The 72,089-nt window shown below is 38.6% G+C and overlaps 3 protein-coding genes, 1 long non-coding RNA gene and 1 other non-coding gene across 9 annotated transcripts in view; 3 read left to right on the top strand and 2 right to left on the bottom strand.

Moving 5' to 3' along the window:
- The window catches only part of LOC131257498 (uncharacterized), a 12,622-nt gene extending 5,633 nt beyond the window's left edge, over window positions 1-6,989 (bottom strand). Inside the window, exons 1-2 of one of the 3 annotated variants that reach the window (XR_009177466.1) lie at window positions 6,769-6,989; window positions 4,712-4,837 (exon numbers count right to left, since the gene is read on the bottom strand). This is a non-coding gene — a long non-coding RNA (uncharacterized LOC131257498). The remainder of the gene's footprint in view (window positions 1-4,711; window positions 4,838-6,768) is intronic. The other 2 variants (XR_009177471.1, XR_009177464.1) reach the window with 2 other exon arrangements.
- A 19,626-nt stretch (window positions 6,990-26,615) lies between these two features.
- On the top strand, window positions 26,616-44,711 carry LOC131257487 (probable beta-1,4-xylosyltransferase IRX9H). Its single transcript, XM_058258316.1, has 4 exons — window positions 26,616-28,741; window positions 41,815-42,064; window positions 42,587-42,788; window positions 44,283-44,711. The coding sequence occupies exons 1-3, from the start codon at window positions 27,828-27,830 to the stop codon at window positions 42,755-42,757; spliced, it is 1,335 nt and encodes a 444-aa protein (XP_058114299.1). The 5' UTR covers window positions 26,616-27,827; the 3' UTR covers window positions 42,758-42,788; window positions 44,283-44,711.
- A 1,640-nt stretch (window positions 44,712-46,351) lies between these two features.
- TRNAS-CGA (transfer RNA serine (anticodon CGA)) lies at window positions 46,352-46,433 on the top strand. The gene has a single exon. It is a non-coding gene; the product is annotated as a tRNA-Ser (tRNA).
- A 10,345-nt stretch (window positions 46,434-56,778) lies between these two features.
- On the top strand, window positions 56,779-65,034 carry LOC131257477 (eukaryotic translation initiation factor 2 subunit alpha homolog). Its single transcript, XM_058258309.1, has 7 exons — window positions 56,779-57,400; window positions 62,597-62,653; window positions 62,733-62,819; window positions 62,919-63,065; window positions 63,158-63,262; window positions 63,898-63,996; window positions 64,615-65,034. Exons 1-7 carry the CDS (start codon window positions 57,017-57,019, stop codon window positions 64,762-64,764), a joined length of 1,029 nt encoding a protein of 342 aa, XP_058114292.1. The 5' UTR covers window positions 56,779-57,016; the 3' UTR covers window positions 64,765-65,034.
- Window positions 65,035-66,927: 1,893 nt separating this feature from the next.
- LOC131257455 (NADPH:adrenodoxin oxidoreductase, mitochondrial) overlaps window positions 66,928-72,089 on the bottom strand; it is a 13,887-nt gene continuing 8,725 nt past the window's right edge. For all 3 annotated transcript variants that reach the window (XM_058258297.1, XM_058258301.1, XM_058258305.1), the window contains 8 exons: window positions 71,890-71,999; window positions 71,717-71,790; window positions 70,720-70,781; window positions 70,344-70,539; window positions 68,944-69,001; window positions 68,698-68,765; window positions 68,406-68,548; window positions 66,928-67,385 (listed from right to left, as the gene is read on the bottom strand). In XM_058258297.1, coding sequence (XP_058114280.1) covers window positions 67,152-67,385; window positions 68,406-68,548; window positions 68,698-68,765; window positions 68,944-69,001; window positions 70,344-70,539; window positions 70,720-70,781; window positions 71,717-71,790; window positions 71,890-71,999 — 945 coding nt within the window. In that variant the 3' untranslated portion in view covers window positions 66,928-67,151. The remainder of the gene's footprint in view (window positions 67,386-68,405; window positions 68,549-68,697; window positions 68,766-68,943; window positions 69,002-70,343; window positions 70,540-70,719; window positions 70,782-71,716; window positions 71,791-71,889; window positions 72,000-72,089) is intronic.

Raw genomic sequence — 72,089 nt, 5'->3', positions numbered from 1 at the left:
GTTAGGACATAACAGTTTATGAAAACCTCTCCTTTTGACAATCTATCTCAACGATTTCGTTGAGGATCTCCTTGCTCAAGTCACTATCAAGCTTCACCTCAAGATGAATTTTAGTTCATGTTACACCATTCCAAAGGGACCAAAGTCCAAGTTTGAAGGCTTTGAAGACCCACCCAAAGATTCACCTACTTATAATAACCTACTTACAATAACCATCATCATGAATCATTATTATGAACAAGGTATTCCGTATCGGTAACAGTGGCCATAATGGTCACCATTGTTAATGATGCAGGACATGGAAAATTAAATATGATATGCAAGATTTCAGGCTTAGATCCTACCAATTCAGAAACAATCACACAAATTCCATGTCCCACATGAAAATCCAAACATTCAATTAAAAAGGGGAATCTATGTGGGTCCAAGCCGACATAGCCTAGGACTGGACCAATAAAAATTATAAACCAAACGATGTCAAAGGAAAATAAAATCAACTACTCATGCATAAAAATCAGTCCCTAATCCAAAGGATTCACTAATTTCAATTCAAGGAACCCTAAGGTGATAAAAAGGGGCAAATCAATTACGGATCATGTAATCTAAGGTTAGGATTCATGAAAAACGGCTATGAGAGGATAAAAGAAGATAAAAACCTGAGCCAAAAGATGATCCCGCGTGTGGACAGCAACAATGGCCCAGATGGACGTACGTGTGATCCCGGCCGCTCGTGTGTGAGGCCCACTATTCAGAAAAAGGCCACCTTGGCCCTGGTTGGCCAGGGATAGACTCCAAAACCCCCAAGTCTCAGCTCGATCCGATGTACGGTTTGTGCGTGATGCTCCGCCGAAGTTTCAGCTCGCCTGCGGGCCGAAATCTGGAAACCTGCTGTAATGAAGAAATTTGATGTAACAAAAGGACAAATTCGAAGTACGGATGGTGGGGGAAGATGGAAAAAAAGATGATGGAAGATGGGGGTGAATTGGGATCGATGTAGCTTCACAACACAGTAGTTAGCCCTTCGAAAAGGGAGGGCTTCGCACCCACTTTTAAATTCTTCCACAACTCACGAAGAGAGCAGAAAAATAAAGCAGGAATTTTTTATTAACTTCAATGAATGAAAAGAACTACAAGAGGTGCCTAGTTATAGGGAGAACCCTATACCCAAAAACTCGCACCATGTGCGACACCTATTACTTGGCGATGAAGTAAACTAAAATAAAAACCAAACAAGGAAATCTAAGGCGTTCACGATGTTCTAAATAATAACAATAAGCAAAACCTAAAATATAAAACCAATCCAACGAGTGGGCCATGATCATAAGATCCGATGGTGGGCTTTTCTTGACTATCGGGCCACTTTTCTGAACCAAAACTTGACTTCTAGCTAGGAGGCCCTCCCTGGACGTCGTCATCGAGCCAGATCGATGGTGGGGTCCTCCTTCTACGTACGTACGTGCGTAGGGGGGGCGGCGTGAGTGCGCGTGATGTCCCCATCAGTTAATAATATAGGTATCGGTCATAACGGCTGATGCGGGGGCGTAACGACCATTACAACTCCCATAACGGTTGAACTTTTTCCTGAAAATTTTTGAAAAAATATTTAGAATTTCAAAATAATGTAAATATTCCAAATATGTATTCATTTTTTGTTTTGAATATGTTTCTGATAGCGTAATGGTCCACTCTTTGGTGAGATTGTTATATCTGGTTGTTTGGTGAATTTATGAACATGGTCATGTGTCTCTAATATGTACACATCACAACCAAGCATTAGAACTAGAAATTGAGAAAAAGAAAAGTCACGAAGACCACCTTTTTCGATTTTTTTAAATGGCCCCTAGAGCTTCTATTCACCCAAATTGCTTCAATCTACGGTTTTAATCTTAAAAACTATAGTAAGAATGGTCGAAATTTGTTGTAGAATAATCTAGGAAAGTTTTTAGGATGAGAAAAGTGGAAAAATGAGGAGAAACTTTGATTTAAATTGAAAGGAAAAAAAAAAAGTGGCTGTTTTTTTACCATTACGGGGTAACAGTCTTTATGCCCCATAATGGCCCCCGTAATGGTCGATAAGGTCCTATAATGGCTGATACAGTTCCAAAAAATTAACTGCCTCGTTTCATCCCCGTATCATGTAACGGTCATGACGGTTACCTATACGTATCGGCCTTTACGCCGTTTCGTAACAGATACGGAACACCTTGATTACTAATCATGGTCCCGTCCCAGCTATTTGGGTTGGATTCACAAAGTTACACCTCTTGGAAGCCACTAATATGGGTACCTATGTTTCACCACAAGCTGAGAAGAAACCTGGCCCTGACAAGTAGTATAATCTGGTTACTAGGTAAAACAAGTCCACTTGTTCCTTTGCTTTCTTCTTTGCTTCCTCATCTCGGTTGAGGCAAAGATAATGGAAGAAACATTTTACCACTTCATACCAATCTCTTGCTATGTAATGCTTTTGCAACTCCCACCATCTAAGACTATCCCACATAGCAAACTGTAACTTCAACTTCTAGGCTTGAAATTTTGACCACCCACTCAAGCTTTTCAGCATCTCTTTGCTACATACATGAAAGCAAAATTTCTTTATCGCTAGTGGGAGGAACCCAAAAATCTACCTCCGCATCATTGGGAAGAAAAACATGCATCCAGGCCAAGGTTTATAACGTAATTCAATAATGCATCCCAGGAACAAAACTGCAAAAAAAAAAAAATACACGGTACAAAGATTCAAAAATAGAACTAAGTATATCTAAACAAGATTATGAAACACAATCAAAGTATAGTTTCAAAGAGAACCCATGAAATAGAAAATGCGATAAATCAAAGTGGTGATAACCAAATTATAACTAAAGTCGCTGCCGTCCTCATTTGTGGGCTTACCGTTATGTGTCGGAAAACCTCCTAATTCTTCTTGGGACAAAGTCATTTGCAGATTTCAGTCGTACCTGTTGAGATGGAAGAGCCAATATCTATCATTAGGTGGTCGTCTCACGTTAATCAAAGCCGCTCTATCAAACTTGCCAATCTACTTCATGTCTCTCCTGAAGTGTCTGACTCCAGATAGGAAGTCGATCGATAAAGAGAGACAGGATTTTCTATGGCAAGGAAAGGAAATAGGTAAGAAATTTCATCTCCTAAAGTGGTTGGAGGTCTGTCTCCAAATGTCGGATGGGGGAGCTGGGGTAAAAGATCTTAAAGACATGAACAAAGCCCTCCTTGGGAAGTGGATTTGGAGGCTTAGGGCAGAAGAAGGTCGACTCTGGTGTTCCATCATCAGGGGTAAATACAGCAGATCTTCCAGTAGCTGGTGGGTTAAAGATTTACCGTCTCACAAAGTTACTCATATTTGGCAAGAAATTATGAAAATGAAAAGGGAAGTTCTCCCTAATATTGGTTTTGTGCTCGGCAATGGTGCTAAAATCAGGTTTTGGGACGACATCTGGATAGGTGATCAAATGCTTAAACTTAGATTCCCTATTTCCTATCGTATCGCCGTGTCCAAAAACTCATATGTTGCTGATCATTTCTCTGAAGCTGGTGGAAAAATCGTCTGGAATATGACATGTAGAAGAAGTCTCGAAGATTGGGAGGTCTCGGATTTCATGGGTCTCCTAGAATGCCTCTATTCTATATCCCCCTCTCTCTCATCAGAAGATGAAATTTTCTGGAAACCGGACAAGTCGTCCCTCTTCTCAGTCCGGTCCCTCTACAACCAAATGCACGAGCAGGAACCTAATCCGAAGAATAATTTATCTTTTCTATGGAAATACGCTGCCCCCCCAACAATTCTTGCGTTTGGATGGCCGGCAGGGAAAAAGAAAATCCTGACTATAGACAATCTGAGGAAGAAAGGAATGGTCCTCCCCAACATTTGCTTATGTTGTATGCGATCAGAAGAGTCAGTCGATCATCTGCTGCTGCATTGTCGGTTCGTCCAATTCATCTGGGCAGAGATAAAGAACTGCTTCAACTTATATTGGTGCTTTCCGGGTGAGGTGAATCATTTCCTTCAAGCGTGGCACGGGGTGTACTTTGGAAAAGCGAAGACTACCATTTGGAGGATGTCTATCCTCGCTGTCTGGTGGTTGGTTTGGGGAGAAAGAAACAGTAGATGCTTCAGAAATTACTCCAATACGGCTGGGACAGTGGCGACGACGGCCAAGTGTCTTATCATCGAATGGGCATTGAATGTTAAGGATCTTTCGGGTCATGATTTTTTCTTTTTAGGCGTGTAACTGTAGTCTGCTTTCTCAGCAGCCTCTCCCCTTGTTCTTTTCCCCTTTTTTAATGAAATCCCTTCATCTTTCCAAAAAAAAAAAAAACAGGAAAAGCGCTCAATTCCAGCATGGAGTTATTGATAATGACTAGGCTTCTATGAATGTGTTCTACAGAAACTAAGTCTTCATGCAGAAACAAACCAACCAGCTCTTTGCCTTAGAAAGATGAGAATTTGATATTCAACATAAAAGTTCAGAAGCTAAGGAAGCTGTAGCAGATGTGACAATAATTACATTTTCCAAGGACAATATCAATCTTATCAAAACGACATAGTTGTCCCCAAGGACATGTCTCCAAACTGCTTTAGAAAAAACGATGAAACTTTTCAACAACATCTATTAACCTAACATAAGAATCATTGGTGAAAGATATCATTTAATAGTGGAAAACTGGAGGTGTTATAATGGACAAATGAACTTACAAATGTCACCACTGCAAAGACCAAAAGAAACAATAACATTTTCTTCGATAGAGACTACCACACCCTTTCTCTGTCTTTTGAGTATGAAACATAGCATGCTTGACTTTTCCTATGTACTGTCGGTGCCTGTTAGAAAAAAATCAAGGCATTAAAGGTAAGACAATAATTTACAAAAAGGAAAAAGAAAAGATGCCAAAATTCACCCGTTCTAACAAGTATAGAATCTGCTCAGTCTTAATAATGAACAAATGAGGGTTCTTCTTCTTCTTCCTATCCATAACATCGTGGGTGTTTCAAAAGAGTGGGGAATTCAAATTTCTTCTTCTTCACAATACTTATATTAAGCCATATTCATTTGTAAGCAAGTGTGCAAAACCTATAGCCCTAACGCCTGGGCATTTCAAAAGAGTGAGGAGCTGGTGATGGGAAATACAAATTTCTTAAAATACTTACATTTGAGCCATCTTTCTAGCCATAACCAATGTTTTCCAGGCATATATTCATGTGTAACGAATGGTAAGTGCAAATTTCTTTCTAGAAGCCATGGGTGAACCACATTCACATAAATAGAATTCTATAGATTTTCCGTACACGCGTTCGGTGAAACCAAATAACATGATATTCCATGATCAATCAATCTAGTTTGGTGGAAATTTTCCTGATATTTGATGCAGCCAAACGCACCCATAATAGAAAGAATTGACAAAACCAAAGTGAATCATTTTCAGTATATCACGAGTTAGCTTTTTTCAGTCAAAATTCAAATAATCTCAAGCACCACTTCCATGAACCAAAATTCAAAAAGATACTATTAACTTCCTAAGGTAACATTTGGATACGCTATCTAATTTGAATTTTCATTGCCAAATTCTAATTACCTCCTGAGCATTTAGGATGATGGACCAAGCTTCAAATTGAAATTGCATGATAGGGTCTAAGCCCTGTCAAGCCCACGTAAAAGAGGGGAAGGGTGTCCTCTTTGTGTAAAAGAGGATTGAAGGTAAAAATCATCCGCATTTCATTATTTCCCATGCGAACTACATGAAGAGAGTTACAGAATCTTACCTAGATTGCAAGATAAACAAACCGAATCTCCTAATTAAACACAAATACTAACAACAAACCAAATCTCCTAATTAAACACAAATACTAACACCTGAAAGAAAATCTCCGACTTAGGGGTCATTTGGATGGTGCTAAATGGTTTGCGTTGTAATGATTTACTAGTAAATCACTTAAAAGGCTGTAAATGATTTACAGCCTGTCTGTTTGGCCTGAAGTTGTGTTTGGATAGCCTGTAAATGGTAAATGAAATCTGCATTATAGGCTTTCATTCAAAAAAAAAAAAAAAAGAGCCCGTTGCCATCTCCTCATTTTCTAGTAAATGAAAACTCACCTTTTTGTTGGTAAATGAGAAGGGGGCTTCACTAGTAAATCATTTACTAGCAAATTAGAGCATCCAAACACAAGTTTTAAATGATTTGCTAGTAAATCATTTATTACTTACTCCATTTTCCACTATCCAAACGACCCCTTAATCACAAATACTATATAGCTAGCAAATATCCAATTTTAGAGTAAAAATAGCAACTACTAGCAGTAGGATTTGCGTGAATGGGTTGGGCACGTGACATTGCAACACTTCCAAACAGTAATTGAAACGACTCAAACTGCAATTTGAGGGCTAATCACTCGCTATGAAAACAAAGGTACGTAAATACAACCTACTAATTTCCTCTCCATTGAATTAACCATTGCAATTCAATTCGATAGTGCATCCAAATGCAGCCTAAACAAACAAAAACACAGTCGAAGATCACCGGCATTGGTATTTTCTTCTCTCTCTCTCTCTCTCTCTCTCTCTCTCTCTCTCTCTCTCTCTTTTATGTTCAGAGAAACAAGAGTCAAGACCTAGTTCTCTCTTTTATGTTCAGAGAAACAAGAGTCAAGACCGAGTTTTACTGAGATAGAATAGAACCAAGACCCTAATCCAATCCAGAAGAAAAAATAAAAACAAAATGGGAATCCGAGCGAAAGAAGGAGAGAGGAAGGCGAACCAGTCCATGAGACCTACTTCATCTTCATACAGACCGATGCTAGGGTTTTGAGGAGAAGGAGAGAAAGAGTTGGAATGACGTGAAAACCCCAATCGCCATGTCCACTCTGTAACAGATCGGAGTGCAGTCCTGGTTCGATCATGTAGGTTGAGCTTAACCCAAAAAGCGATGTGTGGGGTCCACCTTGATCTGGGCATGAAATCCAATCCGTCTATCATGTGCGCCCCCTCGTGTCTCTGTAAAATCTAATTATAAAGCCGATCCAAAAGTCAGGTGGGCCACGTCATGTAAAAGTAAGCCTGAAGCCTCTTAACATCACTTGGTGTGGCCCATATGAGTTTTGTAACAGCCTGATTTTTGTAGGCGTTTGTTTCTTATGGTTGGGAGAAACTTCTGAATGGATTAGATTATATATAAAAAAATACAGTGGGCATCACACACTTGGGAAGGTTTTTAATGGTGAGCATGTACAGCCCAACTGTTCCCTGTGGTGTGGACCGCTTGAGTTTTGGATCGGTCTGTATTTTGGGCATCAAGGACAACCTGTGGAGGTCCACATGATAGATGGATTGATTTCATTCACACTACACAGTGGGCCCACGCATGTAGGTCAGGCTTAACCCACGCACAAAGCGTAGTAGTCGATCCGGCTTCCAATGAGAGGGGTTTTAGTTCAAACCGCCATTCCGTACAGATAGGCATACGTTATGATTGATTATAGCGGTACCATTGCAGATCCTGGAATGGAGGGGTTTTGGTGCAAAAACCACCTCAAGAGAAGGTAACGGAGTGGCTACTCCCCCTGCCACCAGCCCCGTGGCTGGTGTTGGGTGCTCTGTGGAGCCCACCATGATGTATGTATTTCATCCATTCCGTTCATCCATTTTTAAAGATCATTTTATGGCTTATTCCAAAAACGAGAGGGATATAAACCTCAGGTGGACCAAACAACTGGAAAACAATAGTGATTGGATATCCACCATTTAAATGCTCCTAAGGCCCACTGTACTGTTTATTTCACATCTAATCTGTTTATTAGATCATACAGACCCAGATGAAGTGAAAAAACAAATATCAGCTTGATCCAAAACTTTTATGACCCCTAAAAAGTTTTTAATGGTCAACATTTATTCAACACTGTTTTCTGTAATATGGTCCACTTGAGGTTGTGATATACTTCATTTTTGGTCTCATATAATAAAATGAACGAGAAAAATAGATGGATGGCATGGATGAAACACATACATCATGGTGGGGCCCACAGAGCACCAACCATCAGCCAATGGCTGGTGGAGGGGGAGTAGCCAATCCGTTCCCCCCATCAGGAGGCATGTATTATATCCAAACGGTCCGTCCAGGATGCAATTGCAAATCATATAGTCACGATGGCAAGGTTGAGAATGTTCGTTGTGATGATGACTAAAAGGTGGGCCCCACCCATATTGCATCTGGACCCCCCGGAACCAAACACACAGGAATTCATTCATTCTATATTTTTTATTTTCCTTCTTAGGCCAAAAGACATTATATTACTTACGAAAGTGCAGCTATGCTTTCCATAGGACAGTTTTAAAGTGGGGTCTCTGAACCATTCCATCTCCAATCTGCTCCAGCAACGGCAAAGCCAAGGTATGTAATCAGCGAGCTCATGGCTTTCACCATTAATGCCGAAGAGTTTATGCATGATAAAAGCAAACATTAAATATGCTTCTAAACATGTATGATTTGATTCATGCATACAATGATACTTTCTCTTTTTCTTTTTTCTTTTTTTTCTTTTTTTCTTCTTTTTTTTTTTTTTTTTTGGGTTAGCCTGTTAGTACACACCCTTGTCAGTACGCACACTCCATGCTTCCAAACATGTATGATTTAATTCATGCATACAATGATACTTTGATGATGGTTGAAACATGATTTGCACGAAACTCTTCTTCTTTCCTACAATCACTAGAAGGTTTGCCAAAAGGCTTTCCAAGTTCCTTTGCTAGGAGCATAGGTGGGGCCCACCGAGATGTTTGTGAGAATTCAACTCCATTCGCTCATTTTGTGAGCTCATTTTAGGCCTTAAAAACATTAGGATTGAATGTACATAGTTGAAATATTGATTAGGCTGCATAAGTTTTGAATCAGGCTGATATCTAAAATGATCTCACAAAACATGTGGACAAAATGAATTTCCCACAAACATCACGGTGAGCCCCAACAAAAGGCTTTTAGCAGGAAATCAACGTCCTCCCATGGCACTGAACTCATGACTTCAATGGTGAAACATACTCTATCCACGGCTGAGCCATGAGTAGGGACCCAATCATTCTTAAAAGTAAAACCCAAGCTTAAGTCATATTCATTTACTAAGGCTTTGTTTACATAATAAGGAGTTTACGCAGAGAAAGGGTCTCAACACGAATAAGCATTTTAACACCTATTTTGTCAAGTGGGACGGTGAAACAGGTCTACAAAGTGCATCTAGTCACATCAAAATCTGCTGTTTTGGTGAAAAGGGGTTTTACGTAGCATCCCCTAATCCAAGAATAACTACCAAAAGCCCATCCCATCCCATCCGTCAAGAAGGTAATGGATTTTAAAGCCATGGCCCAAATCAAAGCAAATGGGCCCAAGACTCGCTCAACTCAACCGGTTTACATGTTAGCCGTGTTGTTTAAGAGGTTTGGGGAACTAAAACTTTCTCTTACCGTCATAGTTTTATACCGAGTAGAATTCACTCATCTAGTCTCGAGTCAAGACATAGGATGAGGCATCTGAGTGGGACGAGTCGGGAGAGGGGTGACTCAAAGCACTACATAGTGTGAGCCCAATTTTCAAGTTGTGTAGAAGAAAGATCACATTTAATAGGCTTAGGGCGTGTTTGGGCGGTGGGATTAGAAGGGATTTGGTGGGATGGGATTCAAAAAACATAATTATTACCCAGGGCAGGCCCTATTGCCATGGGATAAGATTAATGCCTGCTTTGTTGATAATACGGTGGTACATTGAATTGGATATACTCACCATCATTTGAAATTACTGAGAATAACATACATGTGTTATATCTAAACCATTCATTTGTTTTGTAACCTCGTTTTATGGCATGGGCCTAAAAAAGAGGTAGATCCAAAACTTATGTGGCCCCAAAGAAGTTTTCAACAGTAAGTATTCAATCCTCATTGCTTTCTATGGTAGGGTCCACTTGAGCTTTAGATTTACCTGATTCTTTGGCTCATGCTCTAAAATAATCTTGAAAAATGTGTGGACGGTGTGGATATAGCCCACACATCATGGTGGGACCTACATAACTTGCCAACATTGAGTTGGCACAGACCAATCCAATTCCATCTAACCTAATTCCAAGCTTTTCCTTTCTTCCCAAACATGGAGTGGAATGGGCACGGGACCAAATGAATCCAATCCCACCTAATCCCTTCTAATCTCACTGCCCAAACACGCCTTTAAGATGAGACGTGTGTCATCAAGCAAGTCCACTAATTAGATGGGCCACATTTGAAAAAAAAAAAAAAAAAAAGTGGATGATTAATAAGTTGGATTTGCATATTTTCAATGAAAATTAATTTAACCACTTAATAAGTTAAATTTGTCAAATGATATAAATCATTGAAAATCATTAAAAATATCAAATTTCAGTGATAAATGCTGAAAATAAGTTTCATCGAACCTAAATCTAACATAGGTTGGCATGACTATTCCAAATCAATAATTAAGCTACATTTCTAGCAATTATGTGCGTCCATTTTACAAGAATTTGATTGGGTAGTTAGAATTGTCCAACCAGATTGATTATTGATAATCACATGCAACTGATCCAATCATCCTAACTATTCAATCATTGATAGAAATGGACGGTCCATAATCATCACACTTAAAAAGGTTCAATCAGGGATCTAGATTGTTCATCGCGTGGGACCTACCCTTTGATTGCCTATCTCTCTTAAGTCAATTTGATTAGATGGTCATGACCAACCAAGATACCAATCATGACTATGGAAATGGAGGGCATTAATTTTGCTAATAAAGATCCAATCCTTGATATATACCATACATCATGTACCCCTCACCTATGACTGTCCACCCTCCAAAAAAATCTCTGTCGTATGATGGGGGTCATGATCATCAATTAATGGATAGGAAGCCCGTTGTTTTTATTTATTATACTAGAAGAGCTTTAATTAATCATTAATGTTGTTTTTATTTATTATACTAGAAGAGCTTTAATTAATCATTAATATCAACAGTGCGTATTGTGAGGCCCACCTTCTAGGGGTGCACATGGGTCGGCTCGGTCCCGTTCTGGGGTGAAATCGTGAAACCGGAACTGAACCGTTCCTAACAATTTTAGGATATTCAGAACTGGAACCGGACTGTTAGCATCTTAGAATTGAACCGGAACCGGACCATTAAAACAGGTTCCGTTCCGGATCGGTTCCACGGTTCTAGGCTTTTTATAATCCGGCCCAATTGCATGTTTTATTTTATAATCTAGCCTATGTCTATTGGTATTGTGATCAATTTGATGAATGGTTTAGATATTATATAAGGTGTGCAAAAATATATTTATGAAAACAATCAAATGGTGCATTGTAAACCATAAATCATATAATCAAAGGGTTCCAGGTTCGGTTCCGGGTTCGATTTCACGGTTCGGTTGTACGGATCGATTCACGGTTCGGTTCAGTTCTACATACCTCCAAAGTAAGAACCGAACCAATGTAATCGGTTCTTTGATTTTTGGAACCGGAACCGGTGTTCTATAGAAATGGACCATTTAGTCGATTCTGGTCCGGTTCTATGGTTCTACCGGTTCGATGTGCACCCCTACCACGTTCAATGGATAAAAACAGACCGTGCATGTTCATTTTATTAGAAAGGGTCCAATCAATGATCCGGGTTGTCCACCATGCTGACCTTTGATTGTCCATCCATCATGAAAATAACTTAACTAGGAAAGTGAACTGCGTGTATCGATTAACTATAGAGAACGTCCAACCATTAATCTAGACCGTCCATCCTATTAGCCCCGCTTTCATTGCCCATCTCTCTAACTTTTTATAAGATATTTTTAAATTTTGTAAAAAGAACTCGGCAAAATAGAAAAAATAAAGGGGAGTCCTGTAAAATGGCAAATGGACAGGAGTGGTCCGGGCCAAATCAAGTTCAAGTCCAAGCTCCAACCTACTCAGCTGGGTCAACTCAACTCCAGCCCAATTAATTATTAGGACTTAAAATCAATCAACCCCGATCCATCGAAAGTGGGCTTTGCTGGTCCAGAAGCGCCGACTTTCCACCATAGTGGCCCGCATCATGGGCCAAAATTTCACCAGCATTTCCTTCTCTCTTGGGTGGGCCCTGGTTTCTTTGATGATGGCCCCGGAATATAAATCCAACACTAAAATCTTTCATGATATCGACGGGTGGGCCAATGTGGTCAAGGGGTAAGAATAGGCATACGAATTTAGGTGAAAAACCCTTTAAATCAGATTGTGGGCCACAAGAAAATTAATCAAACTTAAGATTTCCATCAAAATAATCCAACTTCAATGTTTCCTAGGGTTATATGGCAGCATGGAATTTAGAAGTTACTTGGGAACTTTTTCCCAGGAAACAAAACTTCTAAAAAAGAGATTTTACCATTTATTTTGAATTATGTGGAATCTAGAAACTCTGTTTGGGTATTATGAAAGAGGGGGCTAAAAGGATCTACTTATAAAAAAAATAAAAAAAAGACCGTTTAGTAGGGAATCCATTTCCCAAGCATTTGCTTGCCAACCTTTAGCCAGGCATTACTCTTCTGTCAATAGGCCAGGCTGGGGCTGGGAAAAATCAAAGTTTTGAATAATCCCAGCTCGAACAGTTCAAAATCTTGGCCGAAGTCAACAAAGGTTTGGCCTGTTGACAGCTCTATCAGGAATTTAAAGTTTGATCTTAGCTTGAGTTGGGATGCCTTCATAATTCATTTCTCACATTTTCAGATCCTAATTGCAAGAATTTATCCACTTACGACTTAGTTTGGATTTGAGCAAAGTTCTGTCACAACCAATTACCTATAACATGCTACCAGGGCTATTAGGTCACAAATATAATGTTGCTGACTACTTGTTCGGTACCTTATTTATCAAAGGTTAGGATTTTGAATAAAATATATTATAGCAGGTGTGAAAATTTAAGATAAGTAGGTGGTACACTTATAAATGTGTACATTGGAATTATTTGTATATTCACACATATACATGTATTGTATTTTTTAATACTTGAAGATTGATGGATAGATATACATTTGTAAGACACTTAAACATAGGGGTGTCATATATGAGACGTTAAAACATGTCACACATATGCATAGATAAAAATGATCCTTATGTGAACCTTAACTATAAAGTGTCACTAAGGGGATGTTTGAAACTTATGTTACTTCAGGTAAGCTACTTGTGCCTTGGGTAACTTAATTATCTTGGTTTCTACTGATTAAATTGAAGTGATTAAAGGCTTGTTTGGATACCACCAAATAATTTATTTTTCTACTTACAGCAGTAGATAAGTAACTTATTTCAAATAAGTTTGGGTTATGATTAGTTATAAGTAACTTTTTTAATAAAAACTACACAATTACTTCAGCTAACTTTTTTAGCTTTTCTATTTTTCATGAGTTGCCAAGTAGAGACGAAAGATAGAAGAAGCTACTTATCTATTTAATAAGTAAAATCTAAGATAAGATACTTGAGGCATAAGTAACTTGTGATCAAAAAGCCCCCTAAGTAACTTTAAGTGAAAAGTTACTTATAATTGATCATGAACCAAACGTACTTATCAGAAATAAGTTACTTATCTACTGTCGTAGGTAGATAAATTAACTTATTTGGTGGTATCCAAACGGGAGTAAGGGAGGTCCACCTCTCTAATAAGATCAAATTTATGGTTTAACAATCATATATCAATAGCTACTTCTCCAAATTTCCATTAATTCCCACACACAAAGTACGGATAAACTATAAAAACTAACAGTTGTCCATGACCATCGGTCAAGACAACTTACACCTAACTCCAAAAGGCCTTGAGGATTTCATTGCCAGCATCCTACTTTTCCAGGCATGGGCTTGTCGTGCATGTGATTGCAAGCCAAAGATGTTTGTTTTCATGCGGCATGTTTGGTTGGCACATCAATATCCGGCGAAGGTGGTCCATATGACATTGTCACCACCAAGAAAGCCCCAAGTAGTTGGATTTGTCCCATAGCCATATGACAGAGTCAACCCACCTACCTGTTAGCTGTCTGAAATCTCCCTTTCTAATAGGGTCCACACATCCTCTTCTCTTACATTAAATCTTGGAATAGTCCAAGTACGTGAAAGTGTTACGTCCCCATTCATCTCTGTCTGTTTTATAAGATAATTATCACAAATCTCAATTGCAGGTAGGCCAAAACAAGAGTATCTCACATTGTATTTTTAGCAACTACCCTTTGGAACTAAAACTCTATCCATATATGATTCTTCTTCTTTATTTTATTTTATTTTATTTGTTGTTTGAGTGGGAACCTACACATGAAATTAACTTTAATGGGCCCAAAGAAGGTTTCAATGGCAGGCGGCCCAATCCTCACTCAAGGTATGTTTGATTTTCTAAAGTAAATGTAAATGTTTTGCAAATGGGTAATAATTATTTTCTTTAGTAATTACTGCATCGTTTTCAAGGATTAATTTAAGTTGTCATTAATCTTTTTAATCCAATAGTTCTCGGCAAACGAGCATAAATGGCACGCAAGACATAAATTTCACATATTACACATACATATAGAAAGAGCGAATTGAATCGAGGTCCCAGTCGAGCTTCGAGCTGAGCTATTTGCCACTCGAACTCAGTTTGTTTTTTAACTAACTGAATCAAACAGGCTTCGACCCATCCCGAATCCCCCTTTCGGACGGAGGTGATCCGACTTAAACCGGGTGAGCCGAGCGAGCATGAATACACTGACTATGCATTAATATACTTGTACAGGGTCTCCAGTGTTCATCTGTCATCCTCTACGGTAAATACCCGTAGGAAAGAAAATTTATGCCATTCATGCAATCGTAGCCATCGATTGGAGTATTTTTGTCCGTTGAACTTCAATCATACCCGCCCATTTGCATTCCTCAGGTATTGTGATTTTTGGGGCACAACCCACCAGCAGGGCCTCGAAGATGAAGGGTCCAGATCTTGTACATATATGCTGCGTGTACGGATATTGAGTGCTTGACGGTTGACAACTAACCCAGACAGTGTTGATAGCACTGGATCCTCTCACCTACTCTCTAATAATGCATGCATGATTTAATAATTCTCCTTTAAAAAATAATAATAATAAATATCCCCACTGGCTTCCTAGAGTGCATCTGAGAAGAGCCGTTATTAGAAACTCTGGCAGAGAGCCATTCTTAATATTCAAGCCTAAATAAACTGAAAACATGGTATGCATTTACAACAGCTATACTGCCCTGAATAACAGGACTACTGTGGATGAGTCATCAGCCCAGACTTATTAGATGATCCTGACCTCTGATTAACGATTTTTTTAAAAATGAATTTGAACTGTTACCTATTTTCCATTCTAACTGTCCGTTGGACGTCCAACAATCACTCAATTAAAATCATACAGTCCGTTCAATTTTCAAGCTATGATCCATCTATAGTGGGCCTCCCGATTTGAAAGGTTTAATTTTGGGTTATACACACGTGCCATGGACAATTTTTGTGTACATGAGTAGGAGGTTCAAACTCTGCCAGTGTATCAGAATTTTTCTCATAGAGTAAGGTAGTGAGGCCCATTGATGATGAATGGACCCTTTGTGATAAAAGCAACCAACAAAAGCAAGTAAATATTCCAGGTGACATGATTACATAACACAAGAAAAGTAAGGAAGCAATGGAGAGTTGGGCGTCAAAAGAAGATTCAATGACTTTTTAAGAACTAGGAAACAATCCATGATAGGGATTTCAATGCTGAGAATCACTGTCATGGAATAATTTAATTAGAATAATTAAGAATTTTTTATTGAATCAAATTAAAATTGTTAGAGATTTCCTTTATTAGAATTATAATATTTGAAGAACTAAGAAATAAAGAAGCATCTTCCATGTAAAAGCTAGTTATTACTTACATGACATGAAAAAACTCTCTTTTTATTTTTTTAATAAAATAGTTTTTATACGATAGTTTTATTTTTTTTTATAAACATTTTTTAAAATATTGTTTCCTATGTTTTTATGAATCTTAAGATCCTACTCTCCATTATTTTATTTATGTCATTTCCTACTATGCAAATACCATGAGATTATGTTCATCAAATCTCAAGCCATGTTTGGTCATCTAATCTGTTTTTAAGATTAGCTTTAGGGAGTATTTGGTTTTCTAATTAAAATTGTAAATGGTTAATGTTCATGTAGTTTACCGATTAGTCTTCTTTGAACCTTCGAATGCATGCACAAGAAACAGACAAAGGAGACCCTGACTTAAATAGGGGACCCTCCGATGCCAAAGTTAGGGCAAGAAATATAGATCTAATTAAAGGTTGGGTTTAAGGCTTAAAATTATGTGTACCTTTCATCTTTAGAGGCACTCCTTTTTAAAGATGAGGAGAGGCAGTAGCATAGGAGGGATCTCCTTACTTAGTAGGGGTATCTTGTAATAGGATTCAACTCCTAGTATAAGTTGTGATGGCCTCCTTATATTCTCGGCTGAGATCTTGGGCAGATCCATGCTACAGTAGATTTTTTAGATCTTTAGCCAAGATCTTGAAAAGATGTGGTCGGGATCAGGCCGGAATCAAAAGGTGGGTTGTGCTAACTTGGGAGTATGCCAACTTGGAATTATGCCGATCTGACTCTTTTGGCTAGCGATAAGTATTTCTGTCTCAGCAATGATCTTGTTTGGTATTTGGCGATCAGATGTTGCCTCTTTCAGTCATATCAGTTTACTGACCGACTTGGATAAGCACAAGAAGTTCCAACCTAACCTTATCTCGTAGGTCGATCCATTTTTCTCATAAGAGCTAGAAATGAATAATAATTACTTTTGTAAAACAGTGTAGTGATATTACTTACCTTTGATTGTAATGATTAGTTAACTATCATTTTTAATTTCATCTAAAAAAATTATAAAAGTTTTAAAATACTATAAAAATATATTGATTATAATTTTTATTACTTATTTCATCTATAAATATATTTAACTCACGATTTAGAGCCACAATTGCTACAATTTTTGTTTAAACAAAATTTTTAGGCAGCCACATTAGTGCTATGGAGAGGGAAATGATCACCAATGAGACTTTCTATGCTTACAACACGTCACTTGTGCAGAACATCTAAAACGTGCAAAGGTGGACCACAACACAATGATCATCTGGGGTGAGAAGTGTACATTCTACTAATTAGATGGGCAATGCCAGTATCATTGAGTCAAATAATTGGTTTTCTATCAATTTTGACAGTGTAGCTGACTTTGTGAGTAGACCATCCTGGTTTTCAATGCACGTGATTTTTACGGTGGGGCCTACCTTTTGCATGGCTTAGATTTTCTACATAACAGATACTTTGAAGGAAAAGAAAGCTTATAAGGTGGAAGTTCAGGTACAATCCTTGCATGTGAACATTTCTTGCTTTGCTAGTACAAAATTCATTTCTTACTGGAAAGGTCGCGGAGGTTCCCGACAAAAGTGGTATGAAACCCTGAAGAGTGGTTAAGAATGAAAAAACAGCAACAGTCCACTCTCGATTACAAAATTCCAAATGCATATGATCTCTTTGATCTTCAAACTGAGAGATTTCATGGAATACTACATCTACGGTCATGCTACAGTCCAGGGTTTGATTTAAACAGATCAATGGTCTGGATTGCTGAACACCAGTGTCCACATGGCACATTAGGCTGTGTGAAAAATTCTACGCCACCGTTGGATCCAGCCCCAAACATGCACTGGAACAAAATTCATTCTGACCCACTCATCCGGTGGGCCACGCAGGTTCGTTGGTTATCGACCACCGGTCATCTTTTTCCTATCCGTCCATTTTTTTAGAACGCTTGGCTCAGCTGACTCGACCGTCCTAGTTTCCGCGCGAGGGTGTTTCTGGTTCCTCCCACATGCATAACATCGGTAATTCATCGGCGATTTTTTGCGACTATGCGGCAAACGAATTTGCATGATCCAGATCAGTGATCTAATGTGAGACCACTGTCGAGATGAATGGCCTGAACATACTTTTTTGGTATGATCTTAACCGTCCGATGTGTGTCCTTGCATGTACAGAAAAGTGATTTCATTTGATATGGGATGGTAGTGCTCTGGATAAGGTATATTGGATGATCCTAGCCATTTGATTGGGTCCTTGTTGCTATTTCAAAGCAAACAAGATTGCCTACTAGTTGTGATTTTCGAAACATAAACCATTCATCATAGGACCCACTTAGATGAACGGACCTGATTGATAATACATTAACCTGCCATGTGTACTTTGGTAGTTGGCTCTACTACATTCCCGAGACGCTCGCGCCTACCGTATCAGCTCTTGGTGGCCGCGTAGCTTCGTACTCTGTTTACCTGATTGGAAGTTTTTTTTTTTTTTTTTTAAAACACACGCACACACACCTTATTGGAAGTTTGCTAGTAAGGCTCTCGCTCGGAACTCGCCCAATCAGCTCCCATTTTGCCCCACCAGGTGATGATCTACACCGTTCATGTAGAAGCTCCTATAATATATCGTTTATATGAAAAGAATCTCATTGATGAAAGATCGCCTCCATTCATGTAAAGGTGAGTTAAAAATGTTTTTTGGGACGTTGCTTCTATGTCACCTTTTATGGATAGTGAGATCTATAATATATGAGAGTTTTTAGAAGTAAACCATCCAAGAAGGGTATTTTCAGGTGAACGGTCTAGATCATTACTTTCTTGGGCAAATACAGCGATCCTCTTGGCGAGAGTACTGCGAAGGTTGAAACACGAAGAAAATGCGGTGCGGGTGTGTACGTGGGCGCTCCACACGACGCAATTGTTTGATTGCCTGATAATGTCGGCATGAATAACGGCACGAGAAAAAGCCGACCGCATCGAGCCGTCTCACAGGCCTAGACGGATATCCGCTGGGGCGACCGGAAACCCAGGCCCAAACGGGTACCCGCACCTGCCCGCAACCCAACCATGCCATATAATTCAATTATATATATATATATATATATATATATATATATATATATATATATATATATATATATATATTCCCAATTAAAACTGGTTAAATAATATAATATAAATATTAAAGTTGCTGCACATGTACTTTTTCTTCACTTATATTTAAAAGTATTTGAATTTCAAGTTTTCTTCCAAAACTTTGTTTGTAAAAGTGAATGTTTTTGAAAATCTCTACTTGGAGAGAGAAACCTAGAAATGCTTATAAGCTTTAAGTTTTCTAATATTCTTATTTGGAGTGTCTAGAGAAGAATGCTAATTTGGTATGTACGAAGTGTTGGAATGCACACTAAAGGTGTAGTGAGGTTATAAAGGTGCAAGTGATGCGCTTTGTATTTTGTACGTATGCATTGTATCAAAAGTGGTGGACATCATAATCTAGTGTGACTAGGCTAAGTAATTGCTAAATCGGGCATAACAAGTAAGTCCATTATAAGAATGATTGTTTTAGTGATCGTCCGATAGAAATTAGTCATTACAAAATTTATTGGCAAAAAAGATTAGTACGTCGATTGGCCAATAGAATTTGATCGTTGCATCGTTCTATTGTGAGAAATTGTTGGTTTAGTTAATTGGTTGATTAGTTCGGCTAATCTAAGTTAAGTCACTTTTTTTCATTGGAAATAAATAAAATATTATCCGTTTGAATAGCTACAATAATAACTGTCCAGAAATGCATTTTTGTGAAAACGCCCAACCTTCCATTCTCTATAATACCTAATGAAAAATGAATGATTAAATATACCTTGCATTGCTCTTTCTAGGTATTAAAATCATTAGTTTTTATTCTCTATCGTTTTCTATATGCAAGCACCCGAAGTGGGTTGTCTGTTTAAAAACATAGTCAGATAGAATTGTGCAACAGTGTACTAGAGTTCCTATCGTGATTTATTCATGGTTGTTGTACACAAAATCATTAAAAAAATTTGTACCCTAAAAATGGTTCATTAGTAATTTGACGGTGATCTCATAATCATGAGAAATGACGAATAACACTTTAAGGAAATAATGTAGGGATGAACGTGATGAGGTTGATTACTGTATTCCTCAAGGATAACTACTTCGAATCCACGAAACTTCTTTGGACTCCTCACAAAGACTTCTTGAATTCACGAGGAAAAAGTAAGAAAATATAAATAATATTCATGAAAATTCATAAATTGATTGATTGTCGAAATAAACAAGTCTTGGAAATTAAAATAAGCTTTCAATAGGAATGTCAAACCTTGGAAGAAGTTTCAGAATTAAACTACAAATAAAATTTCCTAAAATTCGTAACTTACTATAAATATTAAATTTACTATTTATATTAAGTATCCTATGTAGCTTAACCATATTATTCTCCTAATTTTTCCAAACACTTTTCATGTTGGACACAACTCATAAAGCCCAACGGATGAAAAGTTACAATCAAACCAAAACTTATTAAAAATAGTAAAAACGGAAATAAACATGGAATTCTATTGTCGATTTGATGGAATCTCGCTAATTTGTCATGGGTAACTCAGCATAGCCAGGTTGATTGGCTAACTTATCTTGTCCTACCCCAAAATCATATATGATAAGTTAAGTAACTCATTCCACTCTGCGAGATATGCCTATTTTAAGGTTACGACGGACTTGATGACTTCCACCTCCAATCAAGCCTCCTCTGATCCATCTTGGACATGAAAGTGTCCGCGACCTACTCTACATTAGAAAAGCATATATAATACATGCTTCAAACCTAGTTTCACCATATTTTTCTCCAACAATACACACATACACACACACACACAATTAATTTATAGTTTTTTTTTTTTTTTTACACACACTCACACCAAAGTGGGATTTCACGCCAATGAATACATGAACCCATGATCTCGTGTTAAAACTCTTATGACTAAGGACCCCAACTCATTTATAGTTAGTACCTAATTACCATTTAGTTAATCATTTTTTGAAAACAATGAACTCATACTCAACTCTGTTGACCAAAGAGTCGGGGGTATTAATAAATAAAGAATTAAAAGTAAAAACGAAACGTGAGAGACTATTAACAAAGGAACAAAAAACTCATTTACTTTATATATTGATTGACCTTTATTTATCAATTCTTTTACTTAGATTAACTTAGGTAGAGGTTTTCAACAATGCATTTGTTCATATGAGTAAATGTAAAACTTGGCATATATGACTAAACTGTAGTGTGAAACAACTAAGCTTTAGGCCAATTTGAGTTTGCTAGTTGACTCACTAAGTTTTCAAACAATCTTTTGGACGATTTACATTTTTAATTCACAAAGACATAAAATCCAATGATTGTTCCTATGCAATATTGGAGGATAAGCTTATTCTACAATGCTTATCATGTAGAGTCTCGTATGTTTTTGTAATATACATGCCATCCAACCCATTCAATAGGATCACCCCACCATAAAAGTGGATCCAAAGTTTAGGCTGATTTAATCATCATGTGATCCACCTAAAATTTTCAAAGGTAATTAAGATGTTGTCTGTTGTTTGGATTTTTAGGGCATCCCATCATCATGACTAAGTTCATTGAATGTAAGAGTTGAAAAGTGCACACGACACCAAGATTGCCCCAAACATAAAATGATTAGAAATGGAAGGACAAAAAAAAAAAAAGGAATGTTGATACTCTGTATATTATGTGAATTTATCATCATTACAAAATTTGGTACATTTTCGTGATGATATATATGGGTATGTGTACTTGATACATTTTTTTGTGGACTTTTTCTCTTTTCGTTGCTACTTTTTTGGAAAAAGAAGTTCACCCCTTGGGAGGGGAACGGCAATTGAAAACAGTTTCTAATAACCTATATGCTAAGAAGTAAAAGGAAAAATCAGCCAAAGGAGCTTGCATCCTATTAGCTAGCTAGTTGGGGCAATAACTTATCAAAGCAATGATTAACAACTAATTCAATATGATGATTGGCCACACTAGGACTGAAACATGGCCTAAACTCCTTTGAGAGGCAGCAGTGGAAAATTTTCCACAATGGGTGAAAGCCTAACATAATTACAAATGGCTACCCAGTACCATAATGGGCTGGTATCCTATGCTTGGTATCACAAACCCTAATGAGTGTGAGTATGAACTTCCATTTCAATCCTTACATAGGTATGTGTACAATACTCATTGGCAGTTATGGGCAAGGTCTATATTCAATGAATCCAACCCATTGCCACCCTACCTTTGAGGGGTTTTGACCGAAAATCCAGAACGTATTAAAGCCTTGTTCAAATAGATTACCCTTGCTCGGACCCAGCTCCCTCTACCTTGACATAGCAGTATGTTTGAAAGTTGTTCAGTCGAATGCATACCGGTCATCTTTAGCTGTAAATTGTCATCCAATCAAATCTTGCCAGGTTATGGGTGAAGGGAATTCGTCCATGTGAGGGTAGTACGCAACTACTGTCCCATTTAAACCGAGTCAGAATTGATTAGTTTACACCTAGTTTATCAACAGCCAGCCTACCGTTCACAACAAGCATTTAAAATTCTTGTATTGAAAATTTGGTAAATTTCAAAATTTTAGACAGATTTTAGGATTTGGCTGATTTTTTCTCCCTAATCTATCTTAGTGGCAACCAAACATTCCTAACCATCCAATTGCTTTCATGCAAAGACTACGAAAATTATAGCTTACATTCTCATCCACGTGGAGAAGTCTACTACTTGGATGGTTAGGATTTTTCACATCGAAGTGAATTTAAGAGCATGGTTCATCCATCATGGCACATAGCGAATGAATAGTCTAGACCACTAAGGTATCACATGAAGCTCGATTAACCAAAGAACGATTTGGGTTCTGCCCATAAGATCCCAGCCTTTGATAACCCAAACCATAGTCAGTACATTTTAAATAATTTGATGATAGCAAATGGGATCAATTCATTCAGGTCCAAAGATGAAAGAGAATAAAATGTCATTCATTTATAAAAGTAACCATCATTTTTGTTTTGAAGAAGAGGTTTGCTACAATATGTTGTGTACTACTATTAGCATGAATACTTGGTTATTTCTCTCTTTCTGTTAAGTGATCTAGAAGAAATACTCTTCATTCACCATATTTTGAATTTTCATGTTGAAATTCAAATTGAGAGTTCATTATATTATGAATACAATTTGCATTTTTTTTTTAAATTTTTTGCACTTGTTGAAACTATCTTTAAAAAGGGCAATAAATCTGTCGTCTGAAATTGGCTACTCAAGACAAACTTTGAACTCAATGAATTTGATTGTCTCATTATCTTTTTCTTCTATCCTCTGTTGCGTATTATCTTGCTCTTTTTCCAACACATGATTTGATAGAATAATGGCTCAAAATTGAAATGCGAAAACTATAACTCATCTCTACACCGCAAGAGCAAATATCAAATTGGTTGTGTATCAACCATCATGCTCTTCTAGGGCATAAAATATTTACATGGAAGGGAAAAAATAGAAGAAGAAGAAGAAGAGAAAAAAAAAAGGTTTGACCAACTCTCACTACCAAATTACCTATGTGCCCTTAGCTTTGGACAGTCCATCAACTGTAATCGGGGTTTACCTGTGTTTTCACACTATAATATAATCCTTTTCAAACCTCCGTTTTCTTTCCTTACTTTCTTCTTCTTCTTTTTTTTCTCTTTTTAAATTCCTTTTATCCCAAAAAAGCAAAATTTAGAATTTTTCTTTCTCAAAATAATCCATCGGATAAGGCTTTTCATTTAATGAGCCATGCCCCCAACATCTCATCCGTTCTTTCCACGGACTTGCCTAGAAATGGACAGTTTAGCCCACGTTTCATTTCAACGCGAAAAATCAACCGATCATTGCCAACGGCCCCACATAAATATAGAATGTCTTGAAACCTCCTTAATTGGAGACTCCAAACCGTTGATGCCGCATTTTCCTTCTTCTTCGGCCGTCTATTAATATGCCCCAGTCCAACAGTCAAGACTTTAAAGATATTCAAGGTGGGGCCCACGAGATAATATATGTGGATTTTGAAACTAAGTGCTAAGGGTTGCACCTCATCAAAGTCGATATTTGAGAACGACTTATCATAATTTCTTCCGTGATTGCAGGATTTATGTGATAAGCAGCTCCATCTTTCCACATATACAGAGGCTTTCAGTCTGACAAATGGGGTCCGTTTTTCCATAATCTAGAGCATTGGACCGTTCAGATCCACCGTGGATGTAACAAGCCCCAAAAATCCCCCGGACTTGAAGATCACAGCTTCCAGTATCAGGACCACTTTTCAGTTGAATATGGGCCGTTATTGTAATCTATTCTAAAACTTCTATCTTCAGGCCACAAATCACAAGCTTAAGATTTTTTTGTTTTAAACATATAGTAAAACTCTGATAGGCAGTCTATCCACGGTGGGATGCAACAGACCAATGGTCTGGATTACACCTAATTGCTTCAAAGAATTAAAAAACCATGTGACAGCCCGAATAGCATAGGATTAGAACGCATATATAGCCGGTTAATATCATTGGACCATTGAGCATGTGGGCCCGGCTGACCTATAAGGGGTTGATAGTAGGCTCGCTTAATGCGCCGTTTGTACGGCGTACACACAGCGCGGTGGGCCCCACGTAAGCGGAAGCGTATTGGCTGGTGTACCACACACCAGCTATATAGCTAATGTACTGATGTAAGCAAGTTGTGTGGGTCCCATCATGAGGCATGTCTTATATCCAAATCTTACATTCATTTTAACGGCCCGTATTAAAGCTTGAGATGAAAAAATAAGCCAAATTTAAAGATAAACTGGATCGCACTGTAAAATGCAGAGAGGGAATGGACATCTACTGTTAAAACCCTTCTGGAGTTTTATAAGTTTTGGATAAACATGAGATTTGTTTTTCTTATTCGTACATGTACTTTTGGCATTATCAACTTATTGGGTGAAAATGAACATTACGGTAGACGTAATAAATTTTTTAAAAGTAAAAATTATTATCGCCGCTGCTATTTTTGTTGTGGCTCTTTTGCGCTTTGGATATGATTTAATTCTTGTTTTCTTTAAATGCTCTAAACTGATCGGTAAAAATTGACTCGCGGTGTGATATAATAAATTAATCATTGTAGGCTCATGTAACTTTAATCTTCTTTGAACCGTTCGTACAACTCGGAGCTCGAAGAGCATCGGCGGTCGTCATCGCACGACAGTTATCTACACCGTCCAATCCGCTTCCCACGTCAGCAAGTGTATAAGTAAGTGAGGCGGTTTGGTTGGCGATCCCACATCAGCCAGCTGTGGACCCCACAATGATCTATCTGTTTTATCTATACCGTCCATCCATTTTGCTAGCTCACGTTACAACATGAACCTTAAATTGAAGCGTATCCAAAGCTCAAGTAGACAACACCGTATAAAACAGTGGAGACAATGACATCCACCGTCAAAGCCTTCCTAACGCCACATCGAAGCCGTTGATAAGGCCACATAGACACAGATGAAGGGATAAAATATAGACATTATAGTAGGGCCCACAGAGCTTTGACACCAGCTAAGCTAGCAGGTGTGGGGTCACCAGACAAAACGCATTCAAAAGCAAAGGTACAACATTTTATACTCAGGTGAATAAGCTTATTCTACAATTGCAGCACGTGGACCCCACGTGTAGGAACCAGCATCCCATTTAAAATAAATCTATCCACACAATACTGGTCATGATCATACCGTCAGCCGCTCAGCGTAAGAAAATATCAAATAATTCAGAAGATTAGCGGAACCGGAGATTCTCAGCATGTGGGCCCCAGTCAGGGGTTACACACGCTGTTCAGGAAAAAAACTTCGATACTCCGACAGTGTGACGGATGCTACTCAGGCTCTTAGAAATCGGAAATATGTCGAATTGTCTTGTTTCAAAAAACAAACTGTCTACAAATCAGCGGTTAGTATTGTTCAACCAATCTGATTTTGTTACTGTGACTTATCCAAAGTGGGATACGCAATTTAGTCGGTTCGATTTTTCTTAACACATTCCATGTACACAATTTCTGGGTGCCTGCGTATCTAGTGTCATACGCTGCTAGAGTATCAAATAACTCCCTCCGTTTTCATTCCTTCCGTAATCGAAGGGGCGGGGTATTTCGATAAAAGTTTAACTCGCCGAGGAATTACCGAGGAAAAAATCCCGCTCACATTCGGTAAAAACGTAGGGGGAGTGATTTGATGCTCCGGCTACGTATGACGCCTGATACGCAGGCACTCAGAAATTGGAAATTTGTCATAAATTAATTTGAACTAAACAAACTAAATTGAGGAACTCACCGTTTCCAAATCAAAGTCCCAAAATCAGATTCGATACCAATCCTAACCTCTAGACACTTTTTTGTAAACATACGATGATTGGATTTTTTTTCATTCTTAACCGTCCAATAAATGTCCACCAATCCGATATTCAGGTAATCAAAGAAACATATCCCCATATATCTACACTGGGACCCATAATGACGGTTTGATTTGAATAAATTTCATGCCACGTTTGCATTTTTATAAGTAATTTATAAGCGCCTGCGCATCATCTATCACACTGCCAGAGTATCTAAGTTTTTCTCAGGAACACGAACGAAAAGAAAAACAAAAAAAAAAAAACAAAACAAAAGGCTCTCTCTCTCTCTCCCTCTCAGAACAGTCCTCTCGCTCTCTTTCTCCATCACTCGCCAAATTCCCGATACTTTTCTTTTTCTAAAATTTTCAGCGAAATCTCTCAAACCCTCCAAACATATCGGAAACATTTGGGAAACTCTCCCACCAGATCGGAAATGAGAAAATCCACCCACGTTTCATCATCACCGTTTGAAAAGATCAGAAACCCATCTCACCCCTCGATCCGGTAAATTGCATTTTATGCTCATTCGAGAAAAAAGGGAGCTGTTTGGAAGAAGTAAAAAAAGATCGCGTTGTAGCTGAGAAACGTCACTGATTCGGGATATTTACTTCTTCTTCTTCTTTTTTTCGAATCATTTTTTGTGCTTTGATTGGTGCTGATTGAGATTTGGAGTGATGTCTTTTATCGGATTTTTTTTGTAATATTTTTTATTTGTGTTAGATCGGGAAAATCGTATATAGTGCTCTGTAAATCACTTGGTTTGGGAAAGAAAAAGCTGTTGTTGTTCTTTTATTAGATCTGGGTTTGGGTTTTTATGGAGTTTTTTATGTTTGAGTGAAGAGAAAACTGAAAAGGAGGGAATTTCAAGTAAGGATTGAGAAAGAGTTTGATTCGATCTGGGTTTTTTGCTGTAGTAGAGTACTATATTTGAATCACATTGGTTCGAGTTTTGGGTGAATTGCACATTGGGATTTGATTTTGGGGCGTTAGAATCTAATCTTCTTTATTGAAGTTTTCAGTGTGCATTGCTTCAGTGGTTGTTTTAATTGTGCGGATTTGGATGCTCTTGCTCTAAGGACAGGAGATTTGATTTGGGTTATTCGGATTTTATCTGATTCGAGGAGGGACGGAGGCAGAACTTGATTTGGAGTGGGTTTTCGCAAGCAGGGTTTGGATGTTTTTGTTTCAGGATTGGGTGTTTGATTCGGGGACAGGTTCGATGTCGTTTAATTGAAGAAGCGTTTGAGATAACGTTCAATTTTTTATGTGGGTGTTTTCATTCTGATGGAGTTTTTGTGTGGTGAAGTTGGACGTAGGAGATTCATTTGGGATGTTTGTGTTCTGTGGTGCGAATGCAGTTGGATTGAAATTGTTGCTGATATGGGTATTTTTCTGTGATGGTGTTTTGGATTGAGATTGCTGTGGATCCGGAAACTAGATTTCAGTTTCTCTGGATAAGTTTTTCCATGTTCTCTGTTGAAAATGGCATCCTTTAGAAGGACTACGTCTGTGGTGCAGCGAGATGGAGCTGTACAAAATGGCGAGCCATTTTCTGTTCCCTCCCCGCCTCACAAGATGTCTTATGCTCATAATTACTTGCCATCGGGAGGATTGTTAGCTGCATTGTTTAGTTCGGCTGATTTCATGGTGCTGCGTAGGATTCGATCTGTTATTCTTGGTTTTTGCTCACAGGGATCTTCTCGACCTTTGGAGCGGTCGAAAGCAAAGGGACAGGGCTGGAGGAGGGCTTTCTTCCATTTCTTTGTTTGTTTCACAGTGGGGATTTTCATTGGTTTCACCCCCTTTCTCTCATTGGATTTCTCTGTGAATCTTGTGCCCAAGCACCAAGTGTTTTCCTTTGATATCAGTCCCCCAGATGGGAATGCACACCCACATGTTGATGTTGTCAGATATGGGACTTCCTTGCTTGAGAATGCCGAGTTCAAGAGCAATGTTAGCTTAGAAATGGAGGTGAAACGTGAACTGAGAGATGAGAATTCTGATGCTTTTTCTGCAGAATCTCCCATTCAGGATTCAAATTTCTTGTACCGAAAGCTTTTGATAATCGTCACTCCAACTCACCCTCGGCCATTTCAGGCATACTATTTGAATCGTTTGGCGCACACCTTAAGACTCGTCCAGCCTCCTCTACTATGGATTGTTGTTGAGATGTCTGCACAATCTGTTGAAACTGCGGACATGTTGAGGAAAACTGGGGTTATGTACAGACATCTTGTGTGCAATGCAAATTTGACCAGCATAAAAGATAGAGGCGCTCACCAAAGAAATGTGGCACTTTCTCACATCGAAAAGCATCACCTTGATGGAATTGTGTACTTTGCAGATGACTATAACATGTATTCAGATGATCTTTTTGAGCAAATGAGGGAGATCAGGTACTTTCTTCTGCCTGATATTTGTCCTTTATCCTGTATGATGTATTGGTTTGTGTGTTTCATGCTGTTTTTATACCACAGAAATACAATAGGTATGTAGTTAAAAGGATTTTTGGTTGAGCAATCTAATGCTAATGCAACCTACGAGGACACAATCGATGGAGCAAACTATCTTGGTGCTCTTACATCTATTATTTATTTCATGATTGCTATTTTGTCTACCTCTCAGTTAGGAGCTGTAAGGGTGTTGTGTTGTTTTTCCTTTCTTTTCTTTTCTTTCTTTCTTCTTTTTCTTCTTCTTCATTTTTTTTTTGAGGAGTTAATGTTGCATAGACAATGTAGATGGTGTCTTCCTTTTGCTAATCCTTCCTCCCATATGAATTGTTTCTGCCTTCTCAAGGTTGTAGTTTTTTGTATTTTTCTTTATGTTTGCTTTTTTGTCTTTGCCTTTTGGCTGTTTAAAAAAAGTCTTAATTCTCAAGAATAAATAAATAAATACTACTTTCAATAGAGAGAGAGTTTTGTTTTGGTGGATGCCAAGTTATTATGTAATGGTAACGGTGGCCATATTGGCCACCACCATTACCTTTATGATACGTCGTAACGGCTGTTACAGCCCCTGTAACAGCCGTTACAATCTCTTTTTTTATTGAAAGAAAAAAAAATCCAAAAACCTGTATCTGCCCCACAATGTTGGAATAAAAAAAAATCCAAAAAACCTGTATTTGTCCTGTAACAAACCATTACGGGTCTATGATTGGGCCCACAGGTACATACACTTAGGCCTTTTGTGTTATGGGCCTTAGTCTTAGGAGGTGTTTGGGAAAACTTATTTTCAGCACTTACTGCTGAAATGAGCCATTTTTAGTGATTTTCCCTAATTCAAATTGTTTGGTAAATCCAAAATCTTAAGTGGTTAATTCGATTTTTCATTGAAAAATAGATTTTTTAAAGCTCCCCTCCTTTAACTTAATGCTTAATGCTTAATGCGGAATGTGGTAAGTGATTGTGAATTAATTTTTTTATATATACAAATGACAACTTTGCCCTCTGCTATAGCTTTCGCAAGGTTAATTGCGTAGGATAGAAGTTGCGCTGATGTGGCAAAGTTCTCTGGCCTCCATCATGATACATGCATTATATCCATCCATCCATTTTGCCAGATCATTTTAGGGCACAAGTCAAAAAATGAGGTAGGACCCAAAGTTGAAGTATACCGCACCACAGAAAGCTGCGGGGATGATGATGCCCACCGTTGAAACCTTCTTAGGGCCCGCCAAGATGTTTATTTGTCATCAAATTTGTCCATAAGATCACGCAGACCTGGATGAAGGAAACCAAAAATATCTGCTTGATCCAAAACTTCTGTGGCCCCAAGAGCTTGTTAGGCACTCAATCCCCACTGTTTTCCACCACTTGAGCTTTGCATCTACCAAAATTTTGGGCTCATGACCTAAAATGATATGAAAATTTGGATAGGTGGTGTGGATCTAACACATACATCATGGTGGGGCGGACAGAACTTTGCCACCTCATCATGGTAGGAGGTTGCTAGTCACGCGCATTGCGGAGGGGATTGTGGCCGTGTGTTTCCTGCCAAAAGCCTTTCCCAGCAAATTCCCGTGCTAGGAAGTTAGGTGGAGCCCATTGTAATGTTTGTGAGAAATTCACCCTGTCCATGCATTTTGCGAGCTCATTTGAGGACATGCGACAAAAAATGAAGTAGATCCAAAACTCAAGTGGGGCACATGAGAGGAAACAATGAGGATTGGACAACCATTGTTGAAACATTTGTATGGCCAAAGATGTTTTGTATCAAGATAAGTCTTTTGTGTTTTCTGTTCATTCCGGTGGTAATGACCTTATAAACGGTTTGGATGGCATATAAACATCAAGGTGGAGCCAGGAAGGTTTCAATGTAAGGCATTTCTTTCCCCAATTTTCCCTTTTGTGTGGCCTACTTGAGTTTTTGATCTGCCTTAGTTTTGTTCGCATGTCCTAAAATGAGCTCGAAAAGTGGATGGACAATGTGGATGTAGAATACAAACATCAAGGTGAGCCCTACAGTAAGGGCTGAATTGTCTTGGGTGAGGCCCGAGCGACACCATATCTGCTCCCTTGCCAAGTCAAACTGATATTTTCACAGGGATTGCTGTCGTGCGGATTGGGTACTATGACCTAGAGAAGGATAGTCAGTCAGGGGATTTGTAGGGCCCATGGTGATGTATATGTTTTATCCATGTCGTCCATCCATTTTGATAGATCATTTTAGGGCATGAGCTAAAAAAGGAGGAAGATTGAATGCTCAAGGGGAATGTACCATAGGAAACACTAGGGATTGAATTCCTACCATTGAAACTTCCTAAGGATAAGATTTTCTTCCTTATGAACCAAAGCATTTTTTCATGGTCATCGAACCAAAAGCATGTTATAGGTGGGACCCTAGAGATAAATGACCCAATATCTGCTAGTGTGCCATGTCATCATGCGGTGTGAGTCATCTCATGCCAAGGGGAGTTATATGATGCTCCACTTGAGTATGGTTCATATTTCGGGTTTTGATCGTACAGGTGGGCCCACTGGTTTCATGATCAACAATGTTGTCAACATAGGGCCCACTATGGATGGATCATGCAAAAATAATTTTATAAAAAATATTAGATTATCCTAACCTTTGAAATGACCTTTATCAATTAAATATATGAGATGTTTAGTTGTCCAATTCAAGGACACAAATTGAAGGGTTATGATTATTATATTAAGAAGAATATAGTACATGGCCCATAAATCAAAAGATTATGTTTGAGAGATGTATGTGAATTAGGCATAGGTGTGCCAAATTTGGTGGCATGGCAATAATATATTTTGTCTCATATTCATATAGAAATTGAGGCATGAGGAGCAAATCTGACAAATTACCAATTTTCAGACATTTGTGGTTTTTGCTTACTAAACAGGCTTTTGTGAAAAAAACACTTATCAAGACTTTTTTAAGACAAATAACCAAACAGATTTTTCATTACTTAGAAGTACTAAAATTCAGCATTTTTAAGTTTTGGGGTACTTAAATTAATTTTTAGACCTTATTTTCAGTTTACCAAACGGCACCTTAGTATTTTTCCTGTTTTATCTTTATTTTTATATTTTCCTTTTTTGTTTATTTTTATATTTTCCTTTTTTGTTCCTTGTCTTTCTTTAGTTTTACCTTCTAATAAGGGCACATATGTAATTGTACCATTCTCTTATTGTTATAAATAAAGTAGGGCTAGATATCTGAACCCCATGAGCTTCTCTCTCTCTCTCTCAAATTCTCTCCTACTCTTATCATGGTATTAGAGTTGGAATGCTCTTAGGGTTCTTTCCTTCTTCTTCCTCTTAACTGACGCAGGACAGCCCTAATTATGATGCATGCTCATGGACACATTTAAACAGCGGAAATAAAAGGAATAAATGATCTAAAATTCTAACAGTAATCATCATAACTGAGAAAATCATAAAGGAAACATGCAATGGAGCGGGCCATCACCACAACCATGGATTATGGAATTCAATTACTACTTAGGTTGGATCCGGCGAGGGATGAGACCTCCCGATCTTGCATGGTCACACCCAATCAATCAACGAAGATCACTAGTCTAAAGAACCAAGAAGTTTCTCGGATTAGAGATTTGAGAATTTGGGGGCTTAGGGTTTAGATCGGTTTTCAAGATTTTAATCGAAGAAGGATTAGCAAAAACTGGAAAATAGAAGGAAGAAAATTATTACCTTGAAGAAGTTGGAGGGGCACAAGAAGAAATTAGGAGAAGAAGATCAAGGGAAGAAAAGAAGCACCATTAGAGAGAAGAGAGGAAGGAGGCAACCAAAGGGTTTGCTTTTCATTAATCAATAGTTTAATTCGAGTTTAGGGCTTTAGCCCACTTAAATAAGCAAATAAAGACATAAAATTACTAAAATACCCCTAGGATAAGCAAATAAAGACATAAAATTACTAAAAGACCCCTAACTAAGTCAAAAACGCGCAAATAACATAAGTATGGGAAAGTTTGGGCGCTCGGTCTTCTTTCTCCAATCTTCCTTCACATGTGTCTTCCCTGAGTGGGGTCTTCTATATGTCCAATCACATGTGAAAGGTCTTCAGCTCCTCAATAGTCGCCTATCCACAAGGACGGCACTTGTGGTTGGCGCTTTCTTCGTTGGTACATCTTGAATGCGCTTGTGTCCGCATCAATTCCCCTCGGGTGAGAAAAACTCGACTTCGACGAGTTGAAACTTTTGTAGTGCTCGAGTAGATCTGGATCAATACCCTGTAATGCGTCGCCCGACAGCCACGTAAATTCAGACGATGGTTTGTTCTTCCACTTGACAAGATACCTTTGGAAACCCCCATCTCTCGTGGATACTATCTCGTCATTCAAGATTTCCTCAATTGCTTCTTTATGGGTAATGGGTGGAGGAGGGGGTGGAAGGGGTTGGGTAGCAAACTCAGAAAAAGGCCATGAAAGGGATGATGTATCAACAATAGGAGTATAGGCACGGACTAGATCTTCCACATTAAAAGTTGGATTAATACTCATTTTAGGTGGAAGGTCAACCCGATACGCGTTGGACCCAACCTTTTGTAATATCTTGAATGGTCCAGGACTACGCGCTTGTAATTTCTTTGCAGATCCTTGAGAGAATCGCTCTGGCCTTATTCGCACCATTACAGTCTCCTTCTTGAAATTCTTGTACTCTACGATGAGAATCAGCTGAAACTTTATCATTGCTCTTATTTAAACGCTGTCTAATATGTGTATGCAAATCATGAATATGGCGTGCGAATGCATTGGCTGACTCAGAAGACCTTTGGGTAACAGACATAGGTAAGAGATCTATGGGCATTCTAGGTTTATAACCACTTACAATTTCAAAAGGACTCAACCCTGTAGATCTATTAACTGACCCATTATAAGCAAGTTCAGCAGTTGGTAAAATTAGGTCCCAAGTCTTAACATGTTCACCCACTAGACAACGTAGAAGATTTCCAAGGCTACGGTTTACCACTTCAGTTTGACCATCTGTTTGTGGGTGGTAAGCAGTAGAAAATTGCAAACGAGTTCCCATAATGTGCCACAGTGTCTTCCAAAAATAACTAGTAAATCGAACATCACGATCAGACACTGTGGTTTTAAGTAACCCATGGAGATGCACCACACCATCAAAAAAAAGACAAGCAACATGAGACGCATCTGACATCTTCGAACATGGGAGGAAATGCGCCATTTTAGAAAAACGGTCCACAACGACAAAAACGGAATCGTGCTTTTTTATAGTCTTGGGAAGCTCGAGCATGAAGTCCATACTAATGTCCTGCCACGGAGCATGTGGCACTGGCAATGGCTTGTACAGCCCGGTATTTTGCTTTCTTTGCTTTGCCAGCTGACATGTTCGACACTGCCCTAAAACTTTGGCTACGTCTCGCTTGAGGCTTGGCCAATAGAAACAATCTTCCACGAGGGCAATGGTCTTATTACGACCAAAATGACCAGCTATCCCTCCTGAATGAAGCTCCCAGATGAGGAATTCACGAAGGAACATACGGGGAATACAAAGTTTGTCTTCCTTGAAAAGAAAGTCATCTTTAAGAACATATTCACCCATAATATGCTAGTCACTAGAGAGCGACGCGTAAGTACCCCCAAAATCAGGACATATGGGGTATTTATCTTTCAGTTGCTCAAATCCGACTACCTCTACACTCAAGGAGTTGAGCAATGTCACTCTCCTACTAAGGGCATCCGCTGGTTTGTTTTCAACCCCGACCTTGTGTTTCAAAACAAACGAATATTCCTGAAGAAACGCTACCCACTTGGCATGCCTTGGGTTGAGTTTCTTCTGAGAATGCAAATATCTCAAAGCCTCATGGTAGAAAACAAAACAAATTCTTGCGGTAGGAGGTAGTGTCGCCAATGTCTCAGGGATTGCACTACCGCATAAAATTCTTTGTCGTAAGTGGAGTATTTTTGTTTTGCCTCATTCAGTTTCTCACTAAAATAGGCCACTGGGTGTCCTTCTTGACTCAACACTCCACCTATACCGACACCAGACGCATCGCACGCTACTACAAAGACTTTAGAAAAGTCAGGTAGACGCATGACAAGAGCTTCCATCATCTTGCCCTTAATTTCTTTAAAAGCCTTGACGACGGCTTTAGACCACACGAACTCTCCCTTTTTCATGCACTCGGTAATGGGAGTCATGATTGTGCTAAAACCCCTAATGAACCGATAATAAAAAGTTGCTAGGCCGTGAAAACTTCGCACCTCATGAATGTTCCTTAGTTCTGACCACTCAACTATGGCCCCGACTTTTTCAGGGTCTGCGCGCATCCCTTCAGATGACACTATAAATCCTAAGAACACAACTTGGCTAGACATGAATGCACATTTCTTAAGATTAGCGTACAACTTTTCCTTTCCAAGGACACTACAGACCTTCTTTAAAAGTTCAAGGTGTGATTCCTTAGTGGTACTATAAATAAGAATATCATCAAAGTACATCACTAGGAATTTTTCCATGAACGGCCTCAAAGCTTGTGTCATCACCCGCATGAAAGTACTGGGTGCGTTAGTCAAGCCGAAGGGCATGACCAACCACTCATACAGCCCATTTTTCGTCTTAAACGCCGTCTTCTACTCATCTCCTGGGCGTATACGGATTTGGTGATATCCACTCTTGAGGTCTATCTTAGAGAATATAGTGGACCTGGCCATCATGTCAAGCATATCATCAAGTCTAGGTGTAGGGAACCTATACTTGATAGTAATTTTGTTTATGGCACGGCTGTCCACATACATGCGCCACGTGCCGTCTCTCTTTGGCGTCAACAATGCAGGCATGGCACACGGGCTCATACTCTCTTGGATGAAACCCTTTTGCAAAAGCTCATCAACTTGCTTCTTCAACTCTGCATGCGCTGCAGGGTTCATCCTGTAATGAGGAAGGTTCGGTGGAGTAGACCCTGGGACAAGATCAATGGCATGCTGTATGTCCCTCATAGGTGACAACTCATTCGGTAAGTCTTCAGGAAATACATCACTGTATTCCTTCAGGACCGAGGTCACCTCACGGGGCAACTCTGATGGAACCTCAGGTGTAATTTCTCTAGCCACAAGGGCATACACCATTGAATCCTCCTTAGCCTCTTTTTCAAACTCTCTTGCGTTGATTATATGTAAAGACTTAGGTTTGGATTTCCCCATTTCTCTAGGCTCACTTGCCTTCTCATCCTTCTTCTTTCCTAGTGTATTCTCAGGTGGCATGGGATTAAGTTTGATCTTTTTACCATTATACATAAAAGTACATGCATTTGAACGGCCAAAGATCGTGACATCATTATCTAATAGCCACGGTCTACCTAGGATAACATGTCCCACATCCATAGGTAAAACATCACACCACAGGGACTCTTTATATGACCCAAACTCGATGGGGACTAGACATTGCTGGGTGACAGGTAGGGATGTCTTGTCAACCCAAGAAACTTTATACGGGTTTGGATGAGGTGTGGATTTCAGTTTTAAGCGATCTAAGGTGCTAGTGGAAATTACATTCTGACAACTTCCACTGTCCACTATCGCCTTACAATTCTTTTCACCACACTTGGCAATAGTGTAGAAGATAGTGCTTCGACGCCAGTCAGCACTACTTCTAGACTGAGCTAACACACGCCTGACTACTGCAAGCGTTGCTTCTCCATCCACTTCTTCTTCATCAGTAAGTCCTCCTTCAGGGTGATACTCTTCAACTTCATAATCACCCTGGTCATCTCCACCCTCGTGGGACTCGCCTATAACTAAGGCTCTCCCACGGCTCTTCGTAGGACACTCATTAGACATGTGGCCAAGGTTGCCACACTCATAGCACCTCACTTGGTTCATGTTACTAGGACCGGCACCAAGAACCCTTTTGCCCTTGTCCTCCCTAGGCCTAGGCGGAATGGTCGCCTGTGCCCTAGGTTGACTACCAATATTAGGTCTAGTTCTTTGCGAACTAGATCTAGCACTGGAGTCTCGGGACTCAAAATGACGAACGACAGGAGCCTTCAGATATTGCTCTAACTCCTGCACTACTTGATATGCTTCATCTAAGTCCGTTAAGGGCCGAGTAATAAGCTCGCACTGAAGATCCGCACAAAGGCCCGTCTTGAAACGCGAGAGCATTACTAGAGGGTCTTCTCGGATATCACATCGCATCACATACTCTTCAAATTTAGCGATGTAGTCAGCGGCAGGCATTGACCCTTGGCGTAAGGATTGTCATTGGTCAAGGAGCTTCTGACGGTATGAGAGAAGAAGGTACTTCTCCTTCAACTTCTCTTTCATCTCATACCAATGTGTGATAGAGGCTCTACCAACTCTCTCTATCCTACGTTCGGTATTGGTCCAGAAGAGCTTGGCTTGACCCACAAGCTTCATCTTAGCAAACCGCATTTGACGGTTTTCCGACATGTCATACCACTCAAAGTAGTGGTCCATGCCAGCAACCCAGTCAAGGAACGCCTTGGGATCCAAGCGTCCATCAAAACTCGGGGCCTCAACTCTCACACTCTTCATCGCACGCTCATCTGGATCATAGCGGTCTTGATGACCACATGTGGCTCGTGCCTCTCGCACCACACCACGACCGTTACCACGATCTCTATCCTCACTACCACCACGTGTGACAACGCGTTCTTCAATGATTCCTTCCACTTGGGAGTGCGCATCTTCCCCTACAGTGGGGTTTTCCTTTTGGGACGCCTCTAGTTGCTCCACCTTAGTCATGGTAGTGGTAATTTGGTTCTCAAGGCGGGCAAACTCACGCCTTTGACCCGCTTCTAGGGCGGTTATCTTTTTTATCAATTGAGCAAGTTGCTCAGATAACTGCTCGTTATTCATAGTAGGTTGAAGTCCGAAACCTCTACCTCTTCTCGTGGGCATACAATGAAGACTTGAACCAAACTCTACCTAACTAGACTACTAGGTGTTATGACTTTCAGGATGAATGCGATGAATGCAAAACTACTATGAACTGACACAATTAAGTTGAAACAGGAAACAACTCAAATCTGAAAATTTTCCAGATTAGGAACTTTCTAAAACTGGAAAGTTTCTAAAATTGAAAACTTTCTAAACCTGGAACTTTCCTAAGTTAAATCAAAACCCTAATTTGATAACTCGATCTAGACAAAAACCATGCAAGCCTAGGCTTTGATATCAAATTTGACGCAGGACAGCCCTAATTATGATGCATGCTCATGGACACAATTAAACAGCGGAAATAAAAGGAATAAATGATCTAAAATTCTAACAGTAATCATCATAACTGAGAAAATCATAAAGAAAACATGCAATGGAGCGGACCATCACCACAACCATGGATTATGGAATTCAATTACTACTTAGGTTGGATTCGGCGAGGGATGAGACCTCCCGATCTTGCATGGTCACACCCAATCGATCAACGAAGATCACTAGTCTGAAGAACCAAGCAGTTTCTCGGATTAGGGATTTGAGAATTTGGGGGTTTAGGGTTTAGATCGGTTCTCAAGATTTTGATCGAAGAAGGATTAGCCAAAACTGGAAAATAGAAGGAAGAAAATTATTACCTTGAAGAAGTTGGAGGGGCATAAGAAGAAATTAGGAGAAGAAGATCAAGGGAAGAGAAGAAGCACCATTAGAGAGAAGAGAGGAAGGAGACAACCAAAGGGTTTGCTTTTCATTAATCAATAGTTTAATTCGAGTTTAGGGCTTTGGCCCACTTAAATAAGCAAATAAAGACATAAAATTACTAAAATACCCCTAGGATAAGCAAATAAAGATATAAAATTACTAAAAGACCCCTAACTAAGTCAAAAACGCGCAAATAATATAAGTACGGGAAAGTTTGGGCGCTCGGTCTTCTTTCTCCAATCTTCCTTCACGTGTCTTCCCCGAGTGGGTTCTTCTATATGTCCAATCCCTTATGAAAGGTCTTCAGCTCCTCAATAGTTGCCTATCCACAAGGACGACACTTGTGGTTGACGCTTTCTTTGTTGGTACACCTTGAATGCGCTTGTGTCTGCATCATTAACTCTATGAGTCTTATTCTGATAATCTTTCTCAACAAGCGGTGTTTCCCTTTCTTCCCTTCCTAATCTTCTTTTTTCCTTTCCTCTTCTTCTGATCTTTCTCAATAAGTGGTGTTTCCCTTCCTAATCTTATTTGATTCCCGTCCTTTCTTCCACAACAACTTCTTATCAACTCTTTTCTCTTCACACTTCTTTCTCCTTTTTCATTCTTTTTTCTATTTTGAGAGTCATAGCCTTTTTCTTACCGACATGTTGTGATTTGTGAGAGGGGGTAGCTTGCGGCTAGATTTTTTTGAGGGTTTTGAATCATGTGTTGCTAGATTAAAGCCTCTTTGATATGTTGTTGAAGCCCTTGTTGATTCTTCTGCTATCCGGTTGAAACGTTGCTGGAAGTTCTTATTCTATTCATTTTTTGAGGAATTTTTCTGATGGGTTTGTTATTTTTTACTGAATGGTTGGAGGAGAGAGAGAGAGAGAGAGAGAGAGAGAGGCAGGCTTAGGAGGAAAAACTAAAGAAAAACAATGGACAAATAAGAAAAGCATAAAAATAAAGATAAAATAGGAAAATACCAAGTCCCATAACACACAAGGCCTAGGTGTACGTACTTGTGGGCTCAGTCATAGGCCCACACGCATGTACACCTACAACTCTAAACTTGGTTGAGTTTAAAAAGCCAATGACATGGTCTAGTAGACTTGAAATTTCTAATAACTAAATGGATCTCTTAAATGCCAACTTCATCTTATTTGCTTCTTACTCATCTTGTATTCCTTGTTCACTTTTCTGCATCCCCTCTCTTTAAAATGTTTTTTTTTTTTTTTTTTAAAGAAATTGAATTTCAATTATTTGTGGAATTGCTTCCAAGCTTCCTCTAAGAGTTTGTTGGTTGACCTATGTCTCGTTTGATATTCTTTTTGTCGTCCTATATGTCCAACATAGAAGAGAGGAGTAAGTTGCAAAAAAGGGTATCCATTTGAAACCTCATATTTGTGGAAGAGGTATCTATAATTCTATATATTCTACCCATATTACTCAATGCGATTACAATAAGCTGTAGAGAAGCTTTTACACATAAAGATGCACCATTTATAAGAACCCTTCCAAACTTGGCAGCATTTGAGTAGCAAAGTTGTCAATTGACTCCTAAGTGCAGTTTGAAGATCATTCCTTATCATATGATGTGCCTACGTACCAATATGGATATAGACACGGATACAGGGAGTGAGAATAAGATTCACCATTCCTGAAATCCATGGCACAAATACAGTTACAGGTTTTACGTCTATAACATCCTATTCATATTTAGTTCTATGATTTTTATTAGAAAAATTTTACACCATGCTAATAGTTTAAGTTTTATTAGACTGTGTAATACTTTTCAGCATTTACAGTGATCTAAATCTAACTAAACCATTAACATTTACAAAATCTTTCCATCAAGATTCTTTACAAAAAATTCTTTCGTGTTTTTCTTTTTTGAGAGAACCATTAGGAATTAGGAGTCTATGAAAATATTGAACCTGGTTTAATATATAGTTAAACTGTATGCAGGTAGTAGTTCCATTGTGGCTTTATAACATGCATTCATGTCAGTGAGGTTGTTTTGTTACTACCGTATACATGAGTTGGGGGGAGGATACAGATCCCTTTCTCCTTTCGCTGAGATAATAAGTTGCTTTCCATGGTAAAGAGGTTACTTTAACTTATCTTTCTTCACTTATAAACAAGTGATGCTACATAAATCGAATTCCCTGATCTTCATTGATAGGAACAGAGGTTCATCAACTGTAGAAGTTGCATGTAGCCCTAGTTTTTTCTTCTTTTGCATTTATTTATTTATTTATTATTATTTTTATCTTATCTTATTTTATTTATTTATTATTATTATATTTTTTATAGGTATACTAGAATTGCTTCCACTTTGTATGAGGAAATAATATCCGATGGTTTCTTTTAGAAATGCAATCTGGTCTAAATGGGATTGATGATTGTGTGCCTTTTCCACCATTTCTTAGATGACAGTACATTTGTCATACACTTACATCAATCCATACTATCCAAATCATTTGCCCCATCATGGATGGACATCGTACAAATTACACTGGTTGGAAGATTTGATATCAGCTGTCAAATTTGGACAGCTGATGGCTTTCTTTTTATTGTGTTTTTGTGGTCACTGATTCATATTTGTTGTATCATCCTCTTCTCTCTTCTCTAATAAAAGTTTTAGTTGCTTGTAAAACAAAGGGCTCTTGTGGCCATTCCTTGGATGGTTAGGATTATCCAATCAGTGTAAATGCCAGGGATGTGATACATCCATCCAAAATTGGGTTTAAAAAAAGGACTGTCTGGATTGATGTCATTTATGCTGTGTATATAGTGGAAGCAATCGCCATTTGAGAAATGATGGAAACTGTAGACAGTAGTCGGGCCCAGTCTAGATAGACTTGGGTGTCATTTGATAAATTGAAAAATAAGCTCTGAAAATTAAGTGCTGAAAACTTAAAGTGCTGAATTGTAACTTTGAAATAATTTTAGGGATATTTTAGTCAAAAGTGAAAAGAAATTTTAATGCACCACCACTTTCAGCATTCAGCCTTCAGCATTAAGTGAAGGGGGAGGAGCTAAAAAAATACCCATATTTTCAGTGAAAATCAATTTAAGCAGTTAATAAGTTGGATTTGCCAAACGATCCGATTCACTGAAAATATCAAGTTTCAGTGATAAGTGCTGAAAATAAGTTTGATCAAACAGCCCCTTAGGATAAGTTCTCAATGTACATAAACACGTCATCTTACTCCTTTTTGTGCTTTCTGAGTTCATTTTAGTGGTCATAGTTCAAATGCTCTATAGAATATATTCCATACCTTGTAATTCTCATTCTCTCCACCATAGGAGTTTTTCTCTTTTATTTATTTATTTATTTATTATCTGGTTTCCTTTATTGTTGCTGTCATGACTAGCTTGTCTTCCAAGCTGCAGACGCTTTGGCACATGGCCAGTTGCCATGCTTCAGGAAAGGAAGAACAAAGCTATATTGGAGGGTCCCGTGTGCAATGGCAGCCAAGTTATTGGATGGCACACAAGTGAAAGAAGTTGGAGAACACGGAGATTCCATGTCAACATGTCAGGATTTGCTTTCAATAGTACCGTACTTTGGGATCCTAAGAGATGGCACAGGCCCACTCCTGAATCTATCAGGCATCTAGACACTATCAAGGAAGGAGTTCAAGTTAGTCTGCCCTACCTAAGATATCAACAAGCATTACTGCATGCGAATTATAGGGATCCTGAGCCCAGGCAAACATTCAGTTCTGAAGCTCCCCATTTTGGACATGTGGGGCACATCATTCAATGTTCCAGACTCCTCGCTTTGGATCAGGAAGCCCCAAAAATCTACCTGGTTGGAAGATCCAAACCCTTCAATATATGGTCTATTTTATCTGTTGAATTTGGATGGTTGCTCTAATTTTTTCCTTAACTGCTTGCTTGTATGCCACAAATTGATGGGTTAGGGTCTTCCAATCTGGGAGATTTTTGGGCATCCCATGTCCATGGTGGGGCCAAAAACCAATGTTCTGGATTGCTGAACCATGGGCCCCACTTGTACAGAATTTGGGGCATCTGCGGGTCATATTTGCCGAGGCTCAGGATCCCATGATTCCTTACTTCCATTCTCTCCTGTTGTGTTATCATATGTTTGTTCTTGCTCAAAAAGGATTTGAGCTTTCACTAAGTGAGCATGTGCTCGCAGGAGACCATGTTTATCGAACAGATTGTCGAAGATGAAAGCCAAATGGAAGGCTTACCAAATGACTGCTCAAGGATCATGGTTTGGCATCTGCATATTGAAGCTCCTGAGCTTTCCTATCCTCGAGGATGGTTGGTGCACAAAAATCTAGAAGTTGTTGCTCCCCTGATGTAAAACCCCCTTTTGCAAGGCCATATGATCAAACGTAAGCTCTGTCCTTGTGTGTATTTTTATTTGCAAATGATGCCTTTTCAGTTCTTAAAATTGAATTGGATTGTAATGATGTCTGAGAGCTGGATTAAATTGTATCATATGTTGAAAGAATTTTCTTCTCTTTTTTTTTTATTTTTTGGTATAAAACCAATAAAATCATTAAAAATACAAAAGGAAAACTTATAGAAAATAAGATATGTCCCAGTTGACCATATTCTAATATGCCACATCATATTTAGTCAATTTATACTACACTTGAATGCATTTTTTGCTAAAATGACCATTCATTTAAATAGCTGGGTCATCAATCGGGGAAGAAAAAAAATGCTTATGGCCAGTTTGGTAGACGCCCATAAATGAGTTCATCTCATTTTAGTTAATCTTTATTATGTATTAGAGATCATGATTATGAATCATGATTATTGGTATCAATATTATTTTTAGTCCTTACCGGAAAGAAATATGATCTCTAATACATAATTACTGTGAAACTAAAATGAGATGAGCTCATTTATAGGCGCCTACCAAACACACCCTTAGTTTTTCTTCCACACAATTTCCTAATGTTCTCCTTAATATTGTAGAGGATGGTGCTGTAAGGGTGTTAGATGAAAAATACTATAATAAATATATCATGAATACAGGTAGGGGTCTTCCCAAAACCCAGCTTTCTCACTGAGAAGTTTGCTAATCCCACACGCATGTACAAGGCAACCATGTACACACCAGCGCAAATGCCAGCATGGCACAGTGCAATATCCAAGTTGTCCATCAGGTGGTCCCACTGGCTTGATGCCCTTGCCCACAGTCAGGCCAGTCCACTCATCAGTCATCACATGGGCGATGCTGTTAGAAACAAACAGAGAAAACTTTGCCCAAGTTTTTTATAGCCTTCCATTTCTTGCAATAACATGCGGCCCACTTAACTAGAGACCTTGCTGATCTTGGGCAAAGGCATCCACATGGTGGTACCCACTTGACATGACCACAATCTTGTGCCACGATGACCCACATGCTAGCGTGTAGGACTGCCTTATACATGCATGTTATGTTAGCAAACCTCTACTTAGCAAGACCCAAACCCAAAAAAAGAGAGAAAAAAGAATCAATGTGTGTGTGTGTGTGTGTGTGTGTGTGTGTGTGTGTGTGTGTGTATAGATATAGCAATGATTGATATTTAGCAGTCGGAACAATCAGCAAAAGAAACAAGTCACTCTTAGTATGATACCTGCAATTTCGTTCCATTTTTAATGAATTAAGCATGATGTGTTTTTTTTTTTTTTTTTTGGTTCAGTTGAATCAGGAATCATCCATGGCAATCAAACCAAATTTTCGACTTTGAATTGGAAGTCATGTTCTAATGATATGGTTTGCTCATGTTGCTACATGTTTTGTATTACAACAGGCAATTTTTACATGTTTAGAACCCTTCATGTTTTGTATTATGCCACTGTTTCTAATTTTAGAACCCTTCATGTGGTGGCAGGATTGATTAAGAAACGCATCCTTCCCTGCTAATGCCGTCTCCCATCGCATAGATCTTCACCACCATCAACATTGTTTTTGGTCTCTTGTTATGTGGAGGCAAGTAGCACGTATGTGAAGTTGTCGGCAGATTCTTTATTTTCAATCATTTCTTTTCTTTTTTTTTTGGTGCCAAACGGTATTGTGTACAGTTATTCCAGTTGCTGTTCAATCAGTCCATTGGGTGCTCTGAGAATGTGCAAATTCCACATCCAACTAAACAGGATTATTGAGTAAAAACCAGTCCTCGTTGGGGCGATGCATGCATCCAAAGGGTTGATTTCCTGTTGCTTGTGTCAAAATGCCATGATGATGGGAGAATGTAGGGAATCCTGAAAGTGTATTCTGGTTGCTCAGCTGGACTTGATATATAAATCCATGCCTTTTTCTCTCTTTCTTCCAATATCTATGGAGATTTGGGTATCCGATGCTTCTAGGTTTTTATGTTCCATACATATTTCATTTATTCATGTGCTATGGTCCGAGCATTTATCAGCAGGCAGCACAGGTACAACCCTTTAAAATAAGCCCACACATACCACCTATTTAGCAGTACCAACCAACTTCCTAATTGTCATTAGTTTAACTCCTCTGCAGGTTTGATTGTTTGTTTTGCTGAATTTTATTTTGGCAAATGCTAAGGGTGTGATTGAGTGCCACCTAGATGTGATTTTAAATGCATTTTCTCCCAATAGGTGCAGATACGCATGTCAGCAGCTGTCAGAAGTGAACCAATAGTTGAAATTCGAACATCAAACAGGCCTGAAGTTTCACCAGAAGCCCATTTCCCTTGATGGAGAGTTGGGTGAACAGTGAGGATTTTGATCAATTGCAACACATTTACAAATGCGTGAGAGGCAAACAATCACTGCATCTAGCTATTTTTTTTTTAATTTTTTTTTTAATTTTCTTTTTGATAACAGGGAGGGAGCTGTTTTTACGGCAAATGCTTCATTCATGACATTACAGATTTAATGGAAAATGAAAATGTGTGGCATCCAAACATGTTCTAAGCCAATTTGCAGTGAGGAGGGATTGAATAGATGACTTGCAATACATATACCAACGTAGCATACCAGTGTGAGATCTGGGCATACATCTGATAAGTCACATTTTGAACATGACTGGCCAAAGAAAAATCATATGTGCCACCAATCCAGCGTGCCACCATGGCATGCATCGAAGGTTTGTTTTGGGCCATTGAATGGTGTTTTGTGGGCTCCACAAAAAAGTTGAGCATTGGGACCACTGTATAATCATGTGATGCAGCGATAAAAAGGTTTTAGAGGGTATGCACTCCACAATTGGCGTTTTTGCATGCTTTGGGAAAAGGTTTCCAACACCACCCAACTTCATGAACCAGGTCCTAAAATGTACAGGTTATGGGTTTGATCTCAACCTTGTTTGGACAGAGAGAAATCTAAAATATGTAAATTAAAATAAAATAATAATAATAATAATAAAATAAAAATCCTATGGAATCCTTAGAAAGTGGAGAACTACGGCATTTAATAATAATTTTATTATTTGGTCATGGATATTGTTTTCCATGGAAAATGTTAAAAGACGAAATGTCTCTATATAAATTAATAGCTACCTTTGGGATATATATATATATATATATTTCTAAAGAAAAGTAAGTAAAAGGAAATCAATGTTCATATCTATTTTGATTTCTCATGTAGTGATCAGGACCGTTGATTTGGTGGGATACCATGTGAATTGGCTAGAGGCTAAAAAATTGCAGTAATTAGACAACTCTTATCATCTAATTGTTATGACTTGAAATGGTTCAATGTAGATTCCCTATTGTAGTTCACTTATTATCGGATGGCTACAAGAGTTCATTCTTGAGAGACGGCATATCCACGTGATGGCCCACCTGATCTACAGTTGTGGATGCTGCACGTACCCCGAGAAATGCACATTTCAATGTATGTCGGATAAGGCTACCCTGCCTTTAATTCATTTAGATCCAACCGGCTCTATTCATTGTTTATATAAGTAATTGAAAGAAAGCATCTAAGATCAGTCGATATGTCCGAGTGGTTAAGGAGACAGACTCGAAATCTGTTGGGCTATGCCTGCGCAGGTTCGAATCCTGCTGTCGACGCTCCCTTTTTTTGTTTTTTTTTGTTGGGTTGTGCACATGTACGGTTGGATTCTCCCAACTTGACAATACAAACGTTTCTATTTGTGGTTTGCAAATAGACGGTCTATAAGAGAGATACAAGTATAATGCACGCTTCTGAATAAAGGCCCAGCAACCCAGGACTGCGGTGAGGATATGCCAATCTTTGTGATTAGAAATCAGGAGGTGCTTTTTTTGTAAGGAAGTTACAAAAGAATGCCTCATTTATTTATTTTTTCCCTCTAAAAATAGTTACAGTGAAACTTTGTGAGGCCTACATGGTATGTGTATAACATCCAAGTCATCCAACATATACACCCACCATAGTGATTGCTGGAACCAAAATAAGGCCGTTAAAATCATCACATGGGCTACACTTGAATTTGGATGTTTTGAGTGGTGTATGTCATTTTTATGAATTGGCCGGCCTTCTGACTAAATCATCCATGTCTTTGGTTCGCTTAATTATTATGCTGGTGTGCATCTATTCACAGGTGGATAGGTGGGATGTCAAACACATGCCATGTGGGCCCAGAATTCTAAACTCCCCACTTTGTAAAGCAGAAAAGGGGAACAAGATAGAATAATATGAATTCTCCACTGAAAATGTAATGTGGAGGAATACCTAGAGAGGATGATTAAAAAAAGATTTGATTAAAAAAAAAGGTTTGCTTGAAAAATCCATCCCATGTAATGCAATGTGATACATGGGAACTTTAACCTTCAAATCTTAATTGTTTGCCAATAATCTAAGCTAGTTATACAATGATCTCAACTTTTATGATGGCTTTCTAAAATCTTTCATGTTGGTAGAGTTGTACACGGGTCAAGTTAGCTTGGTCAGCTCGCTTGACTTAACTCAGAAAAGCTTGACTCGTCTCGGCTTGAAATTGGATTTGGAGTGAGTCGAGCTGGTTTTTGGAGCTCGAAAAAATTTTGAGCCAAGTTCGAGCTTGCCCGAGCTCAACTCGACTCGGCTCAAACCTCAACTCGAATTGACTTGGACTGAATCAGCACGGTGACTTGGTTAGTTTTATCTTGATGCTGCTAGCCAAGTGTTTGATAAAATGACTCAACGAAGTGTTGTTTCAGATGCGTACATTCTCCGCATAATTGACTAGTGGCGAGGAATGAATGGATACAAAACAAATCACTATTTATGAGGTCCACCGTGTTGGGTCCATAGTATACCACGTTGGGTCCATGAAACATCGCCAAGTGTTTATTGTTGAAAATCAATGGTTTTTCAAAATAAAAAGAAAATTTTGAATTTTTCAAAAAATTGGGAATTTCCTGCCAAAACGCATTTTAAAAATTTTGAATTAAAAAGTGAGGTGTGTATACTTTATGCCACATCGGAAATGTAAAGTATGATTGTGTCGTTTATATGAGATGTTGTGAAGAGTATTCTTATTTGGAGTTTTTGGAGGAGGTGATACTCGGGTTGCGTGTTCCAGTGCTACGCATGCACGCGCGCGCGCTCGTCTCGGGCTAGGGCACGGGCGTGGGCGTGGGCAGTGAGGCAGTGTGGCTGTAGTGGCACTAGATGACGCACTTTGCACTTGTGTCGCAAAGTGGTCGTTCCCTCTCAACCTTACGCGAATCGGCGCCAGTTTCTAAAAACGGCTCTATGCCTTGAAAGCCAAACGGTTCGAAAATGGATGGACCATGGGATTAATTAACAATGGTCAGAAACGTTTTCAAACGTTCTGGACCATTGAATACCACACAACAACGGTGCTATACCTGATGTGTATATAAACTGGACCATTCCAGTCCGATTTCATCATCTTAATACACTATCTCTCCCATCAAATCAGATACAATCCAATTATCTCTTATAAAATACTCTGAAAAATCTCTACCGTTTGAGTCTGCCAGAAGAAATCTGCTGCGTTAAAATTGTTCCATAGTGGACTTATCGTGATTGCTGCACGCTGGATTCAGATAAGGCTTGTCTTATCCTGGAAGCAATTCGCCTGTAACCCATTAGCAGTTGATAAAGGGGCGAATCATACTTTAAGGACAACGTATTTTATACGTGATTCAACCTAGTGAAATATTTTTTTGATTTATTTTTTATATTTTCGGTGTATCCAAACGTAAATTTCCAACAATCTTAAAGCGTGATTTATGGACACCGAAAGTGTTGCATCAGTCAAACTGATGAACCAGGATCTAATCCGATTGGACCGATTTGATGGTTCAAATTTCACTAGATGGCAAGACAAACTGAAATTCCTGCTGACCGCTCTGAAGATCTTCTACATCCTAGACCTGACTCTCCAGCCTCTGCTTAAAACAAGGACACTAACACTCCAAAACAGGTTGTTGTTAGAATCAAGCGACAAGAAGATGAATTGTTGTGTCGTGGCCACATCCTTAATGCTCTCTCTGATCGGTTGTGCGACTTATACACAGGGACCACATCAACGAAAGAAATTTGGAGCGCGCTGGAATACAAATACAAGGCTAAAGAGGAAGGTATACAGAAATTTCTAATTGCCAGGTATTTCGACTTCACGATGGTAAACAATCTACCCTGCTTGTCCAAATCCAAGAACTGCAGCTTATTGTAAACAAAATAAAAACGATAAAAATTGATCTTCCTGAATCCTTTTAAGTCAGAGCTATAATCATAAAATTGCCTCCAAGCTGGAAAGACTACAGGAAGAAACTACTGCATAAATCCAAAGAATTCACTTTGGAACAAATCTAAAAGCATTTTCATATTGAAGAAGAATCTCGTAACTGAGACAAAAAGGATGACGTTAATGATGCATCCTCATCCAAGGTGAACGCAATAGAAAGGTCATCCCAAAATAATACCTATGAAAAAGCCGATTCCCTTAAACCTAACAAAGATTAAGGGAAATTAAGGAAAACTCAAAAGAAGAAAAACAGCAAACCTAAGGGAGCTTGCTATGTCTGCGGCAAGACCGGGCATTTCGCCCAAGTCTGTAGGGACCGAAAAAAGCCTAAGAAAGAGGCTAATGTAGTAGACGATGAAATCATAGCCATGGTCACAGAAGTTAACCTAGTTCAAGAGAAAATTTCTGGTTGGTGGTATAATACAGGTGTCACAGTCCATGTATGCAGCGATTGATCTACCTTCAAAACCTATGAAGACGAGACTAATGGTCAAGAGGTTTAAATGAAAAATGAAGGACGGTCGAAAGTTGTAGGAAAAGAAACCGTGAAATTACTCTTTACCTCTGAAAAGAAGATAATCCTGACCAATGTGCTGCATGTCCCAGACATAAGGAGGAATCTTGTCTTAGGGGATCTCTTAAGCAAACCTGGGATTAGGGTTGTGTTTGAATCAGGCAAGCTGATCTTGTCTATGAATGAGAACTTTATGGGTAAGGGTTATGCTTGTAATGAGATGATCAAACTTTCTTTAAATGAAAAAGAATTCTCCTGCTTACATGATTGAGTTTGTAATGCTATGGCATGGAAGACTAGCCCATATTGGCTACAATACCATAAAACTCATGGCCAAGAATGGGTTAATATCATACAATGATAGCGAAAAAGATAAATGTGAAGTATACATACGGTTTAAAATAATCAAGAAATCATTCCCTATCATTGCTAGTTCATCTCAAATATTAGACCTAGTGCATACTGACATATGTGAACTAAATGACATTCTTACCCATGGAGGTAAAATGTACTTTATAACATTTATAGATGATTGTTAAAGATATATATATATATATATATATATATATATATATATATATATATATATATATATATATATTATTAAAATATATTTTAAAATCAATACATTCAATATCTATAAATCTGAAGTAAAAAATCAATTAGACAAAAATATTAAAATCCTTCGTAATGACCAAGGAGAAGAATATTTCTCTAATGACTTTTTTAAAATCCTTCGTAGTGACACTTATTCACCAGTACCTCGAATAACATCGATAAGGATCTTATTCGTCCTAGCATCCATACATCATCTTTATATCTATCAAATGGACGTGAATACAGCATTCCTGAATGGTGATTTCAATGAGAAGATTTACATGGAGCAACCAGAAGGGTTTGTTCTACCCGAAAATGAAAGAAAAGTATGTAGACTTGTTAAGTCTTTGTATGGATTAAAGTAAGCACAAAAACAGTGGCATGATAAATTTGATTGTAAAATTCTGTCTTATGGTTTTGAATATAATATTGTTGATAAATGCATATATTCAAAAGTATGTAATGATTATGTTGTAATCATATGCTTGTATATAGATGATATGTTAATAATCAGTAATAAAATGGAAGGTGTAACTGAAACCAAAAAGTTTCTCTCTTCAGTTTTCAAAATGAAGGATCTTGGACAAGTGGATACCATATTAGGTATCAAAGTTAAAAAATATAATGAGGGTTTTGCATTATGTCAGTCTCATTATATTGAAAAAATAATAAACAAGTTTAATCACTTGAAGATTAAAGAGGCAAAGAACCCGTTTAATCCAAGTATCAGGTTAAAAGAAAACAGTGGAAGAGCAGTTGCACAACTAGAGTATGCTAGTGTTATAGGCAGTCTTATGTATGCAATGCAATGCACAAGACCGAATATAGCATACGTTGTGAGTAAACTAAGCAGGTTTACGAGTAATTCAAGTATTGAACACTGGAAAACAATAAGTAGAGTTCTAGGTTATCTAAAAGAAACCAAAAAACTATGGTTATTTTACTCAGAATTTTCAGCAGTATTGGAAGGATATATCGATACAAGTTGGATATCGAATGCAGGGGACAATAAGTCCACTACAGGATGGATATTTACCTTAGGAGGTGCAACTGTATCTTGGGAATCCAAGAAACAAACTTGCATAATATACTCAACTATGGAATCTGAGTTCATAACTTTGGCTGCTATAGGTAAAAAGGCTGAGTGATTAAGGGATCTTTTATCATTCTATGCGAAGCCTATACCAGCTGTTTTACTTCATTGTAATAGTGAAGCCACTCTAGCGAGAGCCTATAACAGTACCTATAATGGGAAGTCCAGACACATAAGTTTGGAACATGACTATGTAAGGTAATTGATTCAAGATAAAATCATTACGATCTTATATGTAAAGTCAAGTAATAACTTGGCTGATCATTTTACTAAACCTCTAATGAGAGAGGTAATAAGAACAAAATCTACATGGATGGGGTTGAAACTCTTTACTCGAAGTTTCAACAATGAAAGAAACTCAATCCTAAATTAGAAAATCTCTAAATATTGGGTTTAATGGGTAACAACAATTCACTGATAAGTGAAAAGTTTTAGCACTAAATAAATTAATAACCTCATCGAGGAGTGTTGGCCGTTATAAAAGAGGGATGAGTATTAAACTCTTAATGAAGTCTAGTTAAATAGGACAAGTGTTTTAACAGAAACACTAGAAGGATTTCACCTATATGAACGTAGAAGTGGTGCCGTTTCTCATGAGAGTTAGAGTTATTTCGGGATCGTTCATGAAAACAGGATAAGCACATGGTCATTAAAAGTGCTAAGCGAGATTATAAAGGAACACCTAACGCATGAGCTATTATGTGTGTGGTATTTTCGTTTATATTATATAGGAATAACTGGTTCAATGCTGCAGCAATCAGAAATTTCGAAATAACTTTAAAATACTTACACTAAGGAAATATTCAAATCGCAAGATATCTTTCTTTATGCATAATAACTGTTATTATTCTGGCAGAGTTTTTTCTTTGTTTTAAAAAATCAATGAGGGATTGTTGAAAATCAGTAGTTTTTCAAAAAAAAAAAATTGAATTTTTCAAAATTTCAGGAATTTCCCGCCAAAATGCATTTTGAAAATTTTGAATTAAAAAGTGCGGTGGGTGCTTTGTCCCACATCGAAAATGCAAAATATGATTGTGTGGTCTATATGAGATGTTGTGAAGAGTATTCTTACTTGGAGTTTTTGGAGGAGGTGATACTCGGGTTGCGTGTTCCAGTGCGTAGCATTGGAACACACGCATGCAAGCACATACGCGCTCGCGCTCGCGCTCGGGCATGGGCATGGGCGTGGGCAGTGTGGCTGTAGTGGCGCTAGATGGCGCACTTTACACTTCGCACATGCGTATCGTGTCGCAAAGTGGTCGATCCCTCGCGACCTTATCGGCGCGAGACGGTGCGATAGGTCTGGTCTGTGCCTATGCGCAGTGGGGTTTGAAATGGTATGAGTTTTATAAAAGATGATCCAACAGTCAGATCCTTTGATCCGATGACCAGAAACGTTTTCAAACGTTCTGGACTATTGAATACCACACAACAATGGTGTTATATCTGATGCATATATAAACTAGACCATTCCAGTCCAATTTCATCATCTGAACACACCATCCCTCCCATCAAATCAGATACAATCCAAATATCTCTTATAGAATATTGTGAAAATTATCTATCGTCTGAGTCTGCCAGAAGAAATCTACTGCGTTATATTGTTTCATAGTGGACCTATCATGATTACTGCATGCTAGATCCAAATAAGGCTTTTCTTATCCTGGAAGCAATTCGCCTGCAACCCATCAACAATTGATAAGGGGGCGAATCACGCTTTAAGAACAACGTATTTTATACGTGATTCAGCCTAGTGAAATATTTTTTTGATTTATTTTTTATATTTTCAGTGTATCCAAACGTAAATTCCCAACATTTTATGCTGCTAGTTGAGCGTTTGATAAAATACATGTGAGGTGTTGTTATTGTTTTGCATTTTGTGAGAGATTAAAGATGCATTATATATGTTTGTGAAAATGTCTCACAAGCTCGAACTGGCCCGAGTTGCTGACCGAACCGAGCCAAGCTGGCTAGTCAGGCCCAAAGACCTAGCCAAGCCAAGTTCAAGTCGGGGTTAGCTCCTGGCCAAACCGAGCCGAGCTATACTAAGCTTGACTTGGTTCAACTTGTGTATAGTTCTGTATGTAGGATTATTTCATTCATTTGATAGTTAGGTCTTTTGCTTAAAATTGGCAATCACCATGAACTTTATGTACTCAAATGGTCAAAATATTCAAATTAAGAAAAATTTCAACCATCTTACATCGAAGGGTAGACCTGCCACATAACCCATTTGGATCGTTGAGAAAATCTCGACTCAAGTGACTAGAGTCCCAATATATCACATTACAATATGCAGGATGCATTCGAACAAACCTCTTATGCGGAATATATCGGTTTTCAACTGAGTTGTGTCGTCCACATGTAAATTATAATTCACAGAATAGAAAATATCAAACAATGCAACCGAAATGGGGACAGAGAAATCCAAACTGAGATTCGTACCTGGTTGATATGCCACTGTTGTAAGCCGATTGCCGTAGTCTTCCACACTTTACATTCTTTTAGAGAAGGACCAACATGAGAATAGAAGGATTCATTGAGTTTGGGACTAACTGAATTTAACTAAATGCGTGAGTAGTTTGAAACCCATCGAAACTCCTCTTCCCAACTCGACATGAATTTAAACATTCTTAGTCCAATTAGAGCACCATGTGTATACACACAATTATACATACTATCCCTCCACGTATTTAGACTAATCATAACTTTAGTGGGGTCCACCATGTTGGGTCCATAGTATACCCGATCATAATATCCAACCTTTTGGAAGATTCAAACTGCTGATCAATTAGGCCCACGTTATAGAATTCTTGAACCACAATGTCCAAAATGCTTGTAAACACAATTGTTTCTAGCCGTTCATGTGTTTTGCTTGATGTGGCCTCTCAATCTTGATTCTCTTCCCAGGATCCAAACCATTTACACGATGATCCTCGACTTGTAAGGTGGATAGGTAACATATAAAATCTTTAAATTAGATTATTTTATCCATTTGAAAATGTAGGTCTTTTGGGTTTGTAAATGGACGACCAGACTAAGGTTTGTTTGACCAACTATTTGAAATATTCAATATAATTGTTTTTATTGGGCATCCCCATCCAGGGGAACCCTATAATATAAATGGCTTGGATCATTGAAATAAAAATCTAAATTTCACTAACTTTATATATGGCATTACTCTACGTTAAGATGCATGGGAGCAATCCTTGCGGTAGCCAATCCCTGAAAGTTGCTACTGTGAAAGTTGGCTTCCATTATCTGTCAAGGGGCATTTCAGTTATTTTATGTTAAAAAAGGTCATTAGTGTTGTAATTTCCGCTATTAAGGGTAATTTTATAATTTTCATTATTTAAATTGAAGGCAGAAATATGAAAGGTAAATACAACTATAAGAAAATGAAAGAGAAATGTACAATTGTCAAAAACACTAAGGAGTGATGGAGTAATTATCTTGAGTATTTTAATAAAATAAACCAAATTTTAAGGGGCTATGTATTACCTACAACTGCAACCAGGCCATGCGACCCCAACTGTATGAAGTTTTTACAATTGAAAGCTAGGTGGGACCCATCAGGATGTTTATGAGAAATCCACTCTGTCAATCCATTCTGTCAATCCATTTTGCCGGATTATGTTAGGACACAGCCCAAAAACAAGGAGAAATATTTAGTAGTAAAAAGGCTGAGGGGTAATGCAATAATTATTTGGAGTTATTTTAATTAAATACACAAAATTATAAGGGATGCAAATTGAACTGACCGCACGAAGTCCTACAATTGAAAGCTCAGTGAGATCCACTATGATGTTTGTGTGAAATCAACTTGGTCCTTGCACTGTTATCAATAGAGCATGAGTCTAAAAATAAAACAAATCCGAAACTCAAGTGAGCCAGATGCATAAAGCAGTAGCAATTGATGCCCAACATTAAGCATTCATACGTAGAGCCACAAAAGTTCCAAATCAGGAAACCTTATGAATGGTTTGGATGACATATAAACACCACATTATATCCTGGCAAGGTTTTAATGGTAATCATTTCCTTCCTCACTTTTTTCTATGGTGTGTCACAATCTGCTTCATTTTTTAGCTAATGTCCTTACATGAGTTCTCAAAGCAAATGGACAAAGTGAATTTCTCATAAACATCATGGTGGGCTCTGCCTAACTTCTAATATATACGAACTTGTTACACAATTCATGTCATCTTATAAGTTGGTTTCTTTTATTATGATACCTTCATATAATTACTCCCTTATCCCTTGGCTTTTTGACATTTGTATTTTCCTCCTCTTTTTCTAACATTTATATTTCCTTTCAAAATTCTGCCTTCTCTTTAAATAATGAAAAAGTAAATTTTACCAAAGATTAAAAAAAAAAAAAAAAACAAAAAACCTACCTAATCAATACAGAATTGATATTTAGATACATTTTTAGAAAGCTAGTGGCTGGGTTGGGACCCACCAAGATGTTTATGTAAAATCCATCTCAATAATCGGTGTGCCATCCCTTATTAGGTGAAGTTTCAAAAAATGACTCTATCTATAATTCAGATGGACTACATGATTAGAAAGTATATTTGTCAATGTTGACCTTCCAAATTATTTTCATTAGTGTGGCCCACTTGAATTATTGATGATTATAATTGTTAGCTAACATGTTTTAAAACGTGTGAATCCACTGCAACTATTAGATGCGTTATCCCCATGTAGACATAGAGTTAAAATCTCACTATAATTTATAATTCAGGCAAGCCACAATAAAAAAAACAATTGAGGTACATCAGTCCCTCACCTTGTCTGAGACCTACCATGATTATTATGTGAAATCAACTCAACTCTTAAATTCCATACTAAAATTTAGACCCACGGCCTAAAAGTCAGGTCTATTTGTGATTCAGATGGGTGTTACAGGGGAAAAAGCTGGAAGAAAAATGATTGCCATTGATTCTAATAATGAAGGATGAGATGATTTTGGGCCCTTAGCCTAACAGAAGGTGATATAGCTTACGGTGGTTAAGATGGATTTTACAAAAACATCGTGATGGGTCCATTGAAGCATTGATTCGTTTGCTCGTGTGCCCACCCAACCCGCAGTTAAATAAATATAAAGAAAGTAAAACATTGGAATGTAATTATGTGTATTATTGAGGTGGCTTTGTAAATAAAGTACCAGAATGTAAAATTCACATTAATTAGGTAATTCTCCGTAGAATCGAATGAAAAGTGCAACAATGGTAGGCCATTGATTGCGAGAAGGACGGGAGAAAGGTTGGGTCCCTTTCAGTTTTGCCAGATGATGACAGGATTGAGTCCTGTGATGTGCGGTTCCCACGAGTATTCTGACTCGACAAAAGGTTTCGATTCTACGTATATATCACAGTTGGACCCCACACAGCTTTAACATATGGTAATCACATGCGGGCGAAGGCATGTGATCATTTTTCATGTAAATCGGGGAAACATACGGCAAGGTGCGCAAGTTAGTGAAACCCCCTTGAAGGCAAGCTTAGCTCCCAAAAACCCTTGTGTTGTTTCTGTGACGCGCCGTCGCCCCTCTCTCTCTCTCTCTCTCTCTCTCTCTCAAACCCTGGAAAAACCCTCGGGTGTACCGATTCCCAAACACCCCCACTTCTCTCTCCCCAAACCGCCGGACTACCAATCGAGAAGAAATACCTAGAAGAACCTCCGGCATCATCCCCGCCGTTCATCAATGGCGATCAACGGCCCTAATTTAGAGTGCCGGATGTACGAAGCCAAGTACCCGGAAGTCGACATGGCCGTGATGATCCAGGTGAAGAACATCGCGGACATGGGCGCGTACGTCTCCCTCCTCGAGTACAACAACATCGAGGGTATGATCCTATTCTCGGAGCTCTCACGCCGTCGGATCCGGAGCGTCAGCAGCCTCATCAAGGTGGGCCGCCAGGAGCCCGTCATGGTCCTCCGCGTGGATAAGGAGAAGGGCTACATCGATCTCAGCAAGCGCAGGGTCTCCGAAGAAGATATTCAGGCGTGCGAAGAGAGGTATAACAAGAGCAAGCTCGTTCACTCAATCATGCGGCATGTTGCCGAGACGATGCAGTTGGATTTAGAGGTATTGGGTTCGATTCTGCTCTCTCTCTCTCTCTCTCTCTCTCTCTCTCTCTCTCTCTCTCTCTGATAAAAATAGGAATCTTTTTTCCCCTTTTTCTCTGATATTTCTTATGAGCGCTGGGATTTGGTTTCTGGCAATCATGCGTATTGGGCATGTGGATGGTCTAATCATCAATCTGGGCCGGCATGCGGGAGATCGTGCTGACCGGGTGGTTCTAGTTTTTCAAACTATGGCCAGAAAATGGCTGGTTTGGAAAAAAAAAAAAAAGAAAGCATTTTCTTTGTAATCAATCTGGGATTTTTAATTTTGGAATGGCTTTTAGAACAGTGTGAAGTGCAAGGCAGGGACCTCTAGATGGACAGTTTAGGTCAATGACTGAGAGGTCATTGAGTCCAATAAGTGTTTTACTGTAATATGGTGGAAATGAGTTGGAGTGGATAATTTCTCTATAAACATATAAATATAGTTACAAATTTGCATGCATTGTGCGATATCTAACATATAGGCGTACACACCATCATTCAAGTTTGCTCTTTCCCCCATGAGCTGTAGATGGATAGAATCATCAAAATGAAACCATGTTTCAATGTTGGAGTTTCTCAGCATAAAGCTATCGGGATGTTGGTTTCACTCAACAGAAAATGCGCACCATTTTCGACAATCTCAAACCTTCTGCTGTTGGTGTATTTTCTCGCAATGGTAGTTCATTTTGTAAGAAATTGTCATGTGGTCTTCCATTACTGGTTGGAAGCATGAATGCCAATTTCGGAGCCAAGTAGAGAAAAGGCACTACAGTCTGCAGCATCTGGAATCTTGATTCAGGATATGGGTGGGCATGAAGTACTGAGTACCCATTTGATGTATAGTTGTTCACTATCTGAGGTTTTCTTAGAAGAAGATAATATGAGTATTACTTATATAGCCAGCTTGATAGCTAGTGTTGGAGTTGCCTTTCCTAGAAAGGTGTATCATTTGCAAAGGGTCAGTTTCCCTACCAATTGGAAGACACCCACCTATCTTATGGGCTTCTGTTATTTCCATGATTTTGAAATAGCAGCCTTGGAGTGTGACTCACCTGGAGACCTAAACCCGTGTGACTTGCCTGCACTCGATCTATTACAGTTGTTGAAGCTGGTTTCTCATAGAAGTCCTGTTCGAGATCAAGGTATTGGGTGAAACCGAGTGGTATCAGGCAATATTTTGAATCGTATTTCCATTTGTTGAAACTACCATTATCCCACCTATGCATTGTTTAGGTGTATTTCTTGAGGTTTAGGCTGCATTTGGATGCACAGATGAATTGAAGTGCAGACAATCGATTTAACCCTGAAGAAATGACAAAATAATTCCATAGGATTCACAATGAGAAGTTTGCATTCAGTTGAGGTTAAGTTCCTTTTTTTTTTAAAAATGTAAATGTAATATGGAGCATGGTTCCAAATATCCGCATTGTGCTGGTCGATAATGTTGTATCATGTCCATATCAGCTGATGCCAATACCTAAAATGGGGTGAAATGGTTCGATCCAAAAAATCGGTGGCAATATTAGTTGATATGGCTGCATTGTTACCCATAGCACCCTTATCAATTGTGGGCCATTACCATTTCAATTTTCTTTTTCAAAATTTCTCTCATTTTTCTACATTTTCCTTCATTTCAACCTTAAAGGAAGCTTAGATACCTGTTCTCGACTGGAACTAGGCCTATTTTAGAGACCAAAACACAACATTTTATAATGCAACCCTAGGTGGGTCGCACTTTGCCGCCATTACTTCCTGTTGGAATGCCCTGAATACTCATGTTGTTGGCTTTTTGTGCTATGCAAAACCATGTGGAGCTACAATTCTGTATGCTGAAGAACGCGAACCACACATGCTTGAAGTCAGATAAGAAGACTGCCCATAGCTCGAAAGCTGTTGTGTGATTGTGTTTGGCTATTATCTCCTGTTGCTCTTGTCTCCCAAATGCTATCTGACTTTCAGGACTGACCTTTACCATCTTTCACTGTATATCCATCCTTGGCCTAAGACAATACCTGGCAACCCATTGTGCCTCTGTATGACTGTATCATTCCTATCAAGTCTCACTGTCAGGTCATAGAACTTCTGTGTGTACTCCTCAACAGCCAGTTTACCCTCTTGAAGGCTAAGAAGTTCTCGAAATTCATTGCCCTCATAATTTAATGTTAAAATCCCCCTTATCAACTTCGTCTTCATCTCTTTGCAAGTTGATATGGGCAGAAGACAACTAGTTCACTGATCTCTCACAACCATATGCCACCAAATCAGTGCCAACCCCTTAATTTCAATGCTGCAAAACATAACTTGACAAACTTAGATGATTGGAACCACTCAAAATGATTTTCCAATGCTCTCAGCCAATCGTGAAAGGCAGTGGGTTCCAGATTACCTGTGAAATCTTCAATTTTTGTTTTTATATTCTCAGTTGGTTCCTCTAGACACTGAGGCTGAATTGACTCAGTATATTTAGGATAATCATGATGAGGGGCTGCTGGTGCCCGTGACCCTTTCCTAGGGTATTGGGGCTGTTGATATCTCTGCAGGTTTCGTGCTCATATCCATGAGCCACGTCATAGCTGTTGATACCCTGGGTAGGTCCCGTGCTCATATTCATGAGTCACATTATATCTCTACCTGGTGTCCGAAACCCAGATTGTCTAGGAAGATGACCCCCAACTCCATATACTCTTCAAGGCTAGAATGCGGTTCAGTAGAAGTTTTCCTGCAATCCTCTTCTTGGGTGGACAACCATCTATTTACCTTGCCTATTTCATTATCAAATTGTCCCACCATCCACTCCATTCTTTCCAAAAGTTGCTGAAACATCTTCTACTCATCATTTTGATTGTTGCTTGCCACCTCAGGACTATAAGAAGTCCTGCTTTTGTGGGATTTAACTGTTCAGGACACTTGGAATTGTTTAAGCATGTAGGCTAAGGGTTTTAGGACAGGCCATGTGGCAACTTTAGACTTAATTTTAGATAGATGAGGATTGGAGTCGGGTAATAGATAGGGACAGGTTTTGGTAAGGTTTGAGGGCTGGTTTTGGGTTTTAAAGGGGCTGGACTAGGCTATCTTTTAAGAATAAATTCAAAGTGTGATTATATTAAAAGGAAGGTTAGGAAACATTTTGGGTAGAGATAGGACTGGAGTATGAACTATGAAGTTTACAAGTTGTAAATAGTTTTTGTTTTTTTTTTTTTTGCATAAAAAAATAGTTTTGTTTTGTTTTTTTTTCTTTTCCTTTTCTTCTTCTTCTTCTTCTTCTTTTTTAATTCACTTTTTGTGCTGGATATCAGTTTGGATGAGCTTTGGTGGGTGTTCAAGATGTATGGTTGGGGTATAGGATAATCTTGGGGCTGGTTTTAGGTCTTGGCTGTAAGAACTGTTTCATGGCAGAACTGCAGACCACTGCAGAAGCTGTAAAACAGTCTTCAGAATTGTAGAAAAGAAATATGCAGGAAATGGCCGCAACCTCTAAAATGCAGGAGGGTTGCAGGATGTAGGAGGTTTAGTTGAGGGTTAGGAAATTTAGGGGTAGGCTTAGATGAGAGAGAGTGTTTAGGCTCAAAAAAAAAAAAAAAAAACCCTAAGAAAATCTGTGCGATGCTGAACTTCCTCTGATATCAGATTTAATGCATGGAAAGGACCTAAATAGAAAAGACTATGGGCTGAGAATTCAGTATCAGATTTATGAATAAAATAGAAGACAAAGAAAAGGGGACTCTTGAGTAGAACTCAACAGGCAGCCATGTGCTAGAGTTCACCTCAGCTCCTCTTCCAATTACTTCTCTCATAAATAAACAAATGGCAGCAACTTGTGTTCAAATATCCTAAAGAGAGTATCTGTACATATGTATGGCCTGTAGCCTTATTTATAGAGCAAGGATACAAGGTTTCCTTAATCTAATCTCTAATTCTCCTAATAAGGAAAAAAATCCAACACAACTTCCTAATGAAGTAATAATAAAAAAGTAACTACAAAAACAATAAGAAACTAATTAGAAACAAATAAGAAGCCATGTGTGCTTAAGTAGGATCCCATCCAGGCCTCTTCTTGTGCACATGGGTGGAGTGTGCACGTTTTGGATGTCTTATACTTGCATCACTTTAGCATGATTCGACAAATCAAAGCAAAGTGGAGCTTTTTGGGGAACATTTTGGCGGTTCAAGTTATTATATTTGATGACCGTATGTGTAATTGTGTATATATTTATTAAGTTTAAAAGACACCGATAAAATAATATCTATTAAGTTTAATAGACCCAAATTTCGAGGTCATGAGCAATGTAGAAGCTAAAATGCCATGCGCTTGGTATTGCATGAAGATGCTTTTCTTTTTGGTAACTCATTATTGTTGCTAGTTGCTATACTTGGTAGTAGTGACCCATTAGTCTCTTTAATCTATAGTATATACTCTATGGCAAGGTTTTGAATAATGGTATCAGTGTTTGTATTGGTCAGCCCAAAAACTATATGCTACGGGATGTATCGGACCATATCAGATGATGTGGGCCCGTATTGGATGATTCTTTTTGGCACAAAAAAATCTTGAAAAAATAGGAAAGATGTAAAACATCAGAATCTATTTTCTGTGTGTTTGGACAACTACATATGAATACAACGAAACATTGATGGAAAAAAATGAGAAAGTCGTTTTTTAAACCTTTCTTCCGATGTTTCCCAAAATGGTTCATTCTGCTTCGGTTCACCCCTGTCACATGTAATGGGGGTTATAGATACCGTTGCATAATGGCTAATGCGGTTGTAACATTATGGGTATTCAAAACCAAGCTCTATAGTCAATAGTTTATATGTGAACTGATGAAGATGATAGTCAGTATAGTTTATGTTGATAGTGCATCCAACGTTCCATTAGTCTTCAACTCGAACATCGAGGAGGAATTGATCTTGTGGGTTAGTTTGAATTTAGATTGATGGCATCAGCTAATCACATCTGGCTGGGTTCATCAGAAGAAAGTTCTTGCAAGGAAAGGTGGTTTTGTGGACTTTCTTTAGGCCCTTCATTAATGTTCTCTGCTTTGTCACTACATGGTCAATTGAGTTCTCAATAAATGGTTTTATATGCATTACTAATGAATGCTCAATTACAGGTTGGTTATCTAGTTCCATTTTATTTTTTCTGGCCACTTTTGATGTGAGTTGATCTTGACAGGATCTGTACATCCATGTTGGCTGGCCTTTGTACCGAAAGTATGGACATGCTTTTGAGGTGACATTGCAGATCAACCTTTAACTATAATTTTGTTCATTATGATTTTGTGGTTGGGCTTACACTCTCATATGAGCAGGCATTTAAATTGATTGTAACGGATCCTGATTCAGTTCTAAATTCCCTTACTCGTGAAGTTAAGGAAGTTGGTCCTGATGGGCAAGAGGTAATGCTGGTTTGTGTTTTGGTATTTATGCTGCTATTTGCAATGATTCTGGAATCTCCCTTTTGTATGTTGCCATCCTCTCACTTACACTTCTTACAGGTGACCAAGGTGGTGCCTGCAATGTCGGAGGAGGTCAAAGATGCTTTGATTAAAAACATTAGGAGGCGAATGACCCCACAACCGCTGAAGATACGTGCAGATGTTGAAATGAAATGTTTTCAGTTTGATGGGGTTCTTCATATCAAGGTTTTAATTGCCTATTCTGTTGCAACATTGAAAGATTTTATCATCGATTGTGGCATATTGTATGAGAAAATGTACTAATTTAGTTCTTACAGGAAGCTATGAGGAAGGCTGAAGCTGCTGGAAATAATGATTGTCCCGTGAAAATCAAATTAGTTGCTCCTCCTCTCTATGTCCTTACTACTCAGACCCTAGAAAAGGTTGGTGAGAAACTTCATGATAAATTTACAGCTGTCCACTCGGGGTTTTTTCTTGGTTTAGGATCATCTATTATATGATATGTAGCTGTTTCAGTATATGATTAACTGTTACTCTAGCATTTTAATGCTCGAGGAGAATAACTCCTGTCTATGTTCACTCATAATGCTGAGGTCTCATGGGTTCAAGTGCCCATGTGGTGTGTGTGGATTTTTTTTTAAAAAAGGGTGAAAAGATCAGTCTTCTGTCAGAACCTTTTTTGTGTTCATGTTAGTTTGTGTGCTGCATGCGTGCATGCTTACAATTCGGTTTGGAGAAATGTTTTGGAGCAATTGTGAAAAACGATGATTTTGTGAAATAATGCAGTTATTTTTCTAGTCAGTTGTACAAGATAAGCTATTAAATGGTTATGACATTGCTTATCTCTGAAACAGCTATCAAGAATTTGAGAGCCGACTGCATGGCAACTATTGCATGTATGGAAGCTATTATGGCATGATAAGTAAATATAGTTCAAGACAGTTAACCTGTCAACTGATGCTATATTTTGAACTCATGCAAAAGTTGGGGGGCATTTTTATAATTGTTAGTGTTTCATGCTTCCCATTTTCAGCATTGTTTTCTCTGTTCCCAACAGGAGCAAGGCATTTCTATTCTAAACAATGCAATCAAAGCTTGCACCGAAGAGATAGAGCGACACAAGGGGAAACTTGTATTGAAGGAGGCACCTAGAGCTGTGAGTTAATTAAATAATCTCCTTCCCAATTTAAAGTTTAGACATGGTTTCTTTCCTTTTTTAAAGAAAAGCCTCTTCTCTATCGCAAATGCTTTTCAATGGCCGAGTGTTTAGACTTAAAACATCAGCTTTCTTTCTTAGATGTGGCAGGTGAGGAAATTTTGTCTTCCTTCTGGTGGAAATAGTTCATAAACTTCCCTTTTCTTTTTATGAACTTCTCCTGTGATTAATAAGGGGGTGTTTGGATAGTGAGTTACTTAAGCTACTTATGCCTCAAGTAGCTTATCTTGGTTTCTACTTATTAAGCTCAAGTGATTAAGTAACTTTAAGTAAAAAAGTTACTTATAATTGATCTTAAACCAAATGAACTTATCTCAAATAAGTTACTTATCTACTGCCATAAGTAGAAAAAGTAACTTATTTTGTGGTATCCAAACAGGCCGTAAAAACCTTAAAGAACTGCGATGTTTTTTCTTTAAAGAGTGATCATGCTGCTGGTCCCTTTTTTTTAGAAATACCAAATTGCCCATTTTACCTTTTTTCGCGGTCCTTGTGATGTATGCTGTGCACCAGTATAACTTTCACCATTATTAACTGAGGCTGATGAATTTGGTGTAGGTGAGTGAACGAGACGATAAGCTACTAGCTGATCACATGGCTAAGCTAAATCCTGGAAATGAGGATGGTGAGGAAGGCTCTGAAGAGGAGGAAGATACAGGGATGGGTGAAATCGATTTGGAAAACTCGTCCATGGGGATAACAGAGTGAAAAAAGGGGCAAGTAGACATCGACTCCCAACTGTTTTGCCATATTTGAGAGTGGTTGTATAGAGCCTGTTCATGAATGTTGTGTCATTAACCCCTTTCGCATCAAGCATTTCATTTAGCAGGCTCTGCTGGCCAGTAATGGTCGTGTTGGCCAATTTCATTTGGAGGATACTTTCACACCTTTGATATTTTCAACAGTTTTGCATTTATATTGACTTCTAAACCTGTGTCTACTCTTATAAATAAACAAGGAAAATCACACTTCACAACCTTTTCACGGCACCTGATAACAGCATTTTGTGCAATTTACTCGGGAAAATGTTTCTGAGGGGAACCCTTTTTCTGATAACCAAAGAAACCCACATTTCTTAGTGCTTGAAGCTCCATCATTTATCAAGTGACTGCAGATTTCATCGTTTGTGTATATCTGATGATTTGTTCATAAGCGCTTTGCTAGGTCCCACATGTTCCGACCTGGCATGCATGTGGGGCCCACCGTGCAGATGACCTGGCTTTAAGTCGACCTGATCTTGAATTCAGGTGGACCACATGTAAAGAACTGATGGTTTAAAAAAAAGGGTGTCCTCGACAATTCAATCCACACATGGGGGCCTGACTGACGAGTGCGCTGACCTAGTTTTAGGTGGGTCATCGATCAACATGGAGGACCTGTGATGCTTGATGGATTTCCTGCATGTGCTAACCACAGGACGTGTGTGTAGGCACTTGTGGAGGTAGCACAATATAGTTGCATTTTCATGGACATGGTTTTGTGGATTTGGGTTTCCTTTGGCTGCCTTTTTTCAATTCCAAGCAATTCGGGAATAGTTTACTCTCTTTGCTTTGAAGAATCGGAGTCCTTCGCATGTGCTTGGCCTTTCATAAGCGGGGCCAAAATGAAATGGGCATAATAAAGACGCTTACAATCTGTTCTTGATTCTTGATTCGTTGTGTATTGACATAAATCCCATGTGCCTTTGTAGATGGAAGAAATGCCCAGGGACTGAGTTGCGTAAGCTCATGTTAAATGATGTTATTACGTGCTTTGTGATTCTTAGTAACCCAATGGGTAATTTCATGTTTTTGGGGTGTTTGTTTGTTTGTATTTTTTAAAACCTTTGTGAGTACCTGTAAATGAGTAACCACACCACAGGAAACAATGGGAGTTGATCATCTACCATTGAAAACTTCGTAAGGGCCACAAAAGTTTTGGATAAAGCTGATATTTGTGTTTTCCCTTCATCCACGTGCCTGTGAACCCTTATGAGCAGGTTGGATGACAGATACACATTCCTGTGGGCCGTGCAGATTACGTGCATCTCTGTTTTTCCAGCTAATTTCTGGACGAGACCAAACATGGGGCAGATCCAAAACTCAAGGAGGCCACATAAGAGTGAAAAGCGAGTTGAACGACGACTGTTGAAACATTTGTATGGCCACAGAACTCTCTCTCTCTCTCTCTCTCTCTCTCTCTCATTATTTCACTTGTGACGTCTCAGGCCGGTTTTGATGCAAATTCGGTAGGCAGATATAGGTCAGTGGCATCACCGGCTCCAACCCTCGTGTCACTTTTGAAGAAGAAATCCTGCACAGCAAAAAGATTGCATTCTCCACCCAAAAAAAGAAAAAAAGAAAAAAAAAGAAACGAAAAAGAAAGGAAATTCTGCCTAAAAAGCATGGCCAAAGGCTCCGAGCCATGTCCGGTGCACTCAACATTGACAAACTCTCTTCTTTTCTTTTCTAGACTCAGCTGGTCTTAGTGGGGGCGTGCCTTAGGGCCCCTATCCAACGGTCAGGCTGTTCGTTTCCTTTATAGAAACTTGGGTTTCCTCTCCTACTGTAAAGTAGGAACTCCCATTACACCCAAAGAATAAACTGGCAGATATCAAGCAAGAGGGAGTGAAGTGAAATTTCAGTTTGCATTTCGTTTTTTCCCACTGACTCATTCGTACAATGGGTGCAGGATAGTTCCCTCATGCAACTAGGTGTATTGTATCATTTCCCACTTACAATATAGGACCATGCCCCATCAAAACTGCTTATAATATAGGCACAAGCCCACTCCAAAAGGTGGTCCACCGCTCAGTCCAAATTGATGAGCGGGTCTAACTGCTTGAACTGTACTAGAGATCGTCTCTACAAATGGATTTCACTCACTGAAAGATGCATAAGACACGGATCCTATCATATTATAGATTATATTATTTCAAAATGCATCACCTATTTTCTACTCTTCAATCACAGATGGACAGGCGTGAATCTATACCCAAAATGCTGCTGCTCCCTCTGGCAGCTCCATGTTGATATCAAAATACCCAGAAACTGAGTTGAAACTAGATACAGATCATGTATAACTGCAACAGGATGCCATGAATTTCACAATGTGGTTCATCCATCGGCAACATGTAATAGCTCTTCCCATGATGTTATTTTCTCTCTGGGTTTGTTTCTCAGACTCCCATCTATCTTCTCCTTCATATCTATCTTCTCCCAACCTCTGAAAGGCACGTATCTGACATCTTTACTGTCTAGAACTTGAAGGAGGCCTTGACGGCCTGGCTTTAGTGGCTCAGATGAGGGTGTCAACACCCCCTGCTGTAGGTCTTCGGAGATGCTTGCTACCTGTAATGTTATCTCACCCAAGTTAGAAAATAAGGAATGCCTGTTACTGGAGTTTAAAAGCTCATGGGAGGACTCTGGAATATGATGTTGATGATGATGATGGTAAGATCTTGATCTCTAAAAAACTTAAAAAAAAGGGTCATACTGTTAAGTGTTAACTAAAACGAGATGAACTCAGTTTTAGGCATCTACCAGACAGGGCCTTGAGAGTTTTTACTTGAGCAAAAGTGTGATACAGGTGTTTGTCAAAATTTCCACAGCTCAATCTGAGTACTCGATAGTGTTTAACAGACACTCCATTTCAACTGTGCATTTGGGGCAGTATGTAGAAAAGGAGACCTCATTACGTGGGATTTCATTTTTTCTGCCTTTTCTCCCCAAGTTCATGCATCTGAATTAACCATTGATTTTGGGGAGTACCCTGCATGCCTGGTTACTCTATGACATCTGGATGCTCCCAAAAAAATATTTTAAAATAGCATTTGAATATAACATGACAACCTAATAATCAATCTGGCATGTTTAATCTTGGAAATGAACGTCCATTTGTTAGCTAAACCATCAGACAGGCTACAACCATCTGATTGTATGCAATTTCTAATATATGGTACCACAATAGAAATAAACACTGTTGCAATTTTTAGTACCAAAAAGGTCCTTAACTATCATAAGGGCTGTCCCCAAAAGCCCTTCTGGCGGACAAATCACAGAATGGCTGATATTTAGAATTGGGTCCTTAACTATCAAAAGGGTTGCCCCCAAACACTGATTTTTTCTAAACTAATTACTCAATACAGCTCCCATTGATGGAAATGGACTGACCTTGAAATTGTGGGGATCTACCCTCACGCAATGCATAGATCCTGTTGTTTCTGCCAACAGCAGACCCAGGATACTGATGCAGAGAAAAATGTCTCTTTGGAATATGTGTGACAGATTTGCAGAATTATGGAGGGATACAGCCAGAGAAAAGCTACTTAATGAGTCTACAGAGAGGTCTCAAGCAGTTTGTGAACTTACAGTTTCCTCAGCACAGAAGAGATTGGTGCCAATGATTCCAGTAGGTCCTCTCTTCAACCACCCGACTACATACAAGCCTTTCTCAATGATTGCATGTTCTGATGTATCCCCCAAAACTCGGCCTTGAACATTCGGAACCACACCTGAGAAAGCCATTGGCAGTATATCTCAGTGGTGTACAGAAATGGTACCCAATAGATATCTAGCTTGAACCAAGATGACAACAGTAAACAGGAAATCAGCATGCAATCACGGTCAAGATTCAGTCTTTATATATTATTATTATTCTGACCTTTACGGTGATTGAAAGGCAACCCGTCGACTGGCACTGACTTGTAGCCAATGCTTTTCAGCACTAGCCTGCATGCCAAATCCAACATAAGAAATTGGTACATCAATAACCTCAAAAGTTTGTACCATGATTGAAATATTCTTTTCTTAAGTAATAAAATACTCCAAGTGAAACATTCAGTCTAGAAGGACAAAAAGATGCATTTCTACAGTACTATCTGAAGTTTCAGGTTACTAGACTAAATACCCGCAGTCAAGGTCTTCAAATTCCCCAGTACCCACTGCGAACTGTTTCCCAGAGTCACCTACAATGCAAGGAAAAATCTCTGTTACAATGCCTTGAACAAAGAACTGCCATAACTTGAGATAAACATTCTTGTCAAAACAGAAAAGGAGATATACACACAAGATGTGACTCGGGTATCTTAACGTGAGACAAACATTCTTCTTTTAAAAAAGGACATACATACAAGATGTGAGTCAGGTGTCATGGTACTTCTCTAGTGCCCATATTAGAGTCAGAATTGGTCATGAGTCAGACTTTTCAGGAACAGTGCCGGTTAAGGCTGTGTTTGAAAGTTGTTATATTACTTGCCTTTAGCAAAAAGGCCACATTCCCCTAGGCTCTTTGGCACATTGAGGCCACTTGCTATTGAGCAGGTATGATACAACTTTCCCATTCCAGTCAATGCGGAATACCACACTTTTCAAAACAGATGCAATCTCAAAATAGAAAGCATACGTGCTTATGTGAGACAGTGGAAATTTGCTACCTTGTCCAATGGATCCTAGGCTTATAGGTTGTACGAACACCAGGTTTTATGCTCAAGTTTATGTGTATATATAACTTTAAAATGAACCAAATTAACTCAACGCTAGGTTGAACCAAGTTGGCAAGTTTGCTGAGCATTGAGCAGAACCAAGTCCATGCGTGCAAATCTTCCTCCAAACCTAGCCATATAGAACACATTCGTTTGCTACTTGTATCTGAATTCTGAAAAATTATAATAGCATAGACAGTTTCCTATAATATTTATGCTCTTATGGTGATTCAATAAATATTACATTGGAAAAAGGTTCACTACCTCCACAAGCATGCCCCTCCACGTGCAGCGACAAGTGCCACCTTCCCATATTTGTTAGACATCCAAACCGTGTATCAGGTGGTAACTACCTGGCAGATCATTTGGCCAAAAACTCAGGCTGTTTAACCATAGGACACAAGTAAGAGAACAAATGGATAGTCTAAAAAAACTTGCAAGCTGTCTCTACACCATCCATTTTTTTTGTACATGTGGCCTACCTGATAGTCAAACAAGCTGATTTGTGCTGATCATCTAGACAGTGGCTGCCACCTGATGCGCAGCTCAGACAAATTAGAAACATGCATGCGGAGCTCAGAAACCCCATTAAGATATTGTGCTTTTTGCTTAGCAGATGATGTGATATTTGATCACGATGCACGTAATATAATAATGGTGACAATTGGAGTAACGAATCACGCAAACTGATTGTGTTGAGCGCCAATTGAAGTTGTACTCGACATGGGTTATCACCTTGCCAAGTCAAAAAGCTTCGCTAGACTTGAAGTCATGCTATAACATGTTTTGAACCATGTAAGGCAACAGCATATTATAGGCAGCAAACCTTGTAGGTGGGTCTTCTCAAAGTGCACACCGCTAACATTAACACCAGTATCTGAATGCAAAAACCTGTCTGGTCTCCTGAAGAAAACAAAGTGGAGTTCGCGCTGGCCAGAAATTGGATGAGCATGTTGGGAGGTGGCCGCTTTGGACAATAACTCATAGACCCGCCTTTGAATTCTGCTGTTCTTCATTTCTTTCTGCAAATAATGACAACAAAGCTACAAAAATGTGAGTTTGAAAACCAGCAAAAATAATAAAACAACTGTTTGTAAAACATGCAGTACAAACATAATGGAAAAGATGAGAACATCATTGGCACAATCAGATACTGAGAATGAAAATAAATACCAGGCTTGTATACGATGCAAATTTTTTACCTCATCTGCAGATGACTTGAGTAGATCAGCTTCCTGAATGTGAACATATAAATCTTTAATACCTGTTAAAAGATTTGTTAAGTCACTCAAGAGTCTAGTACAACAAGTGCAAAAAGAACAAACTCTAATAAACTTCAGTTCCAAAGTCTGGTAAAATCAAATCAGACTATAAGCTGCAAGAAGGCAGGACCAAATTGATTCATAAATTGACGTTGCATTTGCAATTTCGTCATATAAGCATAATGAACTTTAAAAGAATTTTATTTTTATTCAATGGTATCTCCATGTTTTTTATTATTCCACCCAGACATGAAAGAGAAGTCTGCCTCAGCACATTCTTTGCAATCCCATGCATTTCCTTTGAATCCTTAAGATCATTAATGCTATAACCATCAACGATCATGAATCCTATGATTTTTATTTTGTTATTTTATTTATTGATTTTTAAGATGATCATGAATCCTATATCAATCCCCTTTGATAATCTGTACTATTCAAGCATTGAGGTTCAAGTTGAATTGTGGATTGCTTCCCATGGAATTCCATCTGAGTTGTAGGATTTGAACTATAACCATCAACGATCATGAATCCTATGTTTTTTATTTTGTTATTTTATTTATTGATTTTTAAGATGATCATGAATCCTATATCAATCCCCTCTTTGATAAACTGTATTATTCAAGCATTGAGGTTCAGGTTGAATTGTGGATTGCTTCCCATGGAATTCCATCTGAGTCATAGGATTTGAACTAATCACAAGATTTTAATATAAGTATCAGCCCATCATTTCTAATGAAAATTTGGCAATATTAACATCCATTGACTATTTTGAAACTCCTAATCCTATTTTCCTTCTCAAGAAATTTACTCCCAAACAGGTACAAGAATATCTCTTCAACACCACATTTACATGAACAGAGATAGACAGTAAAGATTTTTTTTTATTTTTTTTGGTCATAAGACTCATAATGCAAAGTAAAGGACAAGTGAAAACTACCAAGAATTTCACGTAGTTCCTTTGCAGTACAAGCTGCCTGTACTGGTCCACGCCTCCCTACCAAATACACTCTCCTATAACCATCAAATAAGAACAAAACATGAATAAAACCAAACCGAAACAAACGTATCTTACTATTTTGAGTTATTAGATCAAAGATGGGAGCAGCGAACCTTATAGAACTTTCTTGCAGTGAAACTAATGCATGGTCAGCAATATCTGTTGTTGCCAATTCGGCAGTTGGTCGCAAAAGGATACGAGCAACATCCAGAGCAACATTACCCTGAAAGTAAGCATTGTTGTCTGTGAATGCAGTGAAGAGATTTGAAGCACTTGTTTCAAACAATAGCGTGATTGTCTTAATCAGAGGACA

This window comes from Magnolia sinica, chromosome 1, assembly GCF_029962835.1.
Source record: "Magnolia sinica isolate HGM2019 chromosome 1, MsV1, whole genome shotgun sequence".
In the NCBI taxonomy this organism is placed as follows: Eukaryota; Viridiplantae; Streptophyta; class Magnoliopsida; order Magnoliales; family Magnoliaceae; genus Magnolia; species Magnolia sinica.
The sequence above is the reverse complement of the archived record's forward strand: the minus strand, read 5'-3'. Positions and strand labels throughout refer to the sequence as shown.

Excerpts from the sequence above, each read along its gene's own strand:
- LOC131257487 (XM_058258316.1), top strand. The coding sequence starts at position 27,828 with ATGGCATCCTTTAGAAGGACTACGTCTGTGGTGCAGCGAGATGGAGCT. Across the intron at positions 28,742-41,814 it reads GAGCAAATGAGGGAGATCAG|ACGCTTTGGCACATGGCCAG; the intron begins GTACTTTCTTCT and ends TCCAAGCTGCAG. Across the intron at positions 42,065-42,586 it reads CTATCAAGGAAGGAGTTCAA|GAGACCATGTTTATCGAACA; the intron begins GTTAGTCTGCCC and ends ATGTGCTCGCAG.
- LOC131257477 (XM_058258309.1), top strand. The coding sequence starts at position 57,017 with ATGGCGATCAACGGCCCTAATTTAGAGTGCCGGATGTACGAAGCCAAG. Across the intron at positions 63,263-63,897 it reads CTACTCAGACCCTAGAAAAG|GAGCAAGGCATTTCTATTCT; the intron begins GTTGGTGAGAAA and ends TGTTCCCAACAG. Across the intron at positions 63,997-64,614 it reads TGAAGGAGGCACCTAGAGCT|GTGAGTGAACGAGACGATAA; the intron begins GTGAGTTAATTA and ends AATTTGGTGTAG.